The sequence below is a fragment of the Salmo salar genome, chromosome ssa11 (genome assembly GCF_905237065.1).
Source record: "Salmo salar chromosome ssa11, Ssal_v3.1, whole genome shotgun sequence".
NCBI lineage: Eukaryota > Metazoa > Chordata > Actinopteri > Salmoniformes > Salmonidae > Salmo > Salmo salar.
The window spans coordinates 61,578,254-61,650,342 of record NC_059452.1 but is presented as its reverse complement, the minus strand read 5'-3'; the positions used below and the strand labels follow the sequence as shown (position 1 = coordinate 61,650,342).

Below are 72,089 nucleotides of genomic sequence, written 5' to 3'. Positions count from 1 at the left end.
GCTCTGGCTGGGCCACTCAAGGACATTCAGAGACTTGTCCCAAAGCCACTCCTGCATTGTCTTGGCTGTGTGCTTTGGGTCATTGTCCTGTTGGAAGGTGAACCTTCACCCCAGTCTGAGGTCCTGAGCGCTCTGGAGCAGGTTTTCATCAAGGATCTCTCTGTACTTTACTCTGTTCATCTTTGTCTCGATCCTGACTAGTCAGTCCCTGCTGCTGAAAAACATTCCCACAGCATGATACTGCCATCACCATGCTTCACCGTAGGGATAGTGCCAGGTTTCCTCCAGACGTGAAGCTTGGCATTCATGCAAAAGTGTTCAATCTTGGTTTCCTCAGACCAGAGAATCTTGTTTGTCATGGTCTGAGAGTCCTTTAGGTGCCTTTTGGCAAACTAAGCAGGCTGCCATGTGCCTTTTACTGAGGAGTGGCTTCCGTCTGGCCAATCTACCATAAAGGCCTCATTGATGGAGTGCTGCAGAGATGGTTGTCCTTCTGGAAAGTTCTCCCATGGTCACAGAGGAACTTCTAGAGCTTTGTCAGAGTGACCATCGGGTTCTTGGTCACCTCCCTGACCAATGCCCTTCTCCCGTGATTGCTCAGTTTGACTGGGCAGCACTCTCTAGGAAGAGTCTTGGTGTTTACAAACTTCTTCCATTTAAGAATGATGGAGGCCACTGTGTTCTTAGGGACCTTCAATGCTGCAGACATTTTTTGGTATTCTTCCCCCAGATCTGTGCCTCGACACAATCCTGTCTCGGAGCTCTACGGACAATTCATTCGACCTCATGGCTTGGTTTTTGCTCTGACATGCACAGTCAACTATGGGACCTTATATACAACCCTCCAGACGAGCTTCAATGCCATACAACTCTCCTTCCGTGGCCTCCAACTGCTCTTAAATACAAGTAAAACTAAATGCATGCTATTCAACCGATCGCTGCCTGCACCTGCCCGCCCATCCAGCATCACTACTCTGGACGGTTCTTAGAATATGTGGACAACTACAAATACCTAGGTGTCTGGTTAGACTGTAAACTCTCCTTCCAGACTCACATCAAACATCTCCAATCCAAAGTTAAATCTAGAATTGGCTTCCTATTTCGCAACAAAGCATCCTTCACTCATGCTGCCTAACATACCCTCGTAAAACTGACCATCCTATCGATCCTCGACTTCGGCGATGTCATTTACAAAATAGCCTCCAATACCCTACTCAATAAATTGGATGCAGTCTATCACAGTGCCATCCGTTTTGTCACCAAAGCCCCATATACTACCCACCACTGCGACCTGTACGCTCTCGTTGGCTGGCCCTCGCTTCATACTCGTCGCCAAACCCACTGGCTCCAGGTCATCTACAAGACCCTGCTAGGTAAAGTCCCCCCTTATCTCAGCTCGCTGGTCACCATAGCAGCACCCACCTGTAGCACGCGCTCCAGCAGGTATATCTCACTGGTCACCCCCAAAGCCAAGTCCTCCTTTGGCCGTCTCTCCTTCCAGTTCTCTGCTGCCAATGACTGGAACGAACTACAAAAATCTCAAACTGGAAACACATCTCCCTCACTAGCTTTAAGCACCAGAGGTCAGAGCAGCTCACAGATCACTGCACCTGTACATAGCTCATCTATAATTTAGCCCAAACAACTACCTCTTCCCCTACTGTATTTATTTATTTTGCTCCTTTGCACCCCATTATTTCCATTTCTACTTTGCACTTTCTTCCACTGCAAATCTACCATTCCAGTGTTTTACTTGCTATATTGTATGTACTTCGCCAGCATGGCCTTTTTTTGCCTTTACCTCCCTTATCTCACCTCATTTGCTCACATTGTATATAGACTTATTTTTCTACTGTATTATTGACTGTATGTTTGTTTTACTCCATGTGTAACTCTGTGTTGTTGTATGTGTCAAACTGCTTTGCTTTATCTTGGCCAGGTCGCAATTGTAAATGAGAACTTGTTCTCAACTTGCCTACCTGGTTAAATAAAAGGTGAAATAAATAAAATAAATAAATATTGACAGGTGTGTGCCTTTCCAAATCATGACCAATAAATTGTATTTACCACAGCTGGACTACAATCAAGTTGTAGAAACATCAAGGATGACCAATGGAAACAGGATGCACCTGAGCTCAATTTCACGTCTCATAGCAAAGGGTCTGAATACTTATGTAAATAAGGTATTTGTTTAATACATTAGCAAACATTTCTAAAAACCTGTTTTCACTTTCTCATTATGGGCTATTGTGTGTAGATTGATGAGAAAAAAATAAAAATAATAATTGAATTAGGCTGTAATGTAACAAAATGTGGAAAAAGTCAAGGGGTTTGAATGCTTTCCAAATGCACTGTATATCACTTTGAAATCTTTCCCTCCCACAACAGTAGGAACTATTAGAAAGAACACTTAAAGTAACACTTTAGATTAGGCCCAACAAATTAATTCAGGTTAATTCTTCAATATATTTTTGTTCCATATCATTGTTACTCGTTCAGCGCATTGCAGATAGAAATGTATTGCACAGAACTGACGTGACGCTTTCAAATAATAATAATAATAATAAACTTATAGAATGGACATTCCTTTTGGCTTTCCAACGTTCCACCTTATTAGGGCTTCAACTACATGCCAACAGGGGAAAGAGGACAGCCACATCACACGATTTACAAGTTTACTGGTATTATAACATAAATGGTGTCAAGGGCTTCATCATTATGCATAAATATCATATGTAATTTACATGTACTATCATCACTAGTAAGACCTATTTTGGGATGGGAATAAATGGTGAAGGGGTTGCTTCACTTCAAGTTTGCACATGAAGCTTTTGACACTTTTTTTATAAGAATATGAGTGTGTAGGCTTTTTAATCCTCTCTTACTCCTCGTTCCTAACTACAATGCAGAATTACACACTACATGGAGGAGAGGAAAGTCACCACAAGATTAAAACAGGGTGGAAACAAAGGCCCTAAGACAAAGCAGTTTGTCCTGAAATGGTTATACTGCATACAATTCACAGTGTTATGAGATGACACAGTCACAATGCATCAACTCTAATCCTCTTTGCATCAGGTTTAGTTAAGTAGGGATGTTTAGTATTTCTCTTTCCATGAGGATTTCGCCATGTTTGTAAATTCATGATTCAGGCATACTCCAAGAAGACACGGGTAATATTCTCAACTGGACAGTAATTCTTCATGGTCTTCCCTTAGCAGCTTATCAGTCAACTTGTTTTGGCAGTGATAACTCTTATGGGAATTTGATTGTTATGACGCGGTCCATGATGTGCTTAAGGAAGAAAAAAAAGCATGAATTTTTCATTTTTCAACCACTCCACAAATTTCTTGTTAACAAACTATAGTTTTGGCAAGTCGGTTAGGACATATACTTTGTGCATGACACAAGTAATTTTTCCAACAATTGTTTACAGACAGATTATTTCACTTATAATTCACTGTATCACAATTCCAGCGGGTCAGAAGTTTACATACACTAAGTTGACTGTGCCTTTAAACAGCTTGGAAAATTCCAGAAAATGATGTCATGGATTTAGAAGCTTCTGATGGGCTAATTGACATCATTTGAGACAATTGGAGGTGTACATGTGGATGTACTTCAAGGCCTACCTTCAAACTCAGTGCCTCCTTGCTTCAAACTTTGCTTGACATCATGGGACAATCTAAAGAAATCTGCCAAGACCTCAGAAAAAAAAAATTGTAGACCTCCACAAGTCTGGTTCATCCTTGGGAGCAATTTCCAAACGCCTGAAGGTACCACGTTCATCTGTACAAACAATAGTACGCAAGTATAAACACCATGGGACCACGCAGCCGTCATACCGCTCAGGAAGGAGAAGCGTTCTGTCTCCTAGAGATGAACGTACGTTGGTGCGAAAAGTGCAAATCAATCCCAGAACAACAGCAAAGGACCTCGTGAAGATGCTGGAGGAAACAGGTCCAAAAGTATCTATACCCACAGTAAAATGAGTCCTATATCGACATAACCTGAAAGGCCGCTCAGCAAGGCAGAAGCCACTGCTCCAAAACCGCCATACAAAAGCCAGACTACGGTTTGCAACTGCACATGGGGACAAAGATCGTACTTTTTGGAGAAATGTCCTCTGGTCTGATGAAACAAAAATAGAACTGTTTGGCCATAATGACCATTGTTATGTTTGGGGGAAAAGGGGGAGGCTTGCAAGCCGAAGAACACCATCCCAACCGTGAAGCACGGGGGTGGCAGCATCATGGTGTGGGGGTGCTTTGCTGCAGGAGGGACTGGTGCACTTCACAAAATAGATGGCATCATGAGGATGGAAAATTAATTGGATATATTGAAGCAACATCTGAAGACATCAGTCAGGAAGTTAAAGCTTGGTCGCAAATGGGTCTTCCAATTGGACATTGACCCCAAGCATACTTCCAAAGTTGTGGCAAAATGGCTTAAGGATAACAAAGTCAAGGTATTGGAGTGGCCATCACAAAGCCCTGACCTCAATCCCATAGATAATTTGTGGGCAGAACTGAAAAAGTGTGCGCGAGCATGGAGGCCTACAAACCTGACTCAGTTACACCAGCTCTGTCAGGAGGAATGGGCCAAAATTCACCCAACTTATTGTGGGAAGCTTGTGGAAGGCTACCCGAAACGTTTGACCCAAGTTAAACAATTTAAAAGGCAATGCTACCAAATACTAATTGAGTGTATGCAAACTTCTTACCCACTGGGAATGTGATGAAAGAAATAAAAGCTGAAATAAATCATTCTCTCTACTATTATTGACATTTCACATTCTTAAAATAAAGTGGTGATCCTAACTGACCTAAGACAGGGAATTTTTACTAGGATTAAATGTCAGGAATTGTGAAAAACTGAGTTTAAATGTATTTGGCTAAAGTGTATGTAAACTTCTGACTTCAACTGTATATATATTTCTGACTTCAACTGTATATATTTCTATGAAAGTGAGACCTACTGGGGCGGTAAGCATATTGAAGTGGGTCTAGGGTGACGGGTAAGGTGGAGGTGATATGATCCTTGACTATCCTCTCAAAGCACTTCATGATGACAGAAGTGAGTGCTACGGGGCGATAGTCATTTAGTTCAGTTACCTTTGCCTTCTTGGGTACAGGAACAATGGTGGCCATCTTGAAGCATGTGGGGACAGCAGACTGGGATAGGGAGAGATTGAATATGTCCGTAAACACACCAGCCAGCTGGTCTGTGCATGCTCCTAGCCGTGTCCTGCTAGGGATGCCGTCTGGGCCGGGGACACTGTATTATCCTCAAAGCGAGCAAAGAAGGTGTTTAGTTTGTCTGGAAGCAAGTCATCGGTGTCCGTGACGTGGCTGGTTTTCTTTTTGTAGTCCGTGATTGTCTGTAGACCCTGCCACATACATCTTGTGTCTGAGCTGTTGAATTGTGACTCCACTTTGTCTCTATACTGACATTTCACTTGTTTGATTGCCTTGCAGAGGGAATAAGTACACTGTTTGTATTTGGCTATATTCCCAGTCACCTTTTCATAGTTAAATGCGGTGGTTTGCGCTTTCAGTTTTGCGCGAATGCCGCCATCTATCCACGGTTTCTGGTTAGGGTAGGTTTTAATAGTCTCAGTAGGTACAACTCCTATGCACTTCCTTATAAACTCACTCACCGAATCAGCATTTTAGGTTGATATTATATTCTCTGAGGCTACCCGGAACATGTCCCAGTCCGCGTGATCAAAACAATCCTGAAGCGTGGATTCCGATTGGTCAGACCAGCGTTGAATAGTTCTTTGCACGGTTACATCCTGTTTGAGTTTCTGCCAATAGGAAGGGAGGAGCAAAATGGAGTCGTGGTGAGATTTGCCAAAAGGAGGGCGGTGGAGGGCCTTGTATGCCTTGCAGAAGTTAGAGTAGCAGTGATCCAGAGTTTTGCCAGCGCGAGTACTACAGTTAATACAGTGCCTTGCAAAAGTATTCATCCCCCTTGGTGTTTTCCTATTTTGTTGGATTACCCCTGGAGAAAGGAACGGACAACGAGAACAGATTGTTGACTGTGAACTGGTTGCTGAATTCCCCCCTTTCCCACAGTGTGCAAATCTCCCTAATAAAATTCCTCATTTGTATTCTAGTTGTGCTTCGTGTGCGTGTTTGGTTATTGAACTTGGTGACGTGGAAACCCCACCCCCATGAGCCTGCTACATTTGTTATCTAGAGACTGGACATTAGCGAGTAATATACTCTGAAGCGGTGGGTGGTGTCTGAGCCTCCTAAGTCTGACTAGACCACTCCGACACCCTCTTCTTCGGCGGCGTTGTTTTAGGTCTGCCTTTGGAATCAGTTCAAATGCCCTGGGTAGTTCGGACAAAGGATCCGCTTCGGGAAAGTCGTATTCCTGGTCGTAGTGCTGGTAAGTTGACAGCGCTCTGATATCTAATAGTTCTTCCCGGCTGTGTGTAATGACACTTAATATTTTCTGGGCTAACAATGTAATAAATAATACAAAAAAAACTAAATACTGCAAAGTTTCCTAAGGACTAGAAGCGAGGCAGCCCTCTCTGTCGGCACCATTTTTTATGCGGATCTTCTGCAATATGGATTGAATCCAGTCCTTAAATGCACAACAGGGCCTGGGAAGCTCACAGGGATCCACAGTACTCCATTAATGATCTAGTTTTCAACTCTATGCTTTGAAAAAAAAATTACGTATGCACTGTCATTTAGATTTAAAAGGTCAAAATGTGGACTCAAATGTAATTTCCCAGGGCCCGAGACTTGGTTAGTCCTGCCATCTGCTGCAGAAGTCATAGTAAAACTCCTTGTATGCCATTTTTAAAGGCAGTCTAAAGTCAGAGTAATGTTCTGATTTTGAAGGGTTCCCTGATGAATTTGCTATCACAAGTAGTCCCGGACCAAAAAAGTTTGGGAACCCCTGGCATAGGGAACAATGGAATGGACGGTCTGACATGCCTTTTTACCGACAGCACGACAAATAAGATTAGATCATAATTCAATACAGTAAAGTGCAAGGATACAATTGATATCATCATAAATGTCAACAAATAAAGAAAAATATAATTCCCATGGGGAGTAGTGTTTCCCATGTTGATATGATCCGCTTCTGCTGTCAATGCACCATTGGAAGAAATGTCGGTTTTCCCCTGGCTCTCCCCATGTCCTTGGAATGTATGCTGGCTGAACTTGACCAAAACAACTAATGGGGGGCCCGGATTAGAGAATGTGCAGTTCATTCATTAAATTGCTATGCTAACAGGATATCTTTTTCACAGTTAATACAATAAACTATATGACATATGTACAAAAGACAAACATCTCTCTATTACATACTGTTATTTTCAATTATACATAAGTATACACATAAAAAAAAAATAACATCTCAGTAAATACGAAAACAGAATCTGTTTGGCCATCTTTGTTCATCACCAGACACACACATGTACTTAAAACTGATTGCCTGGGGTCTGTTTCAGCACTAGCCGTTTCCATTGCTTCAAGCCCCCATCAATATAAGGAAACAAGACTATGCTTGATGCCATGCAGGGCACAGACTACACGGCTAATGCTGGAACTCATCTGCCATCAGGCTAACATGAACTCGACTGAGTAAACTCTATGGACAATAATACTGATAAGCCATGCAAAGAAAGAGAGGGGAAAAAATGAGCAGCATGAACTCTCTCCAGTAAACCATCATGCCTCAGAAATCCACTTAACTTCTATGGGAAACGTGGGATGTGAGCGTCCCACTCGATTCAACAGCCAGTGGAAGACCGTGGCGCGAAATACAAAAACCTTAAAAATGCTATAACTTCAATTTCTCAAACATATGACTATTTTACACCATTTGAAAGATAAGACTCTCGTTAATCCAACCACATTGTCTGATTTCAAAACGGCTTTACAGCGAAAGCAAAACATTAGATTGTCAGGAGAGTACCCAGCCAGAAATAATCACACAGCCATTTTCAAAGCAAGCATATAATGTCACAAAAACACAAACCAAAGCTAAATGCAGCACTAACCTTTGATGATCTTCATCAGATGACACTCCTAGGACATTATGTTATACAATACATCCATGTTTTGTTCAATCAAGTTCATATTTATATCAAAAAACAGCTTTTTACATTAGCATGTGATGTTCAGAACTAGCATACCGACCGAAAACTTCCGGTGAATTTACTAAATTACTCATGATAAACGTTGACAAAATACATAAATTATTTTACGAATTATAGATACAGAACTCCTTTATGCAATCGCGGTGTCAGATTTTAAAATAGCTTTTCGGCAAAAGCACATTTTGTAATATTCTGAGTACATAGCTCGGCCATCACGGCTAGCTATTCAGACACCCGCCAACGTCGGGGCTCAGTAAACTCAGAATTACTATTAGAAAAATTGGATTACCTTTGCTGTTCTTCGTCAGAATGCACTTCCAGGGCTTCTACTTCAACAACAAATGTTGTTTTGGTTCCAAATAATCCATAGATATGTCCAAATAGCTCCGTTTTGTTTGTGCGTTCAGGTCACTATCCAAAGGGTAACGCGCTGGCGCATTTCGTGACAAAAAAATTCAAAATGTTCCTTTACCGTACTTAGAAGCATGTCAAACGCTGTTTAAAATCAATTTTTATGCTATTTTTCTCGTAAAATAGCGATAATATTCCAACCGGACAACGTTGTATTCATTCAAATAGGGAAAGAAAAAAAATGGCCAAGTGTCGTGAACGCGCATCTTCAGTCTCTGACCCCAGGCAGGCCACTGACAAACAGAGCTCCTGTACTTTGCCCAGAGACAGCAGACGCCCCAATCCACTTTCTGGCGCCTTTAGAGAGCCAATGGAAGCCTTACAAAGTGTCACGTAACCCCAAAGATACTGCAATTTCGATAGAGATGCAACAGAAGGACCACAAATTGTCAGACAGGCCACTTCCTGCTTGTAATCTTCTCAGGTTTTTGGCTGCCATATGAGTTCTGTTATACTCACAGACACCATTCAAACAGTTTTAGAAACTTTAGAGTGTTTTCTATCCAAATCTACTAATAATATGCATATTCTCGTTTCTGGGCAAGAGTAGTAACCAGTTTAAATCGGGTATGTTTTTTATCCGGCCGTGAAAATACTGCCCCCTAGCCCCAACAGGTAGGAATGTCATTATGGAGGCTTAGGAATGAAGAATGACACAGGGCCTCTAAAAGTCGTAAATTTCCCAGAAGCCAACAGATTTTGAATCAGGAGTGGTGAATCTCAATAGAATATCCCCCCTTTACTTCATTCCCACTGGTCTGAAAGAACTGGTCAGGAGAGTGCAGGTAAAGGAAAGAATACGTATGACTATTGAGATGCATTACCCAAAACATATAGTCTACAGCAAAGAGAAAGAGGCCGCTTCCAACCCTACAATGCTTGAGTCTCACAAGATATGCTGCCAACGTCTTATGAAATCCAATCAAGGCCAAAGGAAAATCTTTGAAAAGAGCCACCCTGGTTCCTCAAGTGAATTCTTTGAAAAAGCAGATGATTGGGCAAGGTTTTTCTATTTAGCCTGTGTGACAGTGGGTAGCTGTGTACCTGCGGGGTGCTTAAACCTATACCCATGTTAAACCCAGTCCGAAAACTCAACATACCCATGTTAAACCTCTGATACAAGGAGTAACAGACAGTGAAAATAGATTAGTGACCACCCGCTTGCCCAGTCACTGCACTACAGGAGCTGACATGTTTTCAGACCCAGAGCCGCTGACTACACCACCACCCTATGTGAGTACCTAGAGGGTAGGAGCTAGTGCCTACGTAGTAGAGGCGGTTTCTGGAAAGGGCTAAACTGTTCATCGGGGTCTGCATAGACATCTGTAAGTTGACCCCTCCAGGCCTCAGTTTTACAGAACGGACTACTGAAACAAAACCAAAAAAGCAACTTACATGCATTTACGTTTGAATTAGATGTGTTAAAACCAGCAAATCTAGTCAGCTAAAGATAAACATGCCAGTGGTCTCTCTAAACCCTACAGCCAGTGAACTTGGCCAACACATCTAACCACACATAGAAGAGGAGACTTCCCTACAGCTTGCATTGAAGTCAATTTGCAGTGAACCAATTGCAGGCAGTGCTGTCGTAAAACTATTTTCATTTATTTTCCGTCTTTTTAAGTTTAAAATCCCTTGATATCTTCATGTGTCCTCCTGCTGCCCTCAGACTAAAATAGCTACACCATGTGTTCATTTGAGTTTAGTTTGTTTTTATGAGTAACACGGACGTACATGCTCATCTCATGTGTATTTAAGTAGATGGGTGACTTGTTAATGTTTTTATTGTGCATGGTGGTGCACTGTTGACTTCCACAAGTAGCTGTATGAATATTCAAAAGAAATATAGCTGATATGCTAAAAAAAATTGTTTTACAGTGAGGAAAAAAAGTATTTGATCCCCTACTGATTTTCTACGTTTGCCCACTGACAAAGAAATGATCAGTCTATAATTTGAATGATTGCTTTATTTGAACAGTGAGAGACAGAATAACAACAAAAAAATCCAGAAAAACACATGTAAAAATGTTATAAATTTATTTGCATTTTAATGAGGGAAATAAGTATTTGACCCCTCTGCAAAACATGACTTAGTACTTGGTGGCAAAACCCTTGTTGGCAATCACAGAGGTCAGACGTTTCTTGTAGTTGGCCACCAGGTTTGCACACATCTCAGGAGGAATTTTGTCCCACTCCTCTTTGCAGATCTTCTCCAAGTCATTAAGGTTTCGAGGCTGACGTTTGGCAGCTCGAACCTTCAGCTCCCTCCACAGATTTTCTATGGGATTAAGGTCTGGAGACTGGCTAGGCCACTCCCGGACCTTAATGTGCTTCTTCTTGAGCCACTCCTTTGTGCCTTGGCTGTGTGTTTTGGGTCATTGTCATGCTGGAATACCCATCAACGACCCATTTTCAATGCCCTGGCTGAGGGAAGGAGGTTCTCACCCAAGATTTGACGGTACATGGCCCCGTCCATCGTCCCTTTGATGCGGTGAAGTTGTCCTGTCCCCTTAGCAGAAAAACACCCCCAAAGCATAATGTTTCCACCTCCATGTTTGACGGTGGGGATGGTGTTCTTGGGGTCATAGGCAGCATTCCTCCTCCTCCAAACATGGCGAGTTGAGTTGATGCCAAAGAGCTTCATTTTGGTCTTAACTGACCACAACACTTTCACCCAGTTGTCCTCTGAATCATTCAGATGTTCATTGGCAAACTTCAGACGGGCATGTATATGTGCTTTCTTGAGCAGGGGGACCTTGCGGGCGCTGCAGGATTTCAATCCTTCACGGCGTAGTGTGTTACCAATTGTTTTCTTGGTGACTATGGTCCCAGCTGCCTTGAGATCATTGACAAGATCCTCCCGTGTAGTTCTGGGCTGATTCCTCACCGTTCTCATGATCATTGCAACTCCACAAGGTGAGATCTTGCATGGAGACCCAGGCCGAGGGATATTGACAGTTCTTTTGTGTTTCTTCCATTTGCAAATAATCGCACCAACTGTTGTCACCTTCTCACCAAGCTGCTTGGTGATGGTCTTGTAGCCCATTCCAGCCTTGTGTAGGTCTACAATATTGTCCCTGACATCCTTGGAGAGCTCTTTGGTCTTGGCCATGGTGGAGAGTTTGGAATCTGATTGATTGATTGCTTCTGTGGACAGGTGTCTTTTATACAGGTAACAAACTGAGATTAGGAGCACTCCCTTTAAGAGTGTGCTCCTAATCTCAGCTCGTTACCTGTATAAAAGACACCTGGGAGCCAGAAATCTTTTTGATTGAGAGCGGGTCAAATACTTATTTCCCTCATTAAAATGCAAATCAATTAATAACATTTTTGACATGCGTTTTTCTGGATTTTTGTTGTTGTTATTCTGTCTCTCACTGTTCAAATAAACCTACCATTGAAATTATAGACTGATCATTTCTTTGTCAGTGGGCAAATGTACAAAATTATCAAGGGATCAAATACTTTTTTCCCTCACTGTACATTAGGTGGGGGAAATAGGGGGTCTTGGGTTCCAAAGAAACAGACACTATTGCAGTGTGTTCAACAAGTAACTTGATTACCTCTGAAAGATGATGAGGACTCTCCCCTGTGCGAGTGTGTATAGTGGTGGTCTGTGTGTCTGTAGTTGGTCTGTGTTTGTAAAGTTGTGGTGACTAGCTGGTCAGCTAAAAGTCAGTAGTTCACGTCCAGCGCTCCGTCCCAAAAGAGGTGCTGCACATCCAACATGGCAGCCAGCTCCAGAACGTGCTTCCACAGGAAGCTGCTCTCCACCGTATCCTGTTTAGGTAGCTGAGGGACCGATTCCGGGAAGCTCCTGGAGTCCTGCAAAAGGCAGACAAAGAGAGACGGATATTACATTTACCCCCAAATGATCATAACTTCTGTGAATAACTATGGGAGATGTGAATAACTATGGGAGATGTAACTAAGTAACAAGGGCACAGTAAAAACGATTTACCTGGAAGAGCTTGTGCATTCTCAGTGTAGCCGAGCAGAACACAAAGCGGATGAGTACCAATCGAAGGAACTCGTCACCGTAGAACTGTAGAAATGCTTGGTCTGTGAAGGAGAAATTCCACCGTTATGGTTGTGACATTTGCACTTAAAATGACAAAACGTATCACAGAATTAACAAAAGTACCTATAGCTCGTGAGCGTGAAATCATCTGGCCAATGTCACGGAACACCTTGCATAGAAACTCATCAGCCTTCTGCCACAATCCTTGGTTAAGGCTGCTCAGGCCACACACGGACAGGAAAGCCAGAAGGGGGCAGTACAGGAAGAGTGTGAAGAGGCTGCCACGCTGGGACTGGTCTGCGAGAAGAAGGAGACGGAGGGTGACAGAGATGAGGCATTTATACAACAGTCTTTCTCAGAACACCTACAAAAACAATGTCTCATCTCACATGGCTTATTCTGACCACACATTTCTAAACCAATCAATAAAATGTATTCAAAGATTTTTTTTTATAAGTAGGCCTAAACGAGGACAATGGCTGGTTTTAATAGGCCAACACATAGGAGAATCAACTGACGAGCTCTGAGAGCCATTTTCTAGGATAGTTTACACACTTTAATTGCAGACTTCAACAATGAAAGTAACTGACTGTTGCCTGTAACATGCTAATTAAGAGGAGTACTTGTCACTGTTCTAGCCGGCTACCACCCGGTATGCTACCCTGCACCTATGTACATAGTCATTGAACATTGGTCACTTTAATAAATGTTTACTTATTATTTTACCAACTTTATGTGTATAGAATGTATTCTAGTCATGGCTCATCTTATACAACTACTGCTGTACACACCTTTTCTATTCATATACTGTCCAAACTGTCTTTACACACCATTATACAGTATGTATATACAGTGCCTTCAGAAAGTATTCATACCACTTGACTTATTGCACATTTTGTTGTGTTACAGCCAGAATTCAAAATTGATTAAATATAAAAAATGTTCTCACCCATCTACACACACAATACCCCATAATGACAAAGTGAAAACATGTTTTCAGACATTTTTGCCAATTTATTGGAAATGAAATACAAAAATATCTCAGAAGTATTCACACCCCTGAGCCAATACATATTAGAATCACCTTTGGCAGCGATTACAGCTGTGAGTCTTTCTGGGTAAATCTAGGTGCTTTGGACACCTGGATTGTACAATATTCAAGCTCTGTCAAATATTTATTTATTTTTATTTAACCTTTATTTAACTAAGCAAGTCAGTAAAGAACAAATTCTCATTTACAATGACAGCCAAATCCTAACGACGCTGGGCCAATTGTGCGCCACTCTATGGGACTCCCAATCACGGCCGGTTGTGATACAGCCTGGAATCGAATATGAAGTCGATCATTGCCAGACAACCATTTTCAAGTCTTGCATAGATTTTCAAGCAGATTTAATTCAAAACTCCGCCACTCAGGAACATTCACGGTCTTCTTGGTAGGCAACTCCAGTGTAGGTTTGCCCTTGTGTTTTAGGTTATTGTCCACCTGAAAGGTGAATTCCTCTCCCAGTATCTGGTGGAAAGCAGACTGAACCAGATTATCCTCTAGCATTTTGCCTGTGATTTGCTCCATTCTGTGTATTTTTTATCCTGAAAAACTACTCAGTCCTTAACAATTATAAGCACACCCATAACATGATGCAGCTGCTACTATTCTTGAAATTGTGGAGAGTGGTACTCAGTAATGTGTTGTATTGGATTTTCCCCAAACATAACACTTTCTATTCAGGACAAAAAGTAAATTGCTTTGACACATTTTTTGCAGTATTACTTTAGTGCCTTGTAGCAAACAGGATGCATGTTTTTGAATATTTTTATTCTGTACAGGCTTCCTTTTCACTCTGTCAATTAGGTTAATATTATGGAGTAACTACAATGTTGTTGATCCATCCTCAGTTTTTTCCTATCACTGCCATTCAACTCTGTAACTGTTTTAGAGTCACCACTGGCCTCATGCTGAAATCGCTGAGTGGTTTCCTTCCTCTCCGGCAAAGGAGTTAGGAAGGTTGCTTATATCTTTGTAGTGACTGGGTGTACTGGGTGTACTGTAATTAATAACTTTACTAGGCTCGAATCGATATTTGATGTCTGCTTTACAAAAAAAAGCAGTTATTTACCATTGGAAAACCTCCCAGGTCTGTGGTTGTATCATTTTTAATTAATAAGTAAAACATTTGAACAATATAATTCCACTTTGATATTATGCGGTATTCTGTGTAGGTCAGTGACACCCCCCAAAATATGGAAAAGTCAAGGGATGTGAATAGTTTCTGAAGACATTGTATATTTATATTCCAGTGTCTGACATTGCTCGTTCTGATATTTCTTAGTTACTTTATTTTTCTGGATTATGTGTATATTATGTATTTATTTATTGATAGGTATTGCTGCACTGTTGGAGCTAGAAACACAAGCATTTTGCTGCATGTGAGACAACATCTGCAAATTTGTGTATTCGACCAATAAACTTATTTGATTTTGATTTGAGTACAAAGCTAAAATAATAGTGACAAACAAACCTTGCATGCTCTTTGGATAGACTGTGGGAGATAGAAGACACACCAGCGGCTGACCAAAGAGATTGGTGAAATTCTACATGGAGATACACAGCATTAGTAAGGATCACACCAGAGTGAATTCCCAAAAGGAATAGCCCACTTTTCCATAAATGCATCGTAAAATGAGTCAAACAAGTTGTTAACAAAAGGTGATCCCCTAAGTAAGCTCTACATGCCTTGTTCTCCATCTTGACTCCATATCTTGAATACTGGTGCTCCCCCAGCGTTGTGTTTTGGCACCTTGAATATTTTGTTTTTATACAACAACTAATAATAATAAGATGAAAATCCAGTGAACTACCATCAACCAATTTAAGTATGCTGATGAAAATCTTAATGAAAACAATTTGTTGAGTGTTTTGGCAATGTCTGAAAAGCGCCTCAAAATTACCATTTACCATCATCTTAACACATTTGTTTTTAATTGTGATGAATGTAATTCTCACCAACCTTATAGGCTGTGCTGTTGGAGGAGTCTACAATGACAAAGAGAGGCTTCCGGGTGAAAGGGAACAAGTCTCCAGGGTGAAGGCTAAGGCATACAGGAGTCAACAGTCATTGCATGTACACACACACACACACACACATGCTTTATCTTGGCCAGGTCGCAATTGTAAATGAGAACTTGTTCTCAACTTGCCTACCTGGTTAAATAAAGGTGAAATACATTTTTTTTTTAAATAGTACAAATGTAACAGTATAGCTTCCGTCCCTCTCCTCGCCCCTACCTGGGCTCGAACAAGGGACCCTCTGCACACATAGACAACAGCCACCCTCGAAGCATCGTTACCCATTGCGCCACAAAAGCCGCGGCCCTTGCATAGCAAGGGGAACAACAATTTCTGGCAAATATCGTAGAGTGTGTTTATAAATAACATGGGCTGTGCGAAAAGTTCAATGTACCTTTTTAAAGGCCAATACTGTACATGCATCTCATGTCTGCCAAACGTTAGAAAACATTGAGGACAGTCAGCGCCTGATCTTTACCAGTGCATCTCTTTTTGGGCTTGGTTCCTTTTCTGCACCGTCTCCGCGTTTACCACATCACGGTTCGTGTTGGTGAGGACTACTCCAAAGTCATATGGTCCTGATAGAAAGACAAAGTTAAATACATTTTTGGGAAGAAATTATCAGATTAATTTCAGCTCCTGCTTCAAGAAGCTGACCAGTGAGTGTGTGTGTGTTTACAAAATGCTGGTGTACCCTCATAATCCAAGCATCCAGTAGGGAAGACTCCAGTAGCTGAAAGATAGACGAGCAGCACACTGTTCACTGGCAACTCCTACAAAAAAACACAACTTCAAATCAGCCAATACCATCCTAAATGTTTTGAGCTTGGTCAAACCTACATTAATGTAATCAAAATATACATTTAAAGAAAAAAATCTATTTACAGTGTTAAATAAATGTGAGAACAATATTTTAGGAGAATTCTTTTTTCATTTTGGCTTTATAATAAGGTTGGTTTGCAACATGGAAAATAGTTGTGGAAATCTGTTGCATCTTAAATTGACTAAAAAAATCCACAATGCAATGCACTCTATGGGCTGACTGGCTAGCTAGCTAGCAAACGTAGCTACACATAATAATAGTGTAACGACCCTGGGTTTATAAGCGCGGAAATCGACTCTGCCGCTCGAGCATGATTTTGCGGCACAGTCGATAGCGCGCCGGACTTCGGGCTTGAAGGTCGAGGGTTCGAGACCTGCTCCCTACTGTTTCATTACAATACCAAAGACAATATTAGCATGTAATGTAGCTAGTTAGTGCAGTTTGTTTAGGTGATTTTAGAGCTATCAATTTAAGAGTCTACAATCTCACCATGTTCAACCTGCAGATCAATGTGCCTCACAGAGTGGAGTCTGACATTAGCAATGGCAGATATACTTTTGAGGAGATGGGAAACGTTGCCATTGCTACGTCAATGGGCTGTGCGGTGCATTCTGGGCGATTCTGGGACAAGTACCACTCTTCTTCAAGGCGCTCAAACCCAATATTAGCACACATTTCGTCAACAACAAGTACAACATTACAAATCTTTTCAGAGATGTGAGATAATTAACTTGCCATCTATAATACAGTATAGCTTTGAAATCGTGACATTACGTACTTTAAGGAAAATAGGCACGTTCCTCGATTAAAAGTAGCAACAATAAGCACTTGACTTTGAGAAGGGAATGCATGGCGATTAGCTTAATAACCGCGTGACGCAGCGTGACAAAGTGAACGCGATTGGTCAACAGTCTGCCGAGTGGGGCGTTAAACTTCCTTCATTCATTGGATTCCTATCTCCTTTCTATAACATCTCTGGCAACGACACCATGCAATGCACCCTGGACTAAAGAGGTAGACAAATAGCAAAAAAGTGCTAGACCCTCTGTTAAATTACACATTTCTCGAGGTAGGAATATCACTCGAATGAGCCATTGCTCATATTTTAGAGAATACATCTTCCCGAGTTATGACATCGGTCAGTATTGAAATCTGACATGTATGATAGACATTTTAGTGATCTAAAATTCATTTCCCTATTAATTTCCAGTGTAGTGAGAGCAAATTTATCACAATGCTACGTCACACCGGATGGATTTCTGCCTGCTTGAACGCCAATAACTCAGATACACATGAAAACATGAAATGACCCAGGGAATTGATAGAACCTTTCCTTCAATTTACATTTTGTTAAATTCTGATAGGATTCCATTAGGATGTACTCTAAAACAGGATATGTTGTTTCTTCTGTTCAGCGGTTACATTTCCATTGGGTAAGACTTGATTTGATGTAAAATTATCTCAGAGGTAAGCTAGACTGATCATTTTTTGCAGAAGACAGTACCACTAAATGGACTACATAAAAGCTACTGGCAATTTCCAAAAACCACCGGAGCTTAAAAAAGGCAGATACAGGTGGGGGTGATGAAAAATAGATTAAAAGTAGCAACAACTTTCTTCAGCTCAGCCAAGCATGGCTAAGCCGACAATAGGAACATGAAGGCAGAGCAGATTGGACGGGGGTAGTCAGATGGAGACTAACCTTAAAGGAGGCAGACAAAAAGGTGTAGAGCTGGCTGAACGTTGGCTTGTACAGCAGGTACTTGTGAGGGTTCTCTCTCTTGGCTGGCTTCTCGCTGGGTTCCTGTGAAGGAAGACATGGGGTAAGGGCCTGTGAAGGAAGAATGTGACTAAGCAGCTGTTTAAAGGACAGGTTTCATGCAGGGTTGCCAGCACTGCCTTTCGCCCGAAATCGCATGAGACTTTTACATTTGCAATATTCTGGATGTGTCGTTGTTCAAAAGACATTCATGTAATAAGCATTTTCAGTATTCCGCCTCACCAATGTTCCATGTTTAGATGTCGTTGTAGCCAGGTTGACTGGTTCCCGCTCCAAAGTTTGGAGAATGCGGAACATATCGATGGTTAGCTCACTGAACTTCACCTAACAAACACAAAATAATATAGTTTAGAATGTGGGTCTACAGACTGGTCTAGGGGATGTTTTAGGGCTGGGCTTTAGACTAGAATGTATGCGTTCAAACACCTGGTTGTTGCAGTTGCCAATGATTAGTGCATCTGCCAGGGTGAGCTGACCAACCACCATGCCCTGTTCCAACAGAGGCATGCCCCTCTCCTGTAGCCGATTGGATATGACGACCACAGTATTTTCATTGTTCAGCACCACAACTGGGTCTGCCTGCTCACAGAAACAAACACACACTTTACAATTGTATCATGCGCAGCTTCCCTTGTACTCCATTGTGCACACCATTCCAGTAGCACATGTGTGGTACACAATCTTTCACTCAAATTAAAGATTTACAGAAATGTACAATCATAATTTCCCCCCAAAATCCAGAATGAAATACAGTACTTCATGTTGAATAGGTTAGTCACTGGTGTATGTACTTTAGTAATGGTCGTTGGGCAACATCCTTCTTTTCAAATGTTTGCTGACCTGTGGTGGCCTCCTTTAAGTGCTGCTATATCCTTCATTCATAAGTTATGATGACATTTCCCCTTTCATAATAGGCAGTAGAAACAGAAGGTAAAAGGCATCAGGTGATTCAGTCGGTTATTCTTTGGGATCTGACCTGCACAAAAGCTGCCACTTCCTGTAAGACCAGATTCCATTCTAACTGATCTTCTGTGTTGAATCGCTGCGTATAGTCCTCAATTTCCTCTGACAGCTCCTACAGGAAGGGAGACAGATATTATGTACACAAATACACTAATGCATGTACAGTTTAAAAACTATTGCTGCTTGTAGGATCTTAAAGGAAATATATTTCAATTACAGTCAGAGGTTTACTAGAATAAACATTTCAGGCTGAAACTTGAGTTCTTTGTCCCTGTGTTTTCTGCACCCCACTTCATACAAAACCCCAATATAATAAAATACAAAATAAGGCCTAAATAAATACAAATAAGATTGAAGGGATTCAGAACTTCCTCTGGTTCTTGTTTATTTTTCTCAGGTTTCTTACCTTGACCAGCACTTTCACTAGGTCCATCTTGTTCAGAAGTAAACAAACTACAATGTAGCGGGCATAATACCGAAGTTTCTTCACTACCAATTCAGGCCTAACATGAGGGGCGGAGACAATAGAAGGAGAGTTGTGTTACAATCTAAGCAAAATACAGTGAGTCATCCCAGGTAAGCACAAAAACACACAAGTAAAATGTTTTGCACCAGGACTAAATTGATCTACATTTTGGAACATTCACTCTGTCATCAACAATTTTGTCACTGCAGGTATTCTACACTTACAGTGCATTTGGAAAGTATTCAAATCCCTTCACTTTTTACACATTTTGTTACAGCCTTATTCTTAAAAATATATAATTTCCCCCCTCATCAATTCTACACACACACATACACACACACAATATCCCATAATGACAAAGTAAAAACAGGTTTTTAGAAATTCTCGCTAATATTTTTTTTAAAGGACATCTCACACTTACATAAGTACTCAGACCCTTTACTCAGTACTTTGTTGAAGCACCTTTGGCAGTGATTACAGCCTTGAGTCTTCTTGGGTATGACGCTACAAACTTAGCACACCTGTATTTGGAGAGTGTGTCCAATTCTTCTCGGCAGATCCTATCCTCTCAAGCTCTGTCATGTTGAATGGAAAGCGTTGCTGCACAGGTATTTTCAGGTCTCTCCAGAGATGTTCCATCGGGTTCAAGTCCGGTCTTTGGCTTGGCCACTCAAGGCCATTCAGAGACTTGTCCCGAAGCCACTCCTGCGTTGACTTGGCTGTGTGCTTAGGGTTGATGTCCTGTTGAAGGTGAACCTTCGCCACAGTTGGAGATCCTGAGCGCTCTGGAGCAGGCTTTCATCAAGGATCTCTATACTTTGCACAGTTCATCTTTGCCTCGATCCTGGCTAGTCTCCCAATCCCTTCAGCTGAAAAACATCCCCACAGCATGATGCTGCCACCACCATGCTTCACCGTGGGGATGGTGCCAGGTTTCCTCCAGACGTGACGCTTGGCATTCAGTGGCAAAGTGTTCAATCTTAGTTTCAACAGACCAGAGAATCTTGTTTCTCATGGTCAGAGTCCTTTAAGGGCCCTTTGGTAAACTCTAAGTGGGCTGTCATGTGCCTTTTACTGAGGAGTGGCTTCCATCTGGCCACTCTACCATAAAGGCCTGATTGGTGGAGTGCTACAGAGATCGAGTTCAGGGAAGAGAGAGAGAGAGAGATACAGCTGCATGTAAGCTCTCACATTTCCAACATGTTTTTTACAAAAATATATATTTGGAGTTAGATAAACTTGAATTTTTTTGGAAGGGACATATACAGGATGCTACCCTCCACAGCATAACCTTCACTCCAGATCAAAACTCCAAACATACAACCTAATTTTGGACAAAATTACCTGGAAGGATTAATACTATCAAGGACACCATCCAACCTGGAACTGAGACAGACCAAATACAACTTCAATTAGCACTGAGGTGTGAAGTGAGAGGTGCCTTTGAGCCCAACAAATGGCAGGCTACCCAACCCAAATCCGGAGGCCTTGAAGCCTCCTCCCGCTGTTCAGAGACCATCCACTGGCATTTTCTACAAGAAATCTGCCTCCAGAAATAAAAGCTTCTCCCAAGTGGGTGTGACACCAACTCCCATTGCCTGCTGCACTGCAGCTTGGATTCCACCTGGCAATCTGTTCGTTGTCTGCCCTGGCTTGTCTCCCCGTCTGGTACATGAACTCCCACCACACTCCCCCCTCTCCTCTCGCTCTCCTCCAGCACACACGCACAGGTGGGGTGAGTGGTTCTGAACTTTCAATGGCTAGCCCCAAGTCATTATATAGCATTTCTTGTGCATTTTGCTATTTGCCTCATGACACCTGCATGCTTTGTTTACATTTACATTTTAGTCATTTAGCAGACGCTCTTATCCAGAGCGACTTACAAATTGGTGCATTCACCTATAATATCCAGTGGAACAACCACTTTACAATAGTGCATCTAAATCTTTTAAGGGGGGGGGTTAGAAGGATTACCTTATCCTATCCCAGGTATTCCTTGAAGAGGTGGGGTTTCAGGTGTCTCCGGAAGGTGGTGATTGACTCCGCTGTCCTGGCGTCGTGAGGGAGCTTGTTCCACCATTGGGGTGCCAGAGCAGCGAACAGTTTTGACTGGGCTGAGCGGGAACTGTGCTTCCTCAGAGGTAGGGAGGCGAGCAGGCCAGAGGTGGATGAACGCAGTGCCCTTGTTTGGGTGTAGGGCCTGATCAGAGCCTGAAGGTACGGAGGTGCCGTTCCCCTCACAGCTCCGTAGGCAAGCACCATGGTCTTGTAGCGGATGCGAGCTTCGACTGGAAGCCAGTGGAGAGAGCGGAGGAGCGGGGTGACGTGAGAGAACTTGGGAAGGTTGAACACCAGACGGGCTGCGGCGTTCTGGATGAGTTGTAGGGGTTTAATGGCACAGGCAGGGAGCCCAGCCAACAGCGAGTTGCAGTAATCCAGACGGGAGATGACAAGTGCCTGGATTAGGACCTGCGCCGCTTCCTGTGTGAGGCAGGGTCGTACTCTGCGAATGTTGTAGAGCATGAACCTACAGGATCGGGTCACCGCCTTGATGTTGGTGGAGAACGACAGGGTGTTGTCCAGGGTCACGCCAAGGCTCTTAGCACTCTGGGAGGAGGACACAAGGGAGTTGTCAACCGTGATGGCGAGATCATGGAACGGGCAGTCCTTCCCCGGGAGGAAGAGCAGCTCCGTCTTGCCGAGGTTCAGCTTGAGGTGGTGATCCGTCATCCACACTGATATGTCTGCCAGACATGCAGAGATGCGATTCGCCACCTGGTTGTCAGAAGGGGGAAAGGAGAAGATTAATTGTGTGTCATCTGCATAGCAATGATATGAGAGACCATGTGAGGATATGACAGAGCCAAGTGACTTGGTGTATAGCGAGAATAGGAGTGGGCCAAGAACAGAGCCCTGGGGGACACCAGTGGTGAGAGCACGTGGTGCGGAGACAGATTCTCGCCACGCCACCTGGTAGGAGCGACCTGTCAGGTAGGACGCAATCCAAGCGTGCGCGGTGCCAGAGATGCCCAACTCGGAGAGGGTGGAGAGGAGGATCTGATGGTTCACAGTATCAAAGGCAGCAGATAGGTCTAGAAGGATGAGAGCAGAGGAGAGAGAGTTAGCTTTAGCAGTGCGGAGAGCCTCCGTGACACAGAGAAGAGCAGTCTCAGTTGAATGCCCAGTCTTGAAACCTGACTGATTAGGATCAAGAAGGTCATTCTGAGAGAGATAGCAAGAGAGCTGGCCAAGCACGGCGCGTTCAAGAGTTTTGGAGAGAAAGGAAAGAAGGGATACTGGCCTGTAGTTGTTGACATCGGAGGGATCGAGTGTAGGTTTTTTCAGAAGGGGTGCAACTCTCGCTCTCTTGAAGACGGAAGGGACGTAGCCAGCGGTCAAGGATGCGTTGATGAGCGAGGTGAGGTAGGGGAGAAGGTCTCCGGAAATGGTCTGGAGAAGAGAGGAGGGGATAGGGTCAAGTGGGCAGGTTGTTGGGCGGCCGGCCGTCACAAGACGCGAGATTTCATCTGGAGAGAGAGGGGAGAAAGAGGTCAAAGCACAGGGTAGGGCAGTGTGAGCAGGACCAGCAGTGTCGTTTGACTTAGCAAACGAGGATCGGATGTCGTCAACCTTCTTTTCAAAATGGTTGACGAAGTCATCCGAACGTTCTTGTTTACTGACTAGCCCTGATGCTCCTCCCTCTTTTTCCCCTGCCCCGCTACATATGTTCTCCCTGCAGGAGGTCACTGAGTCCAAGGTGCTAAAGGAGCTTCTTAAACTTGACTCCAAAATGACATCTGGGTCAGATGGTTTAGACCCTTTATTCTTTAAAGGTTGCTGCCCCTATCATCGCCAAGGTTATCTCTGACCTTTTTAACCCATCTCTCCTCTCTGGGGAGAGACAGCCTCCCATTGCTTGGAAGGCAGCCACAGTTCATCCATTATTTAAAAGGGGGAGATCAAGCTGATCCTAACTGTTATATGCCTATTTCTATTTTGCCCTGTTTATCAAAAGTGTTGGAAAGAACTTGTCAATAATCAACTGACTGGCTTACTTGATGTCTATAGTATTGTCTCTAGTATGCAATCTGGTTTCTGCTCAGGTTATGGATGTGTCACTGCAACCTTAAAGGTCCTCAATGATGTCACCATTGCCCTTGATTCTAAGCAATGTTGTGCTGCTATTTTTATTGACTTGGCCAAAGCTTTTTGATACAGTAGACCATTCCATTCTTGTTGGCCGGCTAAGGAGTATTGGTGTCTCTGAGGGGTCTTTGGCCTGGTTTGCTAACTACCTCTCTCAAAGAGTGCAGTGTATAAAGCAGGGATGCAAACTGGTGAGGGCCCAAAAAGGTGACACATTTTCTTTGCACTGAAACACACAAAACATCCCTGCTAAGGGGATTTTTATTTTAAATCAGCTTTAAAATTCAGATTTCTAGTGACTTTTAGGCTGAATCCCTTCTTGAAATGCAGGTTAACTGTGTACTAATTAAACAACAAAGAATATGATCTACATGATCAGTCTCTGTTTGTAAAATAAAAAGTGGTTAATGTGAACCTAACTCATAGCTAAACATTTTAAGGAAAACAATCCAATGTTATTTCAAATCAAACCAAATTTTATTTGTCACATGCGCCAAATACAACAGGTGTAGATCTTACAGTGAAATGCTTACTTACAAGCCCTAACCAACAATGCAATTAAAAAAGAAATAATAATAACAATATGAAATAAAAGTAACAAATAATTAAAGAGCAGCAGTAAAATAACAATAGCGAGGCTAGGCTATATTACGGGGGTACCTGTACAGAGTCAATGTGGGGGCACCAGTTAGTCAAGGTAATTGAGGTAATATGTACATGTAGGTAGAGTTACTAAAGTGACTATGCATAGATAATAAGAGTGTAGCAGCAGTGTAAAGGGGGTGGGGGCAATGCAAATAGTCTGGTTAGTCATCTGATTAGATGTTCAGGAGTCTTATGGCTTGAGGGTAGAAGCTGTTTAGAAGCCTCATGGACCTAGACTTGGCGCTCCGGTACCGCTTGCCATGCGGTAGCAGAGAGAACAGTCAATGACTAGCGTGGCTGGAGTCTGACCATGTTTAGGGCGTTCCTCTGACACCGCCTGGTAAATAGGTCCTGGATGGCAGGAAGCTTGGCCCCAGTGATGTACTGGGCCGTTAGGACTATTACAGACTCAGACAGGGAGAGGAGGAAAATGTCAGTGAAGATTCTTGCTAGGTCAGCACATGCTCGGAGTACACGTCCCGGTAATCCGTCTGGCCCTGCGGCCTTGTGAATGTTGACCTATTAAAGGTCTTACTCACATCGGCTGCGGAGAGCGTGATCACACAGTCGTCCGGAACAGCTGATGCTCTCATGCATGTTTCAGTGTTATTTGCCTCGAAGCGAGCATAGAAGTAATTTAGCTCATCTGGTAGGCTCGTGTCACTGGGCAGCTCTCTGCTGTGCTTCCCTTTGTAATCTGTAATAGTTTGCAAGCCCTGCCACATCCAACAAGCGTCGGAGCCAGTGTAGTAGGATTCGATCTTAGCCCTGTATTGATGCTTTGCCTGTTTGATGGTTCGTCGGAGGGCATAGCGGGATTTATTATAAGCTTCCGGGTTGGAGTCCCACTCCTTGAAAGCGGCAGCTCTACCCTTTAGCTCAGTGCGGATGTTGCCTGTAATCCATTGCTTCTGGTTGGGGATGTACGTACAGTCACTGTGGGCTATAGATGAAGCCAGTGACTGACGTGGTGTACTCCTTAATGCCATCGGAAGAATCCCAGAACATATTTCAGTCTGTGCTAGCAAAACAGTCCTGTAGCTTAGCATCTGCTTCATCTGACCGCTTTTTTATTGACTGAGTCACTGGTGCTTCCTCCTTTAATTTTTGCTTGTAATGAGGAATCAGGAGGATATAATTATGGTCAGATTTGCCAAATGGAGGGCAATGGAGAGCTTTGTCCGTCTCTGTGTGTGGAGTAAAGGTGGTCTAGAGTTTTTTTTCCCTCTGGTTGCACATTTAAACTTTCTGGGCTAGGGGGCAGTATTTTCATGGCCGGATAAAAAACGTACCCGATTTAAACTGGTTACTACTCTTGCCCAGAAACGAGAATATGCATAGTATTAGTAGATTTGGATAGAAAACACTCTAAAGTTTCTAAAACTGTTTGAATGGTGTCTGTGAGTATAACAGAACTCATATGGCAGGCAAAAACCTGAGAAGATTCCAAGCAGGAAGTGCCCTGTCTGCGATTTTGTAGTTCTGATTTTGCTTGTTTATCGAAACTACAGTATCCGTGGGGTATGTTGCACTTTCTAAGGATTCCATTGGCTCTCTAAAGCCGCCAGAAAGTGGATTGGGGCGTCACCTGTAGCTGGGCAAAGTATAGTAACTCAGTTTGTCAGTGGTCTGCCTGAGGACAAAGGGAATGGAAATGCTCATTCACGAGACCTCGCCATTTTTTCTTTCCCTCTTTGAATGAATACAACATTGTCCGGTTGGAATATTATCGCTATTTTACGAGAAAAATAGCATAAAAATTGATTTTAAACAGCGTTTGACATGCTTCTAAGTACGGTAATGGAACATTTAGAATTTTTTTGTGTCAATATGCGCTCGCGCGTTACCTTTTGGATATTGACCTGAACGCACAAACAAAACGGAGATATTTGCACATAACTATGGATTATTTGGAACAAAAACAACATTTGTTGTGGAAGCAGCAGTCCTGGGAGTGCATTCTGACGAAGGTAATCCAATTTTTCTAATAGTAATTCTGAGTTTAGTGAGCCCCAACGTTGGCGGGTGTCTGAATAGCTAGCCTTGATGGCCGAGCTATGTACTCAGAATATTGCAAAATGTGCTTTCGCCGAAAAGCTATTTTAAAATCTGACACCGCGATTGCATAAAGGAGTTCTGTATCTATAATTCTTAAAATAATTGTTATGTATTTTGTGAACGTTTATGCTGAGTAATTTAGTAAATTCACCGGAAGTTTTCGGTGTGTATACTAGTTCTAAACATCACATGCTAATGTAAAAAGCTGGTTTTTATATAAATATGAACTTGATTGAACAAAACATGCATGTATTGTATAACATAATGTCCTAGGAGTGTCATCTGATGAAGATCATCAAAGGTTAGTGCTGCATTTAGCTGTGTTTTGAGTTTTTGTGACATATATGCTTGCTTGAAAAATGGCTGTGTGGTTATTTCTGGCTATGTACTCTCCTAACATAATGTAATGTTTTGCTTTCGCTGTAAAGCCTTTTTGAAATCGGACAATGTGGTTAGATTAACGAGAGTCTTATCTTTCAAATGGTGTAAAATAGTCGTATGTTTGAAATATTGAAATTATAGCATTTTTGAGGTTTTGAATTTCACGCCACGCTCTACCACTGGCTGTTGAATAGAGTGGGACGCTCACGTCCCACCTAGCCCAGAGAAGTTAACATGCTGGTGGAAATTTGGTAAAAGGATTTAAAGTTTCCCTGCATTAAAGTCCCCAGCCACTAGGAGCGTTTTCCTGTTTGCTTATGACGGTATACAGCTCAATAAGTGTGGTCTTAGTGCAAGCATCGGTCTGTGGTGGTATGTAGACAGCTACGAAAAAAACGGATAAAAACTAGGTAGATAGTGTGGTCTACAGCTTATCATGAGTCTACCTACGGCGATCAAAACCTCAAGACTTCCTTAGATATCGTGCACTAGCTGTTGTTTACAAATATACATAGACCGCCACCCCTTTTCTTACCAGAGGCTGCTGTTCTATCCTGCCGATACGGTGTAAAACCCGCCAGCTGTATGTTGTTCATGTCATCGTTCAGCAACAACTCAGTGAAACATAAGATATTACAGTTAATGTCCCGTTGGTAGTTTTATCTTGCTCGTAAGTCATCCATTTTATTTTCCAATGATTGCATGTTTGCCAATAGAACGCCATGGCAGTGGAGGTTTACTCACTCGCCTACGAATTCTCAGAAGGCAGCCCAACATCCTCCCCTTTTTCTCCGTTGTCTTCTCTTCACGCAAATGACGGGGATTTGGGCCTGTTCCCAGGAAAGCAGTATATCCTTCACATCGGACTCGTCAGACTCGTTAAAGGAAAAAGCTTCTACCAGTTCGTAGTGAGTAATAGCTGTTCTGATGTCCAGAAGTTATTTTTGGTCATAAGAGATGGTAGCAGCAACATTATGTACAAAATATGTTTAAAAAAAAGTTACAAACAACGCAAAAAAACAAACAAAATAACACAGTTGGTTAGGAGCACGTAAAACTTCAGCCATCCTCTCCGGCGCCATTCTATCATGTTCTATTTGTTTCCTAGACTTTACTGCAAATGACACTGAAGTCCACAGAATAAACAATACATTAATATTTTATACTGGTTTATGTAGTCGAGTCAATATAATGCCACATACATTTTAGGTCAATATTTCTCAAAGGATGGAGTTATTTCCAGATATTCTGGAAAGTTAGCTAGCTAACTCATTGATCCAGCTTTCAGGAACAGTCCCTCTGATGCTGTACTGCCCAACAGAACAGAAAATCAATAGGTTATACATTTCAGAGGGGAAGTTAAACAAAACCCAAATAGAACTCTCCTTTCCAATACCCACATACATTTTCACAACACTTTCTTTTAAAAATATATGAATTGCTAACATAAAAACATAGTCCATAAAATTAAGGTAAATGGTGGCAGAAAACAGGCCTCAGATGCCGCGTCCTAGGCCCGGAACAATCTGGGATTTATTTGACAAAGGGAGAGTACTGGAGGGAAGGATAGGGCTGGGTAGAGGGTTTTCCCCTACTTCTTTTTCTTAGCCTGGACAAGTATTTCAAGTGGCCACTTGTGCTGTTTTGCAGCATGCTTGAGCCTAGCCCTCTTCTCCTTTCAGCTGCCGCCCTCTTGCTCTCCTGAGCACTTCCAGATGGCTGACAGCCATACTCGAGATGTCGTCTTCGGTCTTCCAGCAGACTCTGCTGCCACTGTGTCTTGTCTACTGCTCCTGCTGACCTGATGTTTCTGCAGAGCCTTTGGTCCACCTCCCCAAACCTTGCATCCTCCTGTTTAAACATCTCCACTGTGGTCTTCTGTCTGGACTGCAGGGTGTACTTCACAGTCTGCATTGCATTGAACGTTGAGATGTTCATGTTGGGGCTTCGTGTGTCAATGATGTCGTTCATCCAGCTAAACAAAGACTCAACCCTGGTACCATGAAAGACGGAAAGGGCACCTTTCACCACATTACCCAGGGCTGGATACTTCAGTGTCTGGGCCAAGACATGAGCCCACCACTCCACCATGTCATCTTCCTCCGTGAAGCTGGCCAGGCATGGATCAATGTTGTATCACATGATCTCCTGATGGAGATCACTGCTGGCTGGTGAGAGGTGGCCCAACATTGCGCTCAGCTTCTTCAACTGGATCGCTGCCTGCGAGTGGCCTCTCAAAATCGTGTCCAGAGTAGAAGGTGACGTCAGTGTGTGACTTTACAAGGGCAACTTCTTCTGCATGTAAAGTGCAGAGGTGGTGTAGGCTTTGGTGACCTGTTCCATGAAAGACTTCAGCAGCTGAAATATGGAACACCACAAAACTGACAATTACTACATGTTTTGAAACAATGACAAAAAAGATATCAACATATTAAATGTAATTTAAATTGCAGGGTACTAACAGCATGATTAGGATTCCTGGTTATGAATCCATCTGCTTCCCACACCACATACATCTCCCTGGCAGACAGCAGCATCTTCTCCTGAAGTACCATCACTCCCATAGTCTTGGGTGACACTTTAGTTATGTATTCTGCTTTGACGAAGCAAGAAAAAAGCTGAAAAGTGTCAAGCTGTTTGTCGTGGAGCTTATGTACCAACGTCTGGCTACCCTGTGAATGTAAAACAACTGTTGTGAAATACAATATTGTATATACAAGTATAGCCAACAGTCGCAGATAGAAAATACCCACCTGAAAAACCATTTAGTCCTCCTTCAGGATAGCCAGTACACCCACGTAAATGCTGAGTTGTAGGTCACTTGTAGTGCCCTCATGCCACACCTTCCTGGTCACCCTCTTCCATCGGACTTTTACTTTTTTTTAAAACTTTTACTTTCATGCCTGTGAAAACAGAATCAGTAAGTTAATTGTCAATAAGGTACATTTTGCTCATCACTGGTAACCATGATGTACACAAACTCAATACTAAGCTTAACATAGAACTAGTGATGACCTTCACCTTTTCTGTTGAGGTCCTCGTGCAAAGACATGCTCCGCGCTTGTGCCTTCTCGCTCACGTGGTGTTCTTTATAAATGTGTTCCAGTGGGTCCTTGTACAGCTCCTGGTCTTTGTTGCTCAGGAACCCGTAGTACAGGGCCTTGTAAGCCGGCAGCATTCTGTGTGTCAAATGCTGACATATGTAGACAACCAGCGATGGGACACAAACCTCTGAGGATTGTAGGCAGGGATGTTCAGGTACTGGCATATCTCCTTGAGGTACATCACCTGACAAAAAGAGACTATGAAATAATGTATTTCCATATACTGCCCCTTTAAGGTAGGATTGCACAGAAATAAGATAGATTTGGAATAAATTCAGTATTCAGATGAATTAATGAATCAAATGAATAAAGACTTCATTCATTACATACATTGAGTGATAAGTAAATACCAAACATTCAAATATACTTTTTACTTGATCTGGAGACCACTGATGATCAGTGTGCAGATCATTGAAGAGCTGCTCAAGGGCACTGCAAACTTCTTTGCCGCATTGTGGATGTGATGACAGGAGTCTCCATTAACGTCGAGCAGGGTTGGACATTGCATCTGACGGATCCTTGTCTCGATGCCGGTCTTGCTATCTCTCAAGACCCTACAAGAATCCATCATCATGCTCACCAGAATTTTCCATGGGATGTTATCGTTGAAGAAGTTGCAGAGTGCCCTCTCCAAGCTGACGGTATTCACCTTGATGACCTCCAGGGACCCCAAGTGCTCCACTACCACCTTCCTCATGTCATCATGGTAGTAGCTTACCAGCATGGAGAGGACCTTCAAATCAAACCAAATAAAATCAGGATTTATTTGTCAAATGCACAGTAAACATATGTTGACTGGACAATGAAATGCTTGTTCCTTGAGCTCTCCAACAATGTAAGATAAGAGAAGATTAAAACATGATAAAAGTAGTGCAAATAGAGTAGAGACTATAGAATGGCAAATAGATATAAGAAAGCAATAATTAAATATGAGAACAACCTTCTTGTTGCTGTTAGATGTGCTCTCATCCAAGTAAAAAAAAAAGGGAAACCTGCTCAGGTTTGAGAAGGTCCTTTTGGAGAAGGTCCGCACTAGGCCATGGACCATCTTGTAGGATGTCACTGTTGTTGAGAGCTTCATCCTCTCCAAAGCCACCTTGTCAATGGCAAGATTTTGCGCTAGCTCAACGATTACTGGAGCAATAGCGAAGGGGAGGGAATGCTCTGCTAGGACACCAAGGACCATAGCCTAGAAGACACAAACTATGAAATTAACTAAAAGTAGGCACACTACATACCGTTTTATCTTGTGTAAATTGCTCAACAGTGCTTATTTCACCTATACTAACAGTTTGCCTGACATGTGCTATGCTGACTTCTCAAATAGTGATGCTGCTGACCTAACACACCTACCACTGCATTTGCTATGCGGTCCATAGGGGGAACGGGAAGCTGAGCCTGTTGATCCCTAATCTTCTCTGGCCCCCGGTGGAATGGTGCTGGTGGTGTCTCCCTGGTCTCCTACACTGCACGTTGTTATTACATTGTACACTTTCTGCCTGTGTACATCTGTTCTACAATGTTGGCACAATTTCACTCTTTCAGGCAGAGTACACCTGGCATACCCCTTTTTATCCACTGTATTGAAAAAGTGAGAAAGAGGGAAAGTTCTTTTCACCTCTATAGTGACACCCAGTTTAAACCAGGCCCAGCTCCAGCTACACTTAATCCCTGAATCCACTTGTTTAACAAACAACGCCTCATCTTCACCTAACTCTCTCATTCTGAAAATTAACCACTGAGGGAAAACATTAAGTCGTTAGCTGTCTATGAACTAAGTACTAACTATCTAGTTAACATTTCTCACAGATTTCCATCAGGGTCCAGTGAGCAACTAACAACGTTATAGCTTGAGGAACGTTAAGGAGTCGTATACCAGTTAATACTATAGCTAATGTTAGCTCATCTGATGTTGTAACTTTAGCTAGCTAGCTAGCTAGCTAAAGCTAGCTGTCTGACTTTGTTAGCCAGCTAATTTTCACACCATAAACTCAATTATTTTATCAGCTCATTAAGTACACTTTATCACCTTCTCACCTCCGCCGGCAGGCTTCTCAACAACCTCTTCGTCCTCGCTTCTGCTGTAACTGGCAAACTGCTTTTCCACTCTCCGCGGTCTTTCCAGAGGGTGCTCTGATGCTGTAACTAGTAAGTTGGTCGCCTCTTCGCTCTTCAGTCGCATGCTGCATTTTGTAATTTGTTAACGATTGGCTGAGCCTTCGATACAGCCAGTATTGCTCCAAACACGCATCACCCCCCCCAAAACTTTTCTCATCTGAACGATTTTGGATTCAAAATGTGAATTTCGCAGAAAAGTGACTAGTTTGCATCCCTGATAAAGTCAGAACACTGCCTGTCACTAAGGGTGTAGCCCAAGGCTTGATCCTAGGCCCCACGGTCTTCTCAATTTACATCAACAAAGCTCAGGCAGTAGGAAGCTCTCTCATCCATTTATATGCAGATGATGCCATCTCATACTCAGCTGGCCCCTCCCGGATTTTGGGTTAAACACTCTACAATAAAGCTTTCTTAGTGTCCAACAAGCTTTCTCTGCCCTTAACCTTGTTCTGAACACCTCCAAAACAAAGGTCATGTGGTTCGGTAAGAAGAATGCCCCTCTCCCCACAGGTGTGATTACCTCATACAAGTACTTGGGAGTATGGCTAGATGGTACACTGTCCTTCTCTCAGCACATATCAAAGCTGCAGGCTAAAGTTAAAACTAGACTTGGTGTCCTCTATTGTAATCGCTCCTCTTTCACCCCAGCTGCCAAACTAACCCTGATTCAGATGACCCTCCTACCCATGCTAGATTATAGAGACATATTTAATAGATCGGCAGGCAAGGGTGCTCTCGAGCGGCTAGATGTTCTTTACCATTTGGCCATCAGATTTGCCACCAATGCTCCTTATAGGACACATCACTGCACTCTATACTCCTCTGTAAACTGGTCATCTCTGTATACCCGTCGCAAGACACACTGGTTGAGTCTTATTTATATAACACTCTTAGGCCTCACTCCCCCCTATCTGAAATATCTACTGCAGCCCTCATCCTCCACATACAACACCCGTTCTGCCAGTCACATTCTGTTAAAGGTCCCCAAAGCACATACATCCCTGGGCCGCTCGTCTTTTCAGTTCGCTGCAGCTAGCGACTGGAACGAGCTGCAACAAACACTCAAACTGGACATTTTTATCTCAATCTCTTCATTCAAAGACTCAATCATGGACACTCTTACTGTCCGTTGTGGCTGCTTCGCGTGATGTATTGTTGTCTCTACCTTCTTGCCCTTCGTGCTGTTGTCTGTGCCCAATAATGTTTGTAACCTGTGATATGCTGCTACCATGTTCTGCTGCTACCATGTTGTCTTGCTACCATGTTATTGTCATGTTGTGTTGCTGCCATGCTATGATGTAATGTGTTGCTGCCATGCTGTGTTGTTGTCTAAGATCTCTCTTTATGTAGTGTTGTCTCTCTTTTCCTGATGTGTCCCCGCAGGAGGCTTTTTGCCTTTTGGTAGGCCGTCATTGTAAATAAGATTTTGTTATTAACTGACTTGGCTAGTTAAATAAAGGTTAAATAAAAATATTTTAAAAAATGGTTTTCCTTCTGGAAGGTTCTCCCATCTACACAGAGGAATTCTAGAGCTCTGTCAGTGACCATCGGGTTCTTGGTCACCTTCCTGACCAAGCCCCTTCTCCCCCGATTGCTCAGTTTGGCTGGGCGGCCAGAACTAGGAAGACTCTTGGTGGTTTCAAACTTCTTCCATTTAGGAATGGAGGAGGCCACTCTGGCCTTGGGGACCTTCAATGCTGCAGAAATGTTTTGGTACCCTTCCCCAAATCTCTGCCTCGACACAATCCTGTCTCGGAGCTCTACGGATAATTCCTTCGACCTCATGGCTTAGTTTTTGCTCTGACATGCACTATCAACTATGGGACCTTATATAGACAGATGTGTGCCTTTCCAAATCATGTCCAATCAATTGAATTTACCACAGGTGGACTCCAATCAAGTTGTAGAAACATCAAGGATGATCAATGGAAACAGGATGAACCTGAGCTCAATTTCGAGTCTCATCGCAAAGGGTCTGAATACTTATTTACATAAGGTATCTGTTTTTTTGTTTTAATAAATTTGCAAACATTTCTAAAAACCTGTTTTTGCTTTGTCTTTATGGGATAATGTGTGTAGATTGAGGGAAAAAAATTATAAACTCAGCAAAAAAAAGAAATGTCTGTCCCGTCCTGACCCTAGAAAGATGTCATTTTCTATAGTAGTGTAGAGCAGGGCGTGACAGGGGGTGTTTTTGGTTAATCTATGTTTTCTATTTCTATGTTTAGGTTCTAGTTTGTCTATTTCTATGTTGGGATTGTTTGGGGTTGATCTCTAATTGGAGGCAGCTGATCCTCATTGCCTCTGATTAGAGATCATATTTAAGTAGGGGTTTTTCTCATTGTTGTTTGTGGGTTATTATCTTTTGAGTAGTGTGTTTTCCTCTCTGCGTCACGGTTTGTTGTTTTTGTGTTTTCAAGTTATTTATGTATTGCATTCAGTTTCACGTCTAATAAATATGTGGAACTACAAACACGCTGCATTTTGGTCCGCTCCTTCGAACAGCCGTGACAACGTCCCTTTTTCAGGACCCTGTCTTTCAAAGATAATTCGTAAAAAATACAAATAACTTCACAGATCTTCATTGTAAAGGGTTTAAACACTGTTTCCCATGCTTGTTCAATGAACCATAAACAATTAATGAACATGCACCTGTGGAATGGTCGTTAAGACACTAACAGCTTACAGACGGTAGGCAATTAAGGTTACAGTTATGAAAACTTAGGTCACTAAAGAGGCCTTTCTACTGACTCTGAAAAACACCAAAAGAAAGATGCCCAGGGTCCCTGCTCATCTGCGTGAACGTGCCTTAGGCATGCTGCAAGGAGGCATGAGGACTGCAGATGTGGCCAGGGCAATAAATTGCCATGTCCGTACTGTGAGACGCCTAAGACAGCGCTACAGGGAGACAGGATGGACAACTGATCGTCCTCGTAGTGGCAGACCACGTGTAACAACACTTGCACAGGATCGGTACATCCGAATATCACACCTGTGGGACATGTACAGGATGGCAACAACAACTGCCCAAGTTACACCAGGAACGCACAATCTCTCCATCAGTGCTCAGACTGTCTGCAATCGGCTGAGAGAAGCTAAACTAAGGGCTTGTAGGCCTGTTATAAGGCAAGTCCTCACCAGACATCACCGGCAACAACGTCGCCTATGGGCACAAACCCATCGTCGCTGGACCAGACAGGACTGGCAAAAAGTGCTCTTCACTGACGAGTCGCGGTTTTGTCTCACCAGGGGTGATGGTCAGATTCGCGTTTACCGTCGAAGGAATGAGCATTACACCGAGGCCTGTACTCTGGAGCGGGATCGATTTGGAGGTGGAGGGTCCGCCATGGTCTGGGGCGGTGTGTCACAGCATCATCGGACTGAGCTTGTTGTCATTGCAGGCAATCTCAACGCTGTGTGTTACAGGGAAGACATCCTCCTCCCTCATGTGGTACCCTTCCTGCAGGCTCATCCTGACATGACCCTCCAGCATGACAATGCCACCAGCCATACTGCTCGTTCTGTGCGTGATTTCCTGCAAGACAGGAATGTCAGTGTTCTGCCATGGCCAGCGAAGAGCCCGGATCTCAATCCCATTGAGCACGTCTGGGACCTGTTGGATCGGAGGGTGAGGGCTAGGGCCATTCCCTCCAGAAATGTCTGGGAACTTGCAGGTGCCTTGGTGGAAGACTAGGGTAACATCTCACAATAAGAACTGGCAAATCTGGTGCAGTCCATGAGCAGGAGATGCACTGCAGTACTTAATGCAGCTGGTGGCCACACCAGATACTGACTGTTACTTTTGATTTTGACCCCCCTTTGTTCAGGGACACATTATTCCATTTCTGTTAGTCACGTCTGTGGAACTTGTTCAGTTTATGTCTCAGTTGTTGAATCTTGTTATGTTCATACAAATATTTACACATGTTAAGTTTGCTGATAATAAAGGCAGTTGACAGTGAGAGGACATTTCTTTTTTTGCTGAGTTTATAATCAATTTTAGAATAAGGCTGTAACTTAACAAAATATGGAAAAGGGGAAGGGGTCTGAATACTTCCAAATACACTATCTTTCTATTGATTCCATGACTTTTAGAAAGCTCATTCAACAGAATAAATACAGTGCCTTCAGACGGTATTCACACCCCTTGATCATTTACATATTTTGTTGTGTTACAGCCTGAATTTAAAATAGATGAAATTGGGATTTTTTTTGTCACTTGCCTACACACACACACAATACCCCATAATGTCAAAGTGGAATTATGTTTTTCAAAATTTTTACAAATAGAAAATGAAAAGCTGAAATGTCTTGAGTCAATAAGTATTCCACCCCTTTGTTATGGGAAGCATAAATACGTTTGAGTTTATTTTATTTTTTATTTTATTTTTACAGGGACAGTGCACATTAATCAACGTTTCAGTAAAAGTGCCGGTTTTAGCCAGCCGGCTAATTTTCAACCGCAGTCCCTGGGCAGGTTATTAAAAACAATTACAATATAGACATTCATTGAACAGTGAGCACACGCAGAGTAACATAGGACAAGCAAGACATAGCATACAGACAGAGCAACATAGGACAAGCAAGATGTAGCATACAGACAGAGCAACATAGAACAAAAAGCAACAAGACAAAATCCATAAAAACAACAAAGTGTTTCCACACCTCACAAGCTACAGACAACAGACAACATGGAAAGCGGCAATACACAGCTAGGGATTATGTTCACAAGTCTGATTGACCTTTAGCCATGTCTTCATGCATTTTGTGAAAGTGTGATATGTGGTGCAGTTATGTGTGTCTGATGGCAGTGTATTCCAGACATGGGAAGCTCTCACAGAGAAAGCAGATTTACTAAAGGTGCTTTTCCTTAAGGGAACTATACAGTCACCTCTCATGGCAGACCTTGTGGATCTGCTGCCATATGTTTGGGTTTTCTGTTTTACAAAAATACTGAGTGGAGGGGGGAGCCAGGCCATTTAGGATCTTGAATACAAGACATGCGTCGGTGTATTGCACAAGATTTTCCAAACTCAGGAGCTCATGCTTTCTGAGGATGTAACAGTGATGATGGCTATTGGGCTTTCTATCGAGCACTTTGAGAGCCTGTTTGTAGACAGACTGAATAGGTTTTAATGTTGTATAGCAAGCTTGGGTCCAACTAGTCAAGCAGTATGTTAAGTGGGGGAGTATCATCGATTTGAAATACAGTTTTGCTACCTCTGTGGTCAAACAATTTCGTAAAAATCGGAAATTAGCTAGGTTGAATTTGGTTATTTGAATTACCTTTTTCACATGCTTTTTAAAAGAGAGGTTGGAATCAAGTATGATTCCAAAATACTTAAAATCAGATACCACCTGGAGCTTCTCCCCTGACACATAGACATCTGGCTCAGTAGCATCTGTTGCCCTCTTTGTGAAGAACATGCAAACAGTTTTTTTCACATTGAGATGCAAACACGAGTCACTGACCCACTTTGTAACCTGGACCATTACAGTAGTGAGTTCTTGTGCAGCTTGTTGTTTGCTCTTTGCATGCACATATATCACTGTATCATCTGCATACATTTGAACTTCAGACCCAGTGCAGACGGAAGGCAGATCATTAATGTACAGGCTGAACAGGAGGGGCCCCAGTATTGACCCTTGGGGCACGCCCACATCATAGCTAAGAGTGGGCGACAGCTTATTGCTCACTCTGACACACTGAGTTCTGCCTTCAAGGTATGATTTCATCCATCTCAAGGCATCGGGGGAAAAGTTGAACTTTTTGTGATGAGAATCTCATGGTTAACAGTATCGAAAGCCTTCCTTAGGTCCAGAAACACAGCCCCAATAACGCCCCCTTTGTCCATCTTGGACTTCACATTTTCCAGAAGAAAGCAGTTGGCCGTTTCTGTGGAGTGTTTCGCTCTGAAGCCAAACTGCATGGAGTGTAATGTAAAGGGGCTGTTGTTGAGGTGGGAAATCAGTTGTTCTGCTACACACTTTTCAACAACCTTCGACACTACAGGTAGTATACTAATGGGCCTGTAGTTACTCACATCAGCAGGGTCGCCCGATTTAAAGATGGCCGTTATTATGGCTGACTTCCATACCCTTGGAAACACCCCCAGACCAATAGATGTGTTGGTGACCTTAGTAATGGGGCCAATGAGTGACTCTTTGTAGTTTTTAAGAAAGGTAGAGTCCAGCCCAAACACATCTTTGGATTTAGAGTTCTTTAATGAGCTAATCACCTTGTTCACCTTTGACTCAGAAACCTCCCTTATGATGAAGACAGGTTGAGCGTCATTCACTAGCACTGAGCCCAATAAACCAGTGGAGGGGTTCTGTGTCAGTACCTTGACAGAGTCAATAAAGTAGGAATTGAAGGCTATTGCTATTTCAACTGCATCCTGTGTTAGATTGTTATTCACCATGATTTCTAGTCTGTTTGCGGTGTTACTATGGTCTTTCCCTGTTAACTTTTTTAGATTCTCCCAGATCAATTTAGAATTTCCCTTTGCCTCACCAATTATGTTAATAAAAAAGTTTGCCTTGGCCTGTCTGATTTCTTTCATCACCTTATTTCTCAACATGGTAAACCTACGTCTGTCATGCTCTAATTTGGATTTTAGGGCTGTTTTTAGAGCATAATCTCGTTCTTTCATCAATTTCCAAATTTCTCCATTCAGGAGTAAAACTGTGCTTAACAAGTCACATAATAAGTTGCATGGACTCACTGTGTGCAAAAATAGTGTTTAACATGATTTTTGAATGACTAGCTCATTTCTGTACCCCACACAATTATCTGTCAGGTCCTTCAGACCAGCAGTGAATTTCAAACACAGATTCATCCACACAGACCCTGACGGTTTTCCAATGCCTCGCAAAGAAAGGCACCAATTGGTAGATGGGGGGAAAAAAGGCAGACATTGAATATCCCTTCGAGCATGGTGAAGTTATTAATTACACTTTGGATGGTGTATCAGAGCACGTGAGCGGAGTTGAGCGATTGGAAATCCCGCGCACCGCTCCATGTCCATTCCAACCGCTCTGCTAAAAGACGCTCAGCGCTCAAAAGGAAAAAAACTGCAGCTCCAAATTTTCTCCATTCATTAAAAATCCCAATTTAACCAACACCCATCTATTTTTGTGACTACCTGGACCTACCATTTGGTTTTGAAGTATTGAAACCAAACCATAGATTTGAATGAAAGGTACTTGAATAAACATGAAAAGGTGAATGTAAGAAGTGCACATCATTTCGAATAGGCTACATGTCATATTTAACAGCATATAGACACTCTAAATAGGTCAGGAGCCAGACAGGGAGCCTAAGGAGGAATGAAAATGAATTATTTATTATTATTATTATAATATATTATTTCAATTACTTCAAGGCTACAAAGAAATACATTGTGAAGCATTTGTGAGTGGGACACAATAGGCTGGTAGGGACATCATTCAATCAAATTTATTTATAAAGCCCTTTCTACATCAGCCGATGTCACAAAGTGCTGTACAGAAACCCAGCCTAAAACCCCAAACAGCAAGCAATGCAAATGTAGAAGCACGGTGGCTAGGAAAAACTCCCTAGAAAGGCCAGAACCTAGGAAGAGACCTAGAGAGGAACCAGGCTCGGAGGGGTGGCCAGTCCTCTTCTGGCTGTGCCGGGTGGAGATTATAACAGAACATGGCCAAGATGTTCAAACGTTCATAGATGACCAGCAGGGTCAGATAATAATAATCACAGTGGTTGTAGAGGGTGCAACAGCACCTCAGGAGTAAATGTCAGTTGGCTTTTCATAGCCGATCATTCAGTTAGAGACAGCAGGTGCGGTAGAGAGAGCAGGTCCAAGGACAAGGTAGCACGTCCAGTGAACAGGTCAGGGTTCCTTAGCCGCAGGCAGAACAGTTGAAGCATTGTATTAAATTATTATAGTCTATCAATTGTGCATATAGGCTGTGACTTAGAATTAAATACAAATTAAATGAAAAATGACTTAGTGCCTTGGAATTCATTTTTAGATACACGAGTTTGGCCAGTCCGGGGCTTCAGGCTCATGTGATGGTGCCTAGAGAACAGGCCAGCAGCAGTGAATAATCTCTACCCACTTGCAAAGCCACTGGGGATGCTAAACACCTTTTTGCCCACTCTTACCAGGCTGTTTTAAATTTTTCTATAGGTAGGCCTAAAGGTTTTTAGGCAAAATAACCCAATCAAAACGGAAAGCTCCTTGAACGTGGGAATATGCCAGGCCATTAATTAAGACCTATTGTATAGGTAATAGAACAAAAATGAATGAAACGTTTAAGATATCTGATGTTTTTCTTTCTACTCATCTTTGTACGTCACCTTAATTTAGCACCTGTGTGTTCTATCAGTTTCTTTATGATATATTATTTAGCGAACTCCATGACAGTAGCTAAAGCAAGGGGCTTTAGCAGGACACAAGTTGACTGCAAATGCATGCTGGGCCGGGCATGCCCAGACCTCATGAAGTGAATGCTACTAGAGCAAAATTGGAGCGGGCAAGAAGGCTGGATGCTCCAGCATTTGGGAATCTCGCTACACGCTCCAGTCAAATTGGGCACGCTCCGCTCCAGCTCCGCTCACATACTCTGGTATCAATATACCCAGTCAATACAAAGATAAGCTTCCTTCCTATCTCGTTTGCCGGAGAGGAAGGAAACCGCTCAGGGATTTCATCATGAGGCCAGTGGTGACTTTAAAACGTTACAGAGTTGAATGGCTGTGATAAGAAAAAATTGAGGATGGATCAACAACATTGTAGTTACTCTATAATACTAACCTAATTGACAGAGTGAAAAGAAGGAAGTCTGTACAGAATAAAAATATTCAAAAACATGCATCCTGTTTGCAAAAAGGAACTAAAGTAAAACTGCAAGAAATGTGGCACAGCAATTAACTTTTTGTCCTGAATACAAAGTGTTGTGTGTTGTATTGGATTTGACCCAAACATAACTGAGTACCAGTTTCATATTTTCTAGCATAGTGGTAGCAGCATCATGTTATGGGTGTGCTTGTAATCATTAAGGACTGGGGAGTTTTTCAGGATAAGAACATTTATGGAATGGAGGTAAATACAGGCAAAATCCTTGAGGAAAATCTGGTTGAGTGCTTTGCACTAGACACTGCGAGATTAATTCACCTTTCAGCAGGACAATAACCTAAAACACAAGGCCACACCTACACTGTAGTTGCTTAACAAGAAGACAGTGAATGTTCCTGAGTGGCCGAGTTACAGTTTTTAATTAAATCTGCTTGAAAATCTATGGCAAGACTTGAAATTGGCTGTCCAGCAATGATCAACAATCAATTTGAGAGCTTGAAGAATTTTGAAAATAATAAAATGGGCAAATATCGTACAATCCTGGTGTGCAAAGCACTTACTCTTACCCAGAAAGACTCACAGCTGTAATCACTGCCAACGGTGATTCTAATATGTTTTGACTCAGGGGTGTGAATACTTCTGAAATATTATTGTATTTCATTTTCAATAAATTAGCATACATTTGTAAAAACATGTTTTCACTTCAATGTTTAATCCATTTTGAATTCAGGCTCTAACAACAAAATGTGGAATAAGTCAAGGGGTATACTTTCTGAAGGCACTGTTTAAATGTGATTGTCACCACCTTTCACATCTCAGTGGTTTAGCTGGGTCCTGAAAACAATTCTGTCATGTTGTGTTGCTACCATGATGTTGTTAGCAAGCCAGCTAATCCATCACTGCGTTCACCGGGTTCATCAGTAAACAGACAATTACTGCTGAACCAGTAAATTGGGGCATTCAAATGCTGTCGGAGATTCAAGGTGGAAACTCAGAATTTGATACCCGAGTCTACGAGTTGACAAGTTTCATCACTGACCTTTCACCTTTTCAACCAAAAGATGATGGATCAGAGCCATTTACAGCCCTAATAATGTGGACAATGTAGCTAGTTTGACCACATTTACAACATTAGCAAGCTAGCTAAAATTTAAGTTCTACGGGTTAAAAAGAGGTTAATACTAAAATGTTATTTCATCACTGAAATTGTTGTGAGTTATCCCTGCTACTCATATAATCTATTATTGCATGTTGCATTATTGTTGAGTTGTCCGACTTTCAGGGATACTTCCCTCAAAATACAAATGTATGTGTTTTTATCCCTACCTTGTCTGTATCAATTGACCCAGGCCACTATTAAGTGCTTAGTTCAGTTGTTTTGTTATGTTACATTACAACAGCCTCTGGCTAACATGAACCTCCTGAGACCAACACTGAATGGATGCCAATCGGGCATGTTCAGAGTGCTATAACACATTTCTTAATCAATAAAATGCCATGAGTTGGCACTCACCTATCCTCTTTGTTGACCTGATAGTAGTAGGACCGCTGGCGTATGGCCGAGTAGAACGAGAACGCCTCATTCAGGTAACTTGTTTCTGAGGTACGAAGGCTACGACACAAAAAGAGAAAATGTGTGCTAAGACCTCTGTATTGACTGTGACACTAGTACCAGGTAGTTCCCGAATAAGTGTATGAACAAAACAGATTTCATCAACTTAAAACTACAAATCTTTAGCGAACGCTTTTTAAAATACAAATTCTGCATGTCAGCTTGGTAGCTTGTTTTTATACTGTAAAAATTGGACATGGGACTCAGGTCCCAGAGAGTGTTTATTTTGCCACCAATTTTTGATTGTGTCTCAGTCTTTCATAATTCAGGTATGCATATTATTATGTTATTCATATTAATTTGAATGCCGAAAAAGTAAGTCATTTTAGTTGACAATATTGTTTTCTTATTTTTAGCCATTGTATATTTGTATTGCTTAATTCACAGGTGCATGCAAACAGGGCTACACAAATTGCAGTTAATATTCCGATTTTTTTTTACTGTACTTTTTCAATTTCACCATTTGTGCACATCCAAATAATGAATTCAGATTCTGGCCTACCCCTAGGTCCTAGATCCTAGACCAACCTCCCTATCAAGTACCAGAATTTGTATGAACCAGGATTCATTATCACACAAGTTACAGCATGGATCAGACCAACAATATGTTCCAGGATATGAATGGGACAGATATGTGACACAACCAAGGGTTGGAACCAGTTCAGGGAACAGAACTGTAAACTGGAAAATAAACATTGAGGAACAGAACCAGAACGCAAACGTTATTTTAGAAGCATGGGAACCGGTTAATAACGTTATTTTCAATTCCAGGCATTTTTTTTTTGTCCCACAAACAAATGCAACAAAGGACCTATGCAAAGCCACCACTGTCACTCAAACTTATTCCAGTGTCTGCCTGCCAGCTGAAAATCTTTGCCAGTGTGTGTGTGTGTGTGTGTGTGTATGTAGGCTACCTGCCCCTCTCCCTCCCTCTGAAGCATGCATCGTCTTTTGTAGCTACTGACATTACAGGCGTGATTCAGGAGAGATATTTTTTAATTAGAGAACAATGGATTAACTTTTTCAATGCTAGTTGAGAATACTGTAGTTATCACGTTGGATGTATTAACTACAAAAAGGTAGGATGTGTTTTGATTTTAATTCTGGTGCCACTGTGCACAAACAAGACTTCATAGAAGCCACTCCTCCATAGGTATAATTCTGTGGGCCTAATTCAGATAATGCATGTCATGTCAACAACAAGATGCCCAGCGCTTCATGCACAGCTCTCTCCTCACCTGCAAAATTTCAGTCGCATCCTACACCACACTTGTCTGTCCAATGCATGTATGTAGCTTGCCCTCTCCATAGCAAGCTGCTCTATCAATTGGTGAAGTAATTTAATGTCGAGATAAATGTAAAACAAAAACAGATTGAGGTTTAAAAAGGAATGATATAAAACATTACTTTTTTGTGGTTCGAACCGGTTCAGAACTTTATTATGCTGGTCGGAATATCAAAAAATATAATAATGGTACTGTTCAAAACAAAACAATTGGAAAATAATTTTGATTCCAACCCCTGGACACAACATCCTAAAATGGAGGTGGTGTGCGCGTGTGTGGTGATGTGGTGCAGTTGGAGGACACTTACTAGTAGTGATAGTAGAGCTGGCCTATTTTGGATGCCACCTCCCCTATCTGCCATCTCTCCAGGCCATGCCGATTTTCCAGGACCTGCCTGCTCACAAGCAAAAATAGTGTTTAAAACGAACATTTAGGCCAACACATTGAAGATGTATAGGCCTTTAAACTGTCAAACATAACAATCCAAAGATAGAGGCTAGTATACTTCACACAAACAGACTCTGCCCATATTTTAAATGCTGACATTTTAGGAGATACCAGTAACTGTTTTTCCTCCTTCCTGAGAGTCAACTGAACTCTGTCCTTTTTGAGCTATTAAATACTAAATTATAAACTGGGTGGTGATTGGCCAACAGCCATGGCAAATCAGACCGTATACCACGGGTACGACAAAAACATTTATTTGTACTGCTCTAACTTCGTTGGTATCCAGTTCATAATAGCAATAAGGCACCTCGGGGGTTTGTGATATATGGCTAATATACCACGGCTAAGGGCTGTGTCCAGGCACTCTGCATTGCGTCGAGCTTAATAACAGCCCTAAGTCGTGGTATACTGGCCATATACCACACGCCCTCTCGCCTTATTGCTTAAATATATTCTCTGTGAGCAGGGATTGAATATCTCTGAGCACTGCATCTCTACATCTCATCATCTAGGCTCAAACGTTCTTGATCTATCCATTTGGGGAAATGTGTGTGAGAGAAAGGAGCTGTCAGTGGTCAGCTGACCTGTGCTGCTGCTGAAACTTCCACAGCTTGGTGTAGACATCAAAGGTGCGCCCGAAGTAGGACTGCCACTGCTTGCGCCTGTACTGAGGAAGATCTCTGCGAGAGACAAGAGGGGAAGGGGTTAAGAGGGGGTGAGAGGAAGGAAATGCAGCTAAGTAGCACAGTCTAAAACCTTCTCTCCGGATGCGAGAAAGGGCAACCTTCGAGCCTTCCAACACCATAATAAATGAAGACATCGTTATGTGATGACACCTCTTCATTAGAGCTTAGTGCCTTGTCTTGGCAGGATTAGGGGAGGCCTTTACTGCTACAAATATATAATTGACATTTAACTCTATTTGCAGGTGTAAATACTACATGTATCACCTTTAAAACAGTTTATTATTTTTGTGAATTCTATTCAACATTTTCGTTGCTACATATGAATTTTTGGTATTTTATTAGGACCCCCATTAGCTGTTGCAAAAGCAGCAGCTACTCTTCCTGGTGTCCACACAAAACATAATACAGAACATCATTAAACAAGAACAGCTCAAGGACAGAACTACAAACATTTTTAAAAAGGCACACGTAGCCTACATATCCATTTTTATTTTACCTTTATTTAACTAGGCAAGTCAGTTAAGAACAAATTCTTATTTTCAATGACAGCCTAGGAACAGTGGGTTAACTGCCTTGTTCTGTGGCAGGACGACAGATTTTTAACTTGTCAGCTCAGGGATTCAATCTTGCAACCTTTCAGTTACTAGTCTAAAGCTCTAACTACTAGGCTACCTACAATGCATACACACAAACTATCTAGGTCAAATAGGGGAGAGGCGTTGTGCCGCAAGGTGTTAAGTTTATCTGTTTTTCTAAACCAGGTTTGCTGTTTGTTTGAGCAATATGAGATGGGAGGAAGTTCCATGCAATAAGGGCTCTATATAATACTGTACATTTTCTTGAATTTGTTCTGATTTTGGGGAATATAAAAAGACCGCTGGTGGCATGTCTGGTAGGATAAGTGTGTGTGTGTCAGAGCTGTGTGTAAGTTGACTATGCAAACAACTTGGGATTTTCAACAAATTAATGTTTCTTATAAAAATAAGAAGTGATACAGTCACTCTCTCCTCAACTCTTAGCCAAGAGAGACTGGCATGCATAGTATTAATATTAGCCCTCTGATTACAATTAAGAGCAAAACGTGCCACTCTGTTCTGGGCCAGCTGCAGCTTAACTAGGTCTTTCCTTGCAGCACTGGACCACACGGCTGGACAATAATCAAGATTGGACAAAACTAGAGCCTGCAGAACTTGCTTCTTGGAGTGCGGTGTCAAAAAAGCGGTGTCAAAAAAGCAGAGCATCTCTTTATTACGGCTAGACCTCTCCCTATCTTTGCAACCATTGAATCTATGTTTTGACCATGACAGTTTACAATCTAAGGTAACACCAAGTAATTTAGTCTCCTCAACTTGTTCAACAGCCACACCATTCATTACCAGATTCAGCTGAGGTCTACCACTTAAGGAATGATTTGTACCAATTACAATGCTCTTAGTTTTAGAGATGTTCAGGACCAGTTTATTTCTGGCCAACCATTCCAAAACAGACCGCAATTCCATGTTAAGGGTTTCAGTGACTTCATTGGCTGTGGTTGCTGATGCGTATATGGTTGAATCATCAGCATACATAGACACACATTCTTTGTTTAATGCCAGTGGCAGGTCATTGGTAAAAATATAAAAGAGTAGAGGGCCTAGAGAGTTGCCCTGCGGTACACTACACTTTACATGTTTGACATTAGAGATGCTTCCATTAAAGAAAACCCTTTGAGTTTTATTAGATAGATAGCTTTGAATCCACGATATTTACATTTTACATACGCTCTCATCCGGAGCGACTTACAGTAGTGAATGCATACATTTCAAACAGCTTTTTATTTAATTTAATTTTGTTTGTACTGGCCCCCCGTGAGAATCGAACCCACAACCCTGGCGTTGCACACACCATGCTCTACCAACTGAGCCACAGGGAAGCTGGCAGAGGTTGAAAAGCCATAGCACTTAAGTTTTTTCAACAACAGGTTATGATCAATAATATCAAAAGGCTGCACTGAAATCTAACAGTACAGCTCCCACAATCTTCTTATTATCAATTTCTTTCAACGGATCATCAGTCATTTGTGTCAGTGCAGTACATGTTGAGTACCCTTGTCTATAAGCATGCTGAAAGTCTGTTGTTAATTTGTTTACCGAGAAATAGCATTGTATTTGGTCAAACACAATTTGTTCCAACAGTTTGCTAAGAGCTGGCAACAAGCTTATAGATCTGCTGTTAGAACCAGTAAAGGCCGCTTTACCACTCTTGGGTAGTGGAATTACTTTGGCTTCCCTCCAGGCCTGAGGACAAAGACTTTCCTAAAGGCTCAGATTAAAAATATGACAGATAGGAGTGGCTATGGAGTCAGCTACCATCCTCAGTAGCTTTCCATCTAAGTTGTCAATGCCAGGTTTGTCATTATTGATCGTTAACAATAATTTTTCCACCTCTCCCACACTAACTTTACAAAATTCAAACTTGCACTGCTTTTCTTTCATTATTTTTTTATTTTTATGCATGAATATAATTGCTCACTCTTTGTAATGGGCATTTCCTGCCGAAGTTTGCCCACTTTGCCAATGAAATAATCATTAAAATAATTAGCAACATCAAATGGTTTTGTGATGAATAAGCCATCTGATTCGATGAAAGATGGAGTAGAATGTCTTTCTACCAAAAATGTAATATAAAGTACTCCAAAGTTTTTTTCCATCATTCTTCATATCATTGATCTTGGCTTCATAATAAAGTTTCTTCTTCTTTTTGTTGAGTTCAGTCACATAATTTCTCAATTTGCAGTAAGCAAGCCAGTCAGATGTACAGCCAGACTTATTAGCCACTCCTTTTGCCCCATCTCTTTCAACCATACAGTTTTTCAATTCCTCATCAATCCATGGAGCATTAACAGTTCAAACAGTCTGTTTCTTAACAGGTGCATGTTTATCAATAATTGGAAGAAGAAATTTCATAAATTCATCAAGTGCAGCGCCTGGATGCTCCTCATTAATCACATCAGACCAAAATATTTGTAACATCATCCACACAAGAGTCACAGCAAAATCTTTTGTATGATACACTATTTTAGGCCCAGCTGTTGGAACTTTGGCTTTCCTGGATATAGCCACTATATTGTGATCACTGCATCCAATGGGTACGGATATAGCTTTAGAACAAATTTCAACAGCATTCGTAAAAATGTGATCAATACATGTGGATGATCTTGTTCCTGTAGTGTTTGTAAATACCCTGGTAGGTTGATTAATAACCTGAACCAGATTACAGGCACTGGTTACAGTATGTAGCTTCCTCTTGAGCGGACAGCTTGATGAAAACCAGTCAATATTCAGATGCTCAAGAAAGTAGACCTCTCTGTTTACATGACATACACTATCAAGCATGTCACACCTATTATTTAGATACTGACTGTTAGCACTTGGTGGCCTATAGCAACACCCCAAAAGAAAAGGCTTTAGATGTGCCAAGTGAACCTGCAACCACAACACTTCAATAACACTTGACATAAGATCTTCTCTAAGCATTACAGGGATATTGCTCTGAATATATACAGCAACTCTTCCCCCATAAGCATTTCTGTCTCTATAAATGTTATATCCTTGTTTTGCTACTGAAGTATCATCAAATGAATTATCTAAGGGAGTCTCAGAAATGGCTAATATATGAATGTTATCTGATGTTATGATTTCATGAACCTTATTTCTAAGGCTACATACAGTTAAAGTCGGAAGTTTACATACACCTTAGCCAAATACATTTAAAAACTCAAGTTTTTCACATTTCCTGACATTTAATCCAAGTAAAAATTCGCTGTCTTAGGTCAGTTAGGATCACCACTTTATTTTAAGAATGTGAAATGTCAGAATAATAGTAGAGAGAATGATTTATTTCAGCTTTTATTTCTTTCATCACATTCCCAGTGGGTCAGAAGTTTACATACACTCAATTAGTATTTGGTAGCATTGCCTTTAAATTGTTTAACTTGGGTCAAATGTTTTGGGTAGCCTTCCACAAGCTTCCCACAACACCTTGGGTGAATTTTGGCCCATTCCTCCTGACAGAGCTGGTGTAACTGAGTCAGGTTTTTAGGCCTCCTTGCTCGCACACGCTCGTTCAGTTCTGCTCACAAATGTTCTATAGGGTTGAGGTCAGGGCTTTGTGATGGCCACTCCAATACCTTGACTTTGTTGTCCTTAAGCCATTTTGCCACAACTTTGGAAGTATGCCTGGGGTAATTGTCCATTTGGAAGACCCATTTGTGACCAAGCTTTAACTTCCTGACTGATGTCTTGAGATGTTGCTTCAATATATCCAATTAATTTTCCATCCTCATGATGCCATCTATTTTGTGAAGTGCACCAGTCCCTCCTGCAGCAAAGCACCCTCAAAACATGATGCTGCCACCCCCGTGCTTCATGGTTGGGATGGTGTTCTTCAGCTTGCAAGCCTCCCCCTTTTTCCTCCAAACATAACGATGGTCATTATGGCCAAACAGTTCTATTTTTGTTTCATCAAACCAGAGGACATTTCTCCAAAAAGTACGATCTTTGTCATCATGTGCAGTTGCAAACCATAGTCTGGGTTTTTTATGGCGGTTTTGGAGCAGTGGCTTCTACCTTGCTGAGCGGCCTTTCAGGTTATGTCGATATAGGACTCGTTTTACTGTGGATATAGATACTTTTGTACTTGTTTCCTCCAGCATCTTCACAAGGTGAAGATGTCCTAACAGACATGCCAAATCTATAGTTTGTTAACAAGAAATTTGTGGAGTGGTTGAACAACGAGTTTTAATGACTCCAATCTAAGTGTATGTAAACTTCCGATTTCAACTGTATTTTAATATGGGCTATTTTCAGCCCTTTCCTGGGTAGCTTTTCAGGGACAGACATCATATTGAAAAGAGCAGACAAAGCAAGAGAAAAAAAAATACATTCAGCTGTCCATTAATCAATTGGTGTGTGTGTGTGCTGCGGGGTTGAGACTATGAACCCATAGGCTTGGCTCTCTCATCCCTTCCAGGCTTCTGGAAGGGAGGGTGAACATTAAGCCTGTCGTAGCAGATGTACGCAAGGTCCCCATGCACTCTGGCAGCTTTCATGGCTGGAATCAGTTCTTTCCTCTTCTGGCGCACAGCTTTAGGATAGTCCTCGTTGAGGATGATATACGTTCCTCTCAAGTTTTTGGCTCTTTCCAGAACAGCTACCTTGTCCTTGAACCTCAGGAACTTGACCACTATCGGGCCTATCACCTGGGCCGGTGGTGGGTTTTCCAGTCCTGTGGGCGCGCTCCACCTCAATCTTCCTGTGGTCCATCTTCAATTTGTCGGAGATCATTTCCCTCACTTTGTCCTCAGACTCCATCCAGGTCTCATGTGGAGATTCTGCAATTCCGTCTACAACCATGTTGTTTCGCCTTGATTGTCCCCCGAGATAGTCTGATTTATCTGTCATTGTTATCATGGATTCACACACAGAACTGATGTCCTCTCTTAATGACTTACAGATTGATGTCATCTTGCCTTTCTTCTGTTTCAACTCATCGACCAGAACCTGGGAAATCTGCAAACTGTTCTTCAGGTCCTGGACCTCTCTGGTCAGGTCGTCCATTCTTTTATTAGTAGAATCCACGAGTATTTGGACAAAACACTTGAAATGATTTTCTTGTTGTTGTAACAACTGCTTATAGGTCTCTTTTTGTTTGTTTAAAAGGTCCTTCACATGTGATAGACACCACTGGCACTGTCCTCAATGATACTCCCGCCGACTTTGGTCTTTGTCATGGTAGCTAGCAATGTATCTTAGGCTGTTACTTCTTGCATTTCCAGACAGGGCAGGTCACAGGGAAAATTGAAAACAACAAACAGCAGGGATCTAGACAGCCACAACGGCTAACCGTGTCGCGGGCTGCGTTCAAGAACACCTCGCTAGCTTGATGTCCAGCTAGCTAGCAGCTAGGCTAACTGCGACGCTAAATAGCTCCTCAGACCCGTCCTTGGTCGGCAGGATCACTGGAAAGATACAAGCAGTCCCAGCAACTAATGCCAACTGCGTCGTGGGATCCAACATAAGAAGCTAGGTAGCTACCAAGAACTTTCAAATATACTTTTAAACAACAAACTTTCCAAAAAAACTAAACCGAGCTCTTCCTCGTACAACAGGAAGTGACGATATAGCACACACTGAGTTGTGTCCCAGACAGCGCTATCCCAGGGTATATTAGGATGCAACTGAATAAAAAATAAGTTTAAAAAAGTACAACAAAATAGGGGAAGCAAAGAGGGATTTGGGAGCACTAAAATATGAGCTGGCTATGCAACAGAGGAAACATCAGTGCTGTCTAGGGAATATATATCTTAAGTAACTGTTTAGTAACAGTATTACATAATAGCAAAGTATACATTTGTAAAACATACATCCAGGTCACCTCTGAGCTGTCATATCAACTCATTCACACAGCAGCAGATCCGAAAGGCTAAGTGGAGACCCTTTGATGGTCTTCCTCAAAGTCATTCTCTGGACATGAGGGCTATATTTTGCTTTCCTATAAGTCAACATCGTGCCTGAAGAGTAGTGTGCGCACATGTGTGATGGAGAGCAGTGTTTCCCAACTCCAGTCATCAAGCACCCCCAACTGTACAGGGTTGTTGTAGACCCAGACAAAAATACCCCATTCAACTCAGATCTTCGTGATTATTTGCCAAATTGAATCAAGTGTGCTTGTCCGGGGCTACAATAAAATGTGTGCTGTTGGGGGTACTCGAAGACAGGAGTTGGGAGGGCTAGGATGCGTGAAGTGGTGAGTCGGAGCGGTGGTGATGTGATTGAATCTGATGAGGTCTGCCTGTCAGCTGGAGTGCCAGTCGGCCACTTTGCCTGTAATCCCCCCCTCCGATTTACAGTATACGCTGAAGCGCCGGGCCTTTATCATTCAAGCATTGCCATGACAACGTATCTGGAGACTAGAGGAGAGGAGCAGGCAATGGTGGCTGTAGTAGCAAAAGTGCAGCAGCACTTAGTAAAGTACAGATACCCCCAAAAACAACTTAAGTATTATTTTAAAGTGTTTTTACTTAAGTACTTTTCACCACTGCAAAGTAGTGCCAAACATGATATTGCACAGAAGGATTTTGAGTGTTAGGTTTATCAGTATAGTGTTGTGTGTTTTTAGGCTATGCATGCTATGCATCGCAGGAGGTTCCGGACTGTGGACCGTCGCAGGAGGTTCCGGACTGTGAACCGTCGCCGGAAGCTCTGGACTGGGGGCCGTCGCCGGAAGCTCTGGACTGGGGGCCATCGCCGGAAGCTCGGGACTGGGGGCCGTCGCCGGAAGCTCTGGACTGTGGACTGTCGCCGGAAGCTCTGGACTGGGGACCGTCGCCGGAAGCTCTGGACTGGGGACTGTCGCCGGAAGCTCTGGACTGGGGGCCGTCGCCGGAAGCTCTAGACTGGGGGCCGTCGCCGGATGCTCTGGACTGGGAGCCGTCGCCGGATGCTCTGGACTGGGAACCGTCGTAGGAGGCTCCGGACTTGGAACCCTCGCAGGAGGCTCCGGACTAGGAACCCTTGCAGGAGGCTCTGGACTGGGTCCCGTCGCTGGAGGCTCCGGACTGCAGACCGTCGCTGGAGGCTCTGGACTGCAGACCGCCGCAGGAGGCCTGGTGCGTGGAGCTGGCACAGGACGTACCAGGCTGTGGAGGCGCACTGGAGACACGGTGCGTAGAGTTGGCATAATGTGTCCTGGACAGATGACAACCTTCGCACGGCAAGAGCTGGGAGCTGGCACAGGACGCACCGGGCTGTGGAGGTGCACTGGAGACACGGTGCGTAGAACTGGCACACATTGTACCGGAACGATGATACACTCCTCAAAGCGAATGCGGAGAGCTGGCACAGGTGGCATCGGACGGCTAACACGCTCCTCAGGGCGAATGTCTTGCCTCCGCAGCCAAACCAACAGCTCTTCCGCTTCACTCTCTTCACATTTCGCCAACCACTCCTCGAAGGTATCTATCTCACCCCTCCGTTCACTCTCTCTCAATCTATCCAACGCTTCCTCCATGGTCTCTAACTCACCCCTCAGCGTCGCCGACCACCCCGTGTGCCCCCCCCCCCCAAAAAAAAATGTTTGAGGTTGCTTCTTGGGCCTACGCCGCGAGCCGCGATGTTGTCGCTTCTCCTCCTTCGCTGCTTCTGCCTGCTTCCATGGCAGACTTTTGTCTCCTGCCATTATTTCGGCCCAAGTCCAGGATGTCTTCCACTCCTGGCTTTCCTCCCAGGCCCAGGATCCCTGCTCCTCCTGGGAACGCTGCTTGGTCTGTGGCTGGTGGGATCTTCTTTCACGGCCGTCGTTGTAAGAATGGTCGGACCAAGATGCAGTGTGGTTTCTGTTCATCATCTTTATTGCGTGAACCGGCAAAAAAACCCAATAAAGAACAAAATGAACGTGAAGCTATGCAGTGCTCAAGGCAACAATACACAAACAAGATCCCACAACCAACAGGTGGGAAAAAGCTGCCCAAATATGATCCCCAATCAGAGACAACGATAGACAGCTGCCTCTGATTGGAAACCATACCAAGCCAACCTAGAAATAAAGAAACTAGAATGCCCACCCTAGTCACACCCCGACCTAACCAAAATAGAGAATAAAGGATCTCCAAAGTCAGGGCGTGACAACTATTTATATTTTTGACAACTTTTACTTTAAGAAAATAATGTACTTTTTACTCCATACATTTTCTCAGACACCCAAAAGTACTTGTTATATTTAGAATGCTTAGCAGGACAGGAAAATGGTCCAATTCACGTACTTATCAAGAGAATATCCCTGGTCATCTCTACTGCCTCTGATCTGGCAGACTCACTAAAGACCAGTGTTGCCAACTCATTTTCAGGGTAAGTTGCTAGAGGCAGGTTGATTTGCTGCTAAAAGTTGCTAAATGACGTTGTGATTTCATTGCGTGATAACGTAAAACTGCATCATTACGTAGAATACACAATAACGTTACTCAAATTGACTGGCCATCTCGGCAAAAAATATTATTTGACATTTGTTCAGGTACAGACTCCCACTCTTTTCTGTACTTCTGGTTGTACAATTTTGTTTGAGACATGTTGATTGATGTTGTAAGTTCTGTTCAAGATCAAACATTCGTGGCCAACTATATTCATTGGGTTTGGCTTGTCGAACTCGTACTACTGCTGCTGGAGTCAGCCAACAATGATTTGCAATTTACTGAAATTGCTGCTGGCCAGCTGCTGCCTGTGCACGAGCTGAGCGCCTGCTGCTGATGTCACTCACAACTTTTGCAGCCAGGCATGTGTGTTGTGACTGAGTGTGTGACAGAGAAAATCGTTTTTGTGTCATTTAGAGGGAAAATGCGTGCATTTTAGCGTTTGAGTCACTTTTCAAAAGTTGCTAAAAGTTCCAAATACATTTTTTTAAAGTAGCTAAATTTGTTGCTAGGTGCTGTTTGAACAAAGAGTTTCCAGGGTAGTCTGAAAAGTTGCTAAATCTATCAACAAAATTGCTAAGTTGGCATCACTGCTAAAGACACATGCTTAATTTGTAAATGATGTCTGAGTGTTGGAGTGTGCCCCTGGCTATCCATTAATAAAGTGTACATCTGAAAATGGTGCCGTCTGGTTTGCTTAATAAGGAATATAAAATGATTTATACTTTCACTTTTGATACTTAACCTGTTTAGGATAGGGGGCAGTATTTTCACGGCCGGATAAAAAACGTACCCGATTTAATCTGGTTATTACTCCTGCCCAGAAACTAGAATATGCATATAATTGTTTGATTTGGATAGAAAACACCCTAAAGTTTCTAAAACAGTTTGAATGGTGTCTGTGTGTATAACAGAACTCATATGGCAGGCCAAAACCTGAGAAGATTCTAAACAGGAAGTGCCCTCTCTGACCATTTCTTGGCCTTCTATAGACTCTTTATCGAATACAGAGGATCTCTGCTGTAACGTGACACTTTCTAAGGCTCCCATAGGCTCTCAGAAGGCGCCAGAACGGGGAATGATGACTCTGCAGTCCCTGGCTGAAAAACAGTAGTGCATTTGGATAGTGGTCGATCTGAGAACAATGAAACGGGTCCATTTTACATTTTCAGTCTTTGAACGAAAACGACGTCTCCCGGTCGGAATATTATCGCTATTTTATGAGAAAAATCGCATAAAAATTGATTTTAACCTGTTAGGGCTAGGGGGCAGCATTTGCACGTCTGGATAAAAAAAATGTACCCGATTTAATCTGGTTACTAATCCTACCCAGTAACTAGAATATGCATATACTTATTATATATGGATAGAAAACACTCTAAAGTTTCTAAAGCTGTTTGAATGGTGTCTGTGAGTATAACAGAACTCATTTGGCAGGCAAAACCCTGAGACATTTTCTGACAGGAAGTGGATACCTGATGTGTTGTATTGACTTTAAACCTATCCCATTGAAAAACACAGGGGCTGAGGAATATTTCCTATTGCTTCCACTAGATGTCACCAGCCTTTACAAAGTGTTTTGAGTCTTCTGGAGGGAGATCTGACCGAACAAGAGCCATGGAACGATGATGTCCCATTAGACACCTGGCGCGCGAGTTCATGTTGGGTACCCTCGTTCCAATACGTTATAAAAGAGTATGCATTCGTCCACCTTGAATATTATTCATGTTCTGGTTAAAAAAGGCCCTAATGATTTATGCTATACAACGTTTGACATGTTTGAACGAACGTAAATATATTTTTTCCCCTCGTTCATGACGAGAAGTCCGGCTGGCTTAGATCATGTGCTAACAAGACGGAGATTTTTGGACATAAATGATGAGCTTTTTTGAACAAAACTACATTCGTTATGGACCTGTGATACCTGGAAGTGACATCTGATGAAGAGAATCAAAGGTAATGGATTATTTACATAGTATTTTCGATTTTAGATCTCCCCAACATGACGTCTAGTCTGTATCGCAACGCGTATTTTTCTGGGCGCAGTGCTCAGATTATTGCAAAGTGTGATTTCCCAGTAAGGTTATTTTTAAATCTGGCAAGTTGATTGCGTTCAAGAGATGTAAATCTATAATTCTTTAAATGACAATATAATATTTTACCAATGTTTTCTAATTTTAATTATTTAATTTGTGACGCTGACTTGACTGCCGGTTATTGGAGGGAAACGATTTCCTCAACATCAATGCCATAGTAAAACGCTGTTTTTGGATATAAATATGAACTTGATAGAACTAAAAATGCATGCATTGTCTAACATAATGTCCTAGGAGTGTCATCTGATGGAGATTGTAAAAGGTTAGTGCATCATTTTAGCTGGTTTTATGGTTTTGGTGACCCTGTCTTTGACTTGACAAAACATTACACACAACTCTTGTAAATGTACTGTCCTAACTTATGCTTTCGCCGTAAAACCTTTTTGAAATCGTAAAACGTGGTTAGATTAAGGAGATGTTTATCTTTCAAATGGTGTAAAATAGTTGTATTTTTGAAAAATTTGAATTTTGACATTTATTTGGATTCAAATTTGCCGCTCTTGAAATGCACCTGCTGTTGATGGAGTGCACCACGGGTGGCACGCTAGCGTCCCACCTAGCCCATAGAGGTTAAACAGCGTTTGACATGCTTCGAAGTACGGTGATGGAATATTTTGAATTTTTTTGTCACGATACACGCCGGCGCATCACCCTTCGGATAGTGTCTTGAACGCAAGAACAAAACGCCGCTATTTGGATATAACTATGGATTATTTGGAACCAAAACAACATTGGGTGTAAACTAGAAGTCCTGGGAGTGCATTCTGACGAAGAACAGCAAAGGTAATCACATTTTTCTTATAGTAAATCTGAGTTTGGTGAGTGCCAAACTTGGTGGGTGTCTAAATAGCTAGCCTGTGATGGCCGGGCTATCTACTCAGAATATTGCAAAATGTGCTTTCACCGAAAAGCTATTTTAAAATCGGACATAGCGATTGCATAAAGGAGCTCTGTATCTATAATTCTTAAAATAATTGTTATGTTTTTTGTGAACGTTTATCGTGAGTAATTTAGTAAATTCACCGGAAGTTTCGGTGGGTATGCTAGTTCTGTAGTATAGCTCTGGCTATAAGCATGAGAGAGCCCCCAGACAAAAGTGCAAAGGTATTTTATAGCCAAGATACATCCCTTTCAGTCTACATGATGAACAACAAACAGATGGATGGAATGGGTCACAAGGTTAGGATTTGTATGAAAGATACTTATTATTCACAGCAGACAGTATCTGCTGTAAAAACAGTTATCTTTGTGTAGAGACCAGGGTCTGGCACTGGGGTCATCTCTCCCTGGTACCATAGAGAACAGAAACATTAACTCATGCTATGGAATGCGGTCTCTTTAGGTTTTATAACCCAAAAGACATTGTAAATATCCTGTTAGTGTTTTCAGAGGCCCACTTTCAGTTCACACAGACACAATAGAGTTATAAGAACCCTCTATTCTGTTGCATAAAACAACCATTTGATGCAATAAAAGTATTTGAACATAATCTTGCAATTTTGCTCTCACAACCGGCACCTCTAATTGTTGGGGAACTGCATACCGGTTATTTTTGCCACTACTCTGTGAATCTGGCGTATGTGTGCCAGTAGACTGTTCAAGATTGAGAATGTGCAGGATGCACTGTTCCAAGTTGTCAAATCACATCAGAGCCAAGCAGAAAGACTTCGACCTTAGGGAGAGATCAAAATGTACACAATTGTTACCCAGAGGAAAATGGGGGATGGTCATGCTTTTTCAATTTCAGTCAGGGGATGGGTTTAGTATTTTACTCCAGGAGATGGTCATGTCATTTGTAATCGATTAAATGTCATATTGCTCAATGTTTGAGAAATAGTTGCTTATTATATACCGATGTGTGTCCGATGCTGCCCCTCATCCCTGATTCGCATGCAATATCAAGTATGCCTAGTGTGGTCTCAATCACATGATCCATAGCCTATGCTATAGGCCTAGGCTATACGAAGAGCATGCTTGGAGAAGCACAGGGCAAAGCTAGATTTCTAAGAAAATGTACTTCCTTCGAGGTTTTGCGCTGCTGGGATGGTGTATATAAAACTCTGCATTACACACTGCAATGGATATGCTCTCCCAATCATGAGCCCTAGACTGCTCTTGATGATGTAAACCATTTTGTGCTGCCTAACTAATGGATGTGCTGTGTACAGTGGCACTTCAGGAAACGAGTCAAAGGCTTCTTCCGAAAATAGTTATTCATTTGTCCAGAAAATGCAATATCTGTGAGCATGGACTAGGCCTACTGATGTTCTGTTCAGTTTGAGAGAGACAGCGGGAAGATGAGGTAAGCTTGCTACTGCTATAATTGATTTAATAAAAACAAATGTTTCTTTGCCCATAATGAAGCTATTTATCAGAGTAATTGACCTCACTGTCACGCCCTGACCTGAGAGAGCCTTTTTTATGTCTCTATTTAGGTTTGGTCAGGGTGTGATTTGGGTGGGCATTCTATGTCCGTTTTTCTATGCTTTGTATTTCTTTGTTTTGGCCTGGTATGGCTCTCAATCAGGGACAGCTGTACACCGTTGTCGCTGATTGGGAGTCATACTTAGGCAGCCTGTTTTCCTTTTGGGTTTGTGGGTAGTTCATTTCTGTTTAGTGTTTTGCGCCTGACAGAACTGTTTGGCTGTCGTTTTTTTTTTGTTTAAAGTGTTTTATCTTTCATAAATTCATGATGAGCACTAATCACGCTGCGCCTTGGTCTACTCTCTTCAACGACGGCCGTTACACTCACAAAAAGCCATATTTAGAGTAATTCACATAACTTACATTACTATGAAGCAGTAGCCAAGAAGATTAACAGTGAATTGGTGCTGAAAGTAAGCCAATTCGACAAGGCCTAATTCATTTAAAAAAGTCTTCACTTTATGCTACTAACAAAAGGGCTTTGTGTGGGAGCCTACACAGAGTACAAAACATTAAGAACACCTTCCTAATATTTGAGTTGCACCCCCGTTTGCCCTCAGAACATCCTCAATTCGTCGGGGCATGGACTACAAGGTGTCGAAAGCGTTCCACAGGGATGCTGGCCCATGTTGACTCCAATGCTTCCCACAGTTGTGTCAAGTTGGGTGGTGGAACATTCTTGATACACACGGTAAACTGTTGAGCATGAAAAACCCAGCAGCGTTGCAGTTCTTGACACACTCAACCCAGTGCGCCTGGCACCTACTACCTTATTATACAAAGCGATCCATCTTTAGTCCGCAATGCTTTGTGCTAGAAACAAGCTGTAAAATGCCGGGTAAAGACGTGACTCCGACGCATATGGGACATCTTGGCTGGAATCTATGACAGTCAGATGCTGCGCTACAATCTTCTATAGCCGAGGAGATAAAGAAATTGACTTTGCTTGGAAAGTAATGTGTGATTCTGTCACTATCAACTGACGTTCAACATTGCAACAGGCTATTAAACAACATACTAACTCTAAACAAGTCAGGAGCAAGCCAGCAAGCCTAAGAAGGAACAGAAATGAATTATTTAGGTCAGACTGTTCTCTCTGCTACCGCATGGCAAGCGGTACCGGGACTCCTCTACAGCTTCTACTCCCAAGCCATAAGACTGCTGAACAATTCATCAAATGGCCACCCGGACTATTTACATTGACCCCCCCCTTTTGTTTTTACACTGCTGCCACTCGCTGTTTATTATCTATGCATAGTCACTTTACCCCTACCTACATGTACAAATTATCTCAACCAACTTGTACCCCCGCACATTGACTCGATCCCGGTACCCCCTGTATATAGCCTCGTTATTGTTATTTGTGTTACTTTTTTTAAATGGTATTTTTTACTTTAGTTTATAAGGTAAATATTTTCTTAAGCATTTCACGCTAAGGTCTACACCTGTTGTATTCGGCACATGACAACACAAATTTGTTTGAAGTGTATAACTAGAGGTGAACAAAAAAATCTCTAGACCACCTTTACTCCACACACAGAGACGCGTACAAAGCTCTCCCTCGTCAAATCTGACCATGACTCGATCCTGATTCCTGCTTATAAGCAAAAACTCAAACAGGAAGTACGATGAAGCGGATGTTAAGCTACAGGAATGTTTCGCTAGCACAGACTGGAATATGTTGCACGATTCATCCGATGGCATTGAGGAGTACACCACATCAGTCACTGGCTTCATTTATAAGTGCATTGATGACGTGGTCCACACAGTGTCCATACATATTCCAACAAGAACCCATGGATTAACAGGCAACTGCCGCATTGAGCTAAAGGCTTGAACTGCCGAGTTCAATGAGCAGGACACTAATCCGGACGCTTATAAGAAATCCCGCTCTGGCCTCCGACAAACAACCAACATGCAAAGTGTCAATACAGAACCAAGATCGAATCCTACTACACCGGCTGATGCTCAGATGTGGCAGGGCTGGCAAACTAATACGGATTACTAAAGGGTAACCCACCCACGAGCTGTCCAGTGACACGACCCTACCAAACAAGCTAAATACCTTCTATGTGCGCTAGGGCTGACCCCATTTAGTTGACTGGTTGATTGTTTGGTCGACCAAGATTTTTTGTTGTTGAGCAGTCGCAAACAGATTCTTTTTTTTCATGGCACACGAGGCACCTGAGTTGAGGAGGCCGCAGAGATGCCATGGGAGTGTGGCTCAGATGCACAAGGCACGTCTCTCTCCAGAATGCGCGCTCTCCTGCCATTTTGTGAGTATTCATTGTTTCATAACTTCATTGTGTGCATTGTTTGCTGCATATATAAATTCCCCAATTACATACAGAATCAGTCAAAAAATTTGGACACACCTACTCATTCAAGGGTTTTTCTTTATTTTTACTATTTTCTACATTGTAGAATAATAGTAAAGAATTCAAAACAAGGAAATAACACATATGGAATCATGTAGTAACCAAAAAAGTGTGAAACAAATCAAAATACATTTGAGATTCTTCAAAGTAGCCACCCTTTGCCTTGATGACAGCTTTGCACAAAAAGGTGACAGTTTTTGCACTGAAACATGCAAAAAAATCCCTGCTAGGGGGAAATGCAGGTTAACTAATTAAACAACAAATAATATGATCTACATGGTCAGTCTCTGTGTGTAAAATAAAAAGTGGTTCATGTGAACCTAAAGAAAGCAATCCAATGTTATTTGTTGCCTGGACTTTACAGCAAATGACACTCAAGTCTTGAGAAAATAACAATATGCTAATATTGCAGTTAGCCATGACAGCCTTTATAATAGAACGCTTGTGACCACACTCATCTAAATATTGAACTTGGGGAAAAAAACATATTTAAGTAGAAATATAACGAAACAAACATGCATTCTATTTTTGCTCTATTAAAGTAGACATCGATCAAGTGCACAAGACTACGTGTGCAAAAATAACATTCACTGAGTAAAAAATTTAATAATCCCCCCTCACTCACACAAGTATTACTATCAAATTCAACACAACCAAAGCAATATCTTTGGGCTACACATTATTACTTGTACACTTTCTGCCTGTGGACATCTGTTCTACAATGTGCCAGCAGAGCATGAGACCCTTTGTTGGCATAATTGATCTCTTGCAGGCAGAGAGTACACCTGACATACCCCTTTTTATCCACTGTACTGAAAAAGTGAGAGAGGGAAAGTGTGTGGTGTTCCTTTCACGTCTATGGTGCCATCCAGCTTTCCAGAGCGCGAGCTGATGTTATAACTAGCACATTGGTTGTCTCTTCTCTCTTCAGTTGCGTGCTGCATTCTGTTGTTATGTGAACGATTGGCTGAGCCTTGGATACACCCAGTATTGCTCCAAAAGCGCATCACTCGTTCGCTTACAGCCAGTAGTGATCCAAAGCCCTCTGCTTACAGCCAGTAGTGAGCCTCCCCCCCGCTTACAGCCAGTAGTGATCCAAAGCCCCCTGCTTACAGCCAATAGTGAGCCAAAGCCCCCCTCTCCCAAACTTTTCTCATCGGATCTACACAAATCACGTAGGTCACCTATTTTGGATTCAAAACGGCAAATTTTGGCGAAAGGTGAGTACTTTGCATCCCTGGGTTTAGCCACAGAAAATGCCAGCAACCTTCCCGCTAGCCATGATTGACTGAGAATGAGTGGGCTGGACATGCCGAGAGATGAGTTCGGATTGGTCTGCCATATAGAACGCTTCTGTCTATTTGAGCTGGTTAATATGTGTAGGTAATCCTGTCTAACACATCATCACTCCTGTATATATATATATATATATATATATATATATATATATATATATATATATATATATATATATACACACTGCTCAAAAAAATAAAGGGAACACTTAAACAACACAATGTAAGTCCAAGTCAATCACACTTCTGTGAAATCAAACTGTCCACTTAGGAAGTAACACTGATTGACAATACATTTCACATGCTGTTGTGCAAATGGAATAGACAACAGGTGGAAATTATAGGCAATTAGCAAGACACCCCCAATAAAGGAGTGGTTCTGCAGGTGGGGACCAGAGACCACTTCTCAGTTCCTATGCTTCCTGGCTGATGTTTTGGTCACTTTTGAATGCTGGCGGTGCTTTCACTCTAGTGGTAGCATGAGACGGAGTCTACAACCCACACAAGTGGCTCAGGTAGTGCAGCTCATCCAGGATGGCACATCAATGCGAGCTGTGGCATGAAGGTTTGCTGTGTCTGTCAGCGTAGTGTCCAGAGCATGGAGGCGCTACCAGGAGACAGGCCAGTACATCAGGAGACGTGGAGGAGGCCGTAGGAGGGCAACAACCCAGCAACAAGACCGCTACCTCCGCCTTTGTGCAAGGAGGAGCAGGAGAAGCACTGCCAGAGCCCTGCAAAATGACCTCCAGCAGGCCACAAACGTGCATGTGTCTGCTCAAACGGTCAGAAACAGACTCCATGAGGGAGGTATGAGGGCCCGACATCCACAGGTGGGGGTTGTGCTTACAGCCCAACACCGTGCAGGACGTTTGGCATTTGCCAGAGAACACCAAGATTGGCAAATTCGCCACTGGCGCCCTGTGCTCTTCACAGATGAAAGCAGGTTCACACTGAGCACGTGACAGACGAGACAGAGTCTGGAAACGCCGTGGAGAACGTTCTGCTGCCCGCAACATCCTCCAGCATGACCGGTTTGGCGGTGGGTCAGTCATGGTGTGGGGTGGCATTTCTTTGGGGGGCCACACAGCCCTCCATGGGCTCGCCAGAGGTAGCCTGACTGCCATTAGGTACCGAGATGAGATCCTCAGACCCCTTGTGAGACCATATGCTGGTGCGGTTGGCCCTGGGTTCCTCCTAATGCAAGACAATGCTAGACCTCATGTGGCTGGAGTGTGTCAGCAGTTCCTGCAAGAGGAAGGCATTGATGCTATGGACTGGCCCGCCCGTTCCCCACACCTGAATCCAATTGAGCACATCTGGGACATCATGTCTTGCTACATCCACCAACGCCACGTTGCACCACAGACTGTCCAGGAGTTGGTGGATGCTTTAGTCCAGGTCTGGGTGGAGACCACCTCATCAGGAGCATGCCCAGGTGTTGTAGGGAGGTCATACAGGCACGTGGAGGCCACACACATTACATTACATTACATTTAAGTCATTTAGCAGACGCTCTTATCCAGAGCGACTTACAAAATGGTGCATTCACCTTATGATATCCAGTGGAACAACCACTTTACAATAGTGCATCTAAATCTTTTAAGTGGGGGGGGGGGTGTTAGAAGGATTACTTTATCCTATCCTAGGTATTCCTTAAAGAGGTGGGGTTTCAGGTGTCTCCGGAAGGTGGTGATTGACTCCGCTGTCCTGGCGTCTTGAGGGAGCTTGTTCCACCATTGGGGTGCCAGGGCAGCGAACAGTTTTGACTGGGCTGAGCGGGAACTGTGCTTCCTCAGAGGTAGGGGGGCCAGCAGGCCAGTGCTGGATGAACGCAGTGCCCTTGTTTGGGTGTAGGGCCTGATCAGAGCCTGAAGGTATGGAGGTGCCGTTCCCTTCACAGCTCCGTAGGCAATCACCATGGTCTTGTAGCGGATGCGAGCTTCAACTGGAAGCCAGTGGAGAGAGCGGAGGAGCGGGGTGACGTGAGAGAACTTGGGAAGGTTGAACACCAGACGGGCTGCGGCATTCTGGATGAGTTGTAGGGGTTTAATGGCACAGGCAGGGAGCCCAGCCAACAGCGAGTTGCAGTAATCCAGACGGGAGATGACAAGTGCCTGGATTAGGACCTGCGCCGCTTCCTGTGTGAGGCAGGGTCGTACTCTGCGAATGTTGTAGAGCATGAACCTACAGGATCGGGTCACCGCCTTGATGTTAGTGGAGAACGACAGGGTGTTGTCCAGGATCACGCCAAGGTTCTTAGCACTCTGGGAGGAGGACACAAGGGAGTTGTCAACCGGGATGGCGAGATCATGGAACGGGCAGTCCTTCCCCGGGAGGAAGAGCAGCTCTGTCTTGCCGAGGTTCAGCTTGAGCTGGTGATCCGTCATCCACACTGATATGTCTGACAGACATGCAGAGATGCGATTCGCCGCCTGGTTATCAGAAGGGGGAAAGGAGAAGATTAATTGTGTGTCGTCTGCATAGCAATGATAGGAGAGACCATGTGAGGATATGACAGAGCCAAGTGACTTGGTGTATAGCGAGAATAGGAGAGGGCCTAGAACAGAGCCCTGGGGGACACCAGTGGTGAGAGCGCATGGTGCGGAGACAGATTCTCGCCACGCCACCTGGTAGGAGCGACCTGTCAGGTAGGACGCAATCCAAGCGTGGGCCGCGCCGGAGATGCCCAACTCGGAGAGGGTGGAGAGGAGGATCTGATGGTTCACAGTATCAAAGGCAGCAGATAGGTCTAGAAGGATGAGAGCAGAGGAGAGAGAGTTAGCTTTAGCAGTGCGGAGAGCCTCCGTGACACAGAGAAGAGCAGTCTCAGTTGAATGCCCAGTCTTGAAACCTGACTGATTAGGATCAAGAAGGTCATTCTGCGAGAGATAGCAGGAGAGCTGGCCAAGGACGGCACGTTCAAGAGTTTTGGAGAGAAAAGAAAGAAGGGATACTGGTCTGTAGTTGTTGACATCGGAGGGATCGAGTGTAGGTTTTTTCAGAAGGGGTGCAACTCTCGCTCTCTTGAAGACGGAAGGGACGTAGCCAGCGGTCAAGGATGAGTTGATGAGCGAGGTGAGGAAGGGGAGAAGGTCTCCGGAAATGGTCTGGAGAAGAGAGGAGGGGATAGGGTCAAGTGGGCAGGTTGTTGGGCGGCCGGCCGTCACAAGATGCGAGATTTCATCTGGAGAGAGAGGGGAGAAAGAGGTCAAAGCACAGGGTAGGGCAGTGTGAGCAGGACCAGCGGTGTCGTTTGACTTAGCAAACGAGGATCGGATATCGTCAACCTTCTTTTCAAAATGGTTGACGAAGTCATCCGCAGAGAGGGAGGAGGGGGGGAGGGGGAGGAGGATTCAGGAGGGAGGAGAAGGTAGCAAAGAGCTTCCTAGGGTTAGAGGCAGATGCTTGGAATTTAGAGTGGTAGAAAGTGGCTTTAGCAGCAGAGACAGAAGAGGAGAATGTAGAGAGGAGTGAGTGAAAGGATGCCAGGTCCGCAGGGGAGGCGAGTTTTCCTCCATTTCCGCTCGGCTGCCCGGAGCCCTGTTCTGTGAGCTCGTAGTGAGTCGTCGAGCCACGGAGCAGGAGGGGAGGACCGAGCCGGCCTGGAGGATAGGGGACAGAGAAAATCAAAGGATGCAGAAAGGGAGGAGAGGAGGGTTGAGGAGGCAGAATCAGGAGATAGGTTGGAGAAGGTTTGAGCAGAGGGAAGAGATGATAGGATGGAAGAGGAGAGAGTAGCGGGAGAGAGAGAGCGAAGGTTGGGACGGCGCAATACCATCCGAGTAGGGGCAGAGTGAGAAGTGTTGGATGAGAGCAAGAGGGAAAAGGATACAAGGTAGTGGTCGGAGATTTGGAGGGGAGTTGCAATGAGATTAGTGGAAGAACAGCATCTAGTAAAGATGAGGTCAAGCGTATTGCCTGCCTTGTGAGTAGGGGAGGGAAGGTGAGAGGGTGAGGTCAAAAGAGGAGAGGAGTGGAAAGAAGGAGGCAGAGAGGAATGAGTCAAAGGTAGACGTGGGGAGGTTAAAGTCACCCAGAACTGTGAGAGGTGAGCCATCCTCAGGAAAGGAACTTATCAAGGCGTCAAGCTCATTGATGAACTCTCCAAGGGAACCTGGAGGGCGATAAATGATAAGGATGTTAACCTCTCTAGGCTAGGCGGGACGAATTCGTCCCACCTACGTAACAGCCACTTGCAGCCTGTGGCGCGATTTTCAAAATCTTAAAAATCCTATTACTTCAATTTCTCAAACATATGACTATTTTACAGCCATTTAAAGATAAGACTCTCGTTAATCTAACCACACTGTCCGATTTCAAAAAGGCTTTACAACGAAAGCAAAACATTAGATTATGTCAGCAGAGTACCAAGCCAGAAATAATCAGACACCCATTTTTCAAGCCAGCATATAATGTCACCAAAACCCAGAAGACAGCTAAATGCAGCACTCACCTTTGATGATCTTCATCAGATGACAACCCTAGGACATTATGTTATACAATACATGCATGTTTTGTTCAATCAAGTTCATATTTATATCAAAAACCAGCTTTTTACATTAGCATGTGACGTTCAGAACTAACTTCCGGGGAATTCGCTAACATTTTACTAAATTACTCACGATAAACGTTCACAAAAAGCAGAACAATTATTTTAAGAATTATAGATACAGACCTCCTCTATGCACTCGATATGTCCGATTTTAAAATAGCTTTTTGGTGAAAGCACATTTTGCAATATTCTAAGTACATAGCCCAGGCATCACGGGCTCGCTATTTAGACACCCGGCAAGTTTAGCACTCACCATAATCATATTTACTATTATAAAAATGTCATTACCTTTTGTTGTCTTCGTCAGAATGCACACCCAGGACAGCTACTTCAATAACAAATGTTGGTTTGGTCCAAAATAATCCATCGTTATATCCGAATAGCGGCGTTTTGTTCGTATGCGTTCCAGACACTATCCGAAATAGTAAAGAAGTGTCACGCGCTTGGCGCAATTTCTGACAATAAAATTCAAAGTATTCCATTGCCGTACGTCGAAGCATGTCAACCGCTGTTTAAAATCAATTTTTACGTCATTTTTCTCGTAGAAAAGCGATAATATTCCGACAGGGAATCTCCTTTTCGGCAAACAGAGGAAAAAAATCCCAAAGGCGGGGGCGGTCGGGGTCACGCGCATAAGCTAGTGTCTCTTGATGGGCCACTTGAGAAAGGCGATAATGTGTTTCAGCCTGTGGCTGGAATGACGACATTCTGTTTTTTCCCGGGCTCTGAGAGCCTATGGAAGACGTGGGAAGTGTCACGTTAGAGCAGAGATCCTTAGTAAATGATAGAGATGGCAAAGAAGTTCCAGAAATGGTCAGACAGGCCACTTCCTGTAAAGGAATCTCTCAGGTTTTGACCTGCCATTTGAGTTCTGTTATACTCACAGACACCATTCAAACAGTTTTAGAAAATTTAGGGTGTTTTCTATCCATATGTAATAAGTATATGCATATTCTAGTTACTGAGTAGGAGTGGTAACCAGATTAAATCGGGTATGTTTTTATCCAGCCGTGTCAATGCTGCCCCCCTAGCCCTAACAGGTTAAGCTTGAAAGGGCTGGTAACTGTGACAGCATGGAATTCAAATGAGGAGATAGACAGATGGGTCAGGGGAGAAAGAGAGAATGTCCACTTGGGAGAGATGAGGATTCCAGTGCCACCACCCCGCTGGCTCGATGCTCTAGGGGTATGCGAGAACACGTGGGCAGACGAAGAGAGAGCAGTAGGAGTAGCAGTGTTATCTGTGGTAATCCATGTTTCCGTCAGCGCCAGGAAGTCTAGGGACTGGAGGGTAGCATAGGCTGAGATGAACTCAGCCTTGTTGGCTGCAGACCGGCAGTTCCAGAGGCTGCCGGAGACCTGGAACTCCACGTGGGTCGTGCGCGCTGGGACCACCAGGTTAGAGTGGCAGCGGCCACGCGGTGTGAAGCGTTTGTATGGCCTGTGCAGAGAGGAGAGAACAGGGATAGACAGACACATAGTTGACAAGCTACAGAAGTGTTGTTTCTTGTATTATTGTCTCCTGTGTCTTTAGAGAACTGAACACACACTACTGAGCCTCATTTTGACTTGTTTTAAGGACATTACATCAAAGTTGGATCAGCCTGTAGTGTGGTTTTCCACTTTAATTTTGAGTGTGACTCCAAATCCAGACCTCCATGGGTTGATAAATTGGATTTCCATTGATTATTTTTGTGTGATTTCGTCAGCACATTCAACTATGTAAAGAAAAAAGTATTTAATAAGATTATTTCTTTCATTCAGATCTAGGATGTGTTGTTTAAGTGTTCCCTTTATTTTTTTGAGCAGTATATATATATATATATATATATCTTAGTAGAACTGCATATATATTTTGATCCTGTACAGGCTTCCTTTTTTTACTGTCAATAATTGACATTGAAAAGAAGGAAGCCTGTACTGAAAAGGCACTAAAGTAATACTGCAAAAAGAAAGTGTGTCAAAGCAATTAACTTTATGTCCTGAATACAAAGTGTCATGTTTGGGGCAAATCCAATACAACACATTACTGAGTACCACTTTCCACATTTTCAAGCATAGTGGTGGCTGCATCATGTTATGGGTATGCTTGTAATCGTTAAGGACTGGGGAGTGTTTCAGGATAGAAAATACACGGAATGGAGCTAATCACATGCAATTTCCTAGAGGAAAACCTGGTTCAGTCTGCTTTCCACCAGACACTGCCAGATGAATTCACCTTTTAGAAGTACAATAAAATTTTAGTCATTTAGCATTTAGCAATAACCTAAAACACAAGGCCAAATCTACACTTGAGTTGCTTGTAAGAAGACAGTGAATGCTCCTGAGTGGCCGAGTCACAGTTTTGTACTTGAAAATCTATGGCAAGACTTGAAAATGGCCATCTACCAATGATCAACAACCAATTTGACAGAGCTTGAAGAATTTAGAAAATAATCAAGTTGTAGAATCATCTCAAGGATGATCAATGGAAACAGGATACATCTGAGCTCAATTTTGAGTCTCATCGCAAAGGGTCTAAATACATATACACTACCGTTCAAAAATCTTTGGTCACTTAGAAATGTCCTTGTTTTTGAAAGAAAATAAACATTTTTGTCCATTAAAATAACATCAAATTGATCAGAAATACAGTGTAGACATGTTAATGTTGTAAATGACTATTGTAGCTGGAAACAGATGATTTTTAATGGAATATCTATATTGGCGTACGGAGGCCCATTATCAGCAACCATCACTCCTGTGTTCCAATGGCACATTGTGTTAGCTAATCCAAGTTCATCATTTTAAAAGCCCAACTGATCATTAGAAAACCCTTTTGCAATTATGTTAGCACAGCTGAAAACTGTTGTTCTGATTAAAAAAGCAATAAAACTGGCCTTCTTTAGACTAGTTGAGTATCTGGAGCATCAGCACTTGTGGGTTCTATTACAGGCTCAAAATGGCCAGAAACAAACCACTTTCTTCTGAAACTCGTCAGTCTATTCTTGTTCTGAGAAATGAAGGCTATTCCATTTGTGAAATTGCCAAGAAACTGAAGATCTCGTACAACGCTGTATACTACTCCTTTCACAGAACAGCGCAAACTGGCCCTAACCAGAATAGAAAGAGTGGGAGGCCCCGGTGCACAACTGAGCAAGAGGACAAGTACATTAGAACCAAAAGAGATCTCAGTTTCAAGGTCTCATGCAGGAACCAAATGTTAATGATGAACTAATGATGAATAATGAAAATCAAATGAAAATGCTGGAGAAGTTCTTGTCTGTGTAAGCAGTATATAAGAGAACTAACGGGACTGCCCAAGGAGAGCTCCCGGCCGACGTGTACTATGGTGCATTAAGTTTGCTGGAACTTCTCCAGTTAAAATAATTATTAATTTAAAAGTTTGACTTGGAGTCCCTGGTGGTGAATTTCCATTACAGCATGCTCTCTCCACCCGCTGTCTGGGCAAACTACGCTGCACTCCATGAGCACTTCAGTAAGGCCTCCACCGACGCCAAGAGGGATGGCAAGGAGAGGACGAAGTACAAGGGCCTTAATGACATCCTCACATCCCTCGCCTTCGAAAACAACTTCGGAGTGATGTACAATGCTTTGGTGGAGTCGAGTGACCTCTCCCGCCAGTTCCAGCAGCAGGACGACTCTCCCTGTAGCTGACAAGTAGCAAAATCGAGCAATACAGGTGTTCGGGTCAATGGTGAACATTACAGGTCCCCATGCTGAGCAGGTGGGCACAGCGATGGAGAGGACAGCCTACAAGGGTGTGGAGCTTCATGAGAACAAACGGGTGATGAGGATAAACGCATCCCAATTCTTCATGAGCAGGCTCATACCAACCACCTCCTCCTATGTCAGCGCAATGGATAATGAGAGCAGGCAAAGAGACAGAGATAATTGAAGATGTGAAGGTCCTCTATGCTTGGGCAGTATTCCTTACACCAGGGTTTTTGGAAAAATCCAAGGGATGGTTTTTTAATACATTTTTATATTTGTAGCTACTTTTTAAGTAAATACCTGCAGTCAACTTGTGCAATATGTTAAGAGATAAAGAAAGAACATTGCATTCTTATTTCACCTGTCACATTATTATGAAGCTTATGGTAGTCCTCAGTCACGTGGTGTTTGTTTACAAGCACACAACGACGAGAGACCGGAGCTACTGTTAGGCAGCATGCGCCAGGTGATCCAATTACAGTATGGAATTAACAACTAGATGTTTGCCAGCTAGATATTTTTTATTTTATTTTCATTTCACCTTTACTTAACCAGTTAGGCCAGTTGAGAACAAGTTCTCATTTACAACTGCGACCTGGCCAAGATAAAGCAAAGCGGTGCGACAAAAACAACAACAGAGTTACACCTAAACAAACGTACAGTCAATAACACAAAATAAAAGAAAAATAGAAAAATCTATGTACAGTGTGTGCAAATGTAGAAGAGTAGGGAGGTAGGCAATAAATAGGCCCTAGAGGCGAAAATAATTACAATTTAGCATTAATACTGGAGTGATAGATGTGCAAGTAGAGATACTGGGGTGCAAAAGAGCAAGAGGGTAAGTAATAATATTGGGATGAGGTAGTCAGGTGTGCTATTTACAGATTGGCTGTGTACAGGTACAGTGATCGGTAAGCTGCTCAGACAGCTGATGCTTAAAGTTAGTGGGAGATACAAGACTCCAGCTTCAGAGATTTTTGCAATTCGTTCCAGTCATTGGCAGCAGAGAACTGGAAGGAAAGGCGGCCAAAGTAAGTGTTGGCTTTGGGGATGACCAGTGCAATATACCTGCTGGAGCGTGTGCTACGGGTGGGTGTTGCTATGGTGACCAGTGAGCTGAGATAATTCCTAGCAAAGACTTATAGATGACCTGAATGAAGCCAGTGGATTTGGCGACGAATATGTAGTGAGGGCCAGCCAACGACAGCATACAGGTCGCAGTGGTGGGTAGTATATGGGGCTTTGGTGATAAAACGGATGGCACTGTGATAGACTGCATCCAATTTACTGAGTAGAGTGTTGAGGGCTATTTTATAAATGACATCGCCGAAGTCAAGGAACGGTAGGATAGTCAGTTTTACGAGGGTATGTTAGGCGGCATGAGTGAAGGAGGCTTTGTTGTCTCCTTGTCACCTCTGATGAAAGCAGTAGAAACCATCGCCATATCCACCAGTGAATGTGAGCGTGCATTCAGCAGCTCAGTGTTCCACCCCTTGCCATATGTGAAGACATGGCTGAGTAAAGGAAGGAGACACGCCAACACAACCAACTGCCTTGCCAAAGAACACACAACGCAATGTGGAGCTTGTTTTGATATGGTAAGGCTAAAGTGTGCAGATTCTTTTTTTTATCTTAATGATTTGAAAATGATATGCTAATAGGCATACATTTTAAACAATTGTTTGTTCAACCTACTTTACAC

The 72,089-nt window shown here is 42.9% G+C and overlaps 1 protein-coding gene across 1 annotated transcript; it reads right to left on the bottom strand.

Moving 5' to 3' along the window:
* Window positions 1–12,001: 12,001 nt before the first annotated feature.
* Window positions 12,002–53,370, bottom strand: LOC106562843 (protein SCAI). The gene is made up of 16 exons (XM_014127888.2): window positions 53,111–53,370; window positions 44,884–44,979; window positions 44,160–44,246; window positions 42,468–42,566; window positions 19,603–19,699; window positions 19,210–19,308; window positions 18,660–18,812; window positions 18,456–18,557; window positions 18,156–18,257; window positions 16,325–16,403; window positions 16,109–16,208; window positions 15,572–15,653; window positions 15,083–15,155; window positions 12,687–12,860; window positions 12,504–12,604; window positions 12,002–12,367 (listed from the first exon to the last, which is right to left on the bottom strand). The coding sequence occupies exons 1-16, from the start codon at window positions 53,368–53,370 to the stop codon at window positions 12,218–12,220; spliced, it is 1,854 nt and encodes a 617-aa protein (XP_013983363.2). The 3' UTR covers window positions 12,002–12,217.
* Window positions 53,371–72,089: the final 18,719 nt, after the last annotated feature.

Coding starts and splice junctions, on each gene's coding strand:
- LOC106562843 (XM_014127888.2), bottom strand. CDS start 53,370: ATGATGAACAGAAACCACACTGCATCTTGGTCCGACCATTCTTACAAC. Junction 19,700..42,467: donor CAGGTCAACAAAGAGGATAG/GTGAGTGCCAAC, acceptor CCCTCATGTTAG/GCCTGAATTGGTAGTGAAGA. Junction 18,558..18,659: donor TTGGCAACTGCAACAACCAG/GTGTTTGAACGC, acceptor TGTGTTTGTTAG/GTGAAGTTCAGTGAGCTAAC.